General features: G+C 41.6%; 1 protein-coding gene across 1 annotated transcript; it reads left to right on the top strand.

Moving 5' to 3' along the window:
• The first annotated feature begins 27,401 nt into the window (after positions 1 to 27,401).
• Positions 27,402 to 65,452, top strand: LOC124594213 (brachyurin-like). The gene is made up of 5 exons (XM_047132573.1): positions 27,402 to 27,610; positions 50,963 to 51,129; positions 57,890 to 57,988; positions 60,754 to 60,890; positions 65,189 to 65,452. Exons 1-5 carry the CDS (start codon positions 27,402 to 27,404, stop codon positions 65,357 to 65,359), a joined length of 783 nt encoding a protein of 260 aa, XP_046988529.1. The 3' UTR covers positions 65,360 to 65,452.
• Positions 65,453 to 72,089: the final 6,637 nt, after the last annotated feature.

The raw sequence follows: 72,089 nt of genomic DNA, 5'->3' as shown, positions 1-72,089 counted from the left end.
TTTCTCTGTAACGTACCTTAAAAATTTTAGAGTTTTTCGAAACAGAACTTAAAATAATTAGACACGAGTCATGAATTGTTCGACGTTGTGTTTGAAAAACCGTGACACACATCGTGACACAGTGGGATCCCTTACCTTTATTTTTGCTGTGATGTATCGTTGCCTGCTGTTACAACACGGATTCCTTTTTTAGATGTTATTTTACTTTGTTGTACATCTGCTTTTTCATAGTAAATTCTCTTCAGATAAGATGGATGTTTGATCTAAAATTGATTATTATACGAGGTCTGTTCCAAAAGTTCCGGAACACTCGTAATTTCGCGCCAATGGTATGTTGGAGCGAAATGCGGTTGACATCCCTGCCCACGCCTGTGTTTAATGAGTAACTGCCAGAATCTACATTGTTGTATGTCTGTTAGCTACTGTTCAGTGGTGTATTGAGTAGAACGTTGTGTTGCACAGTTTGCAAATTTCGAAATTGCGCCTGTACTAAATTGTGCGTGAAACTTCAAGAAAACCTTTATAGAAAGACACCAAATGATGTAGAAAGCCTACGGTGATGAATGGTTGAGCCGTACTCGGTGTTATGAATGGTTCACGCGGTTTAAAAATGGCCAGACGCAAGTTAAAGATGACCGTCGTTCAGGACATGCCTCGACGTCTAACGGCGATGCTCATGTCAGGAATGTCAACGAAATTGTGCGTGCCAATAGAAGATGGACTGTCCGAGATACTGCAGAAGAATGTTACATTTCAGTTTGATCACTTATGGAATCCTGACACTGCATCTTGGAACGCATCGTGTTGCCACCAAGTTCATCTCGCTGTTCATGAGTCAAAACTAGAAAGACCTTCGCCCTGCAATCTGTGATGAGCTTTTGGATCGCGCAAATGAGAGCGACATCTTCATTAAGAGATTCATATCTGGTGATGAGACGTGGGGCTACAGTTACTATGTTGAGACCAGAGTTCAATCTTCAGAATGATTAATCCATGATACTATCGATCGGAACGTGTTGCGACGCCTGCAAGAAAATGTGAGAAGAAAATGGCCTGAAATGTGGCGATATAAAATAAATAAAATAAATTAAATAAAATAAAATATTAATTATTTTATCTGTATGATTGTCTCTCCTATGAGTCGTCAGGTTTTAATTATTCGGTATCAGACGCTTGACAATGGCTTTTTCGTAAAGGCAATGTTACTCGTAGTTGACCGTGAAATAAAACTGAAATAATCGGACTTCGTAATTAAATCGTTTCCAAAGACTGCTGCGGTAGGTGCGGACTCATAATCTAAATCTCAATATTACAATAATTTGCCAGCCATGCCAAAACGTCGTACAGAGGTGATTGTCTACTAAACAAAAAATTACACAGTTAGTTAAATCAGATATATTCAATGAATAAGCCTACAGTTCACAATCCTACTTACTTTTATAAATATAAATTCTTTTCAGAATCGAGTGCCTAGTAAGGTTGCAACTCGCAGTAATTTTCTATAACATGAAATATGGCGGTGTGCCAGACAATAAACTAAAATACGTGCTTCTCGCACTACTTCAACCAGAGCTCTCTTTTCTTAATCAAACATACGAGTAACGTAATTGTGCTTTTGTTTTATCAGCGACACAGCGCTGCAGTTGTGTGCCATAGGCTTTATTTATTTGTCACTGATTATTTATTTAATTAATATCTCGCGTTTCCGAGGAAACTCACGCTCGGCATGCAAATGTGCCTTTATATTGCCCCCTGAATTGCGAGGCGAAAGGACACACCTGCAGGCGAGCAATTCACCTAAAGGCACAAGAAAATCTAAGTTATCTACAACTATTTACATGACCTACATTATACACATTATACACACTATATACAAACTTTGAATGACGCGGGTGCGCCGTAAAAGTTCTTATGTTGGCAGATAGAGTGCGCGCATGCGCAGAAGCGTCTGTGTGACTGCCGTTATGTCGTACAGTTAGATCACGCGGCACAGTATTGCAGTTCATATTGTTCGTGTGCGCGCGTTTCTCAGTCGTTGCACAAAGAAAATATTCAACAAAGATTACATATGAAGACTACATTCTATGGCAGGTAACTTGGTTTTAAATTTACAATATTCGTTATAACACAATGCAACTTAGATTGTTGAATGTTCTTAGTTACATAGTATTGTTTTGAAATACTTCAAAGAAAAATGTCCGTATTTTTCAGGTGCGTTGACCTATACACATCGTGTCGTTATTACAGTTCATATTCATCTGCTGCACAATAATTTTTTTTTTTTTTACAGGTTAGTATCGTCGTGGTAAAGTTTTTTGATCACAGTAACATCGTTGTATAACAACGTGATTAATACATAATCGTGTCCATTTCCCATTTCCATTATAGTCGTTGTGATGCAGTTCGTTGTAAGTAAAAGCCTTGCTTATTACAGATCAGATGTGACCCGTCGAGTAATTGGTCCAGGTACAGTTCGTTTTTTACATTCCGTGGAAGCTTGGTTGCAGAACCTCGGACGGCACATAGCTGGCGTCGATCCTTGGACGGTCCAGGTAAGAGTGTCCGTCACATTTCGAGAACATTTCATTCCCTGAAGTTCCAACCAAAATTCTTCCACCCGTCGTGTTGTTTTCTGGTCAGGCACTTTGTGTCCATTTAATCCAGTTAACATCTTGAAGTTAGGTACTGTAGTAATGTCACTAGACGATGCACGAATTATGGACTTCACATTTTCAGTTTTTTGCTGAATATAGCTCACCTAAATGTTCGTAGTTATTAATCGAGGAAATCGTTCATCGCGTTTACATAGGTACGATGCATAATGAATGGCATTAACCGTTTCCTTCACATAGGTTTCTGCGTAGTTGCAGAGTTAGTAATGTTCGTTAATGTCCGTGAACAGAGGTTCACTATGCAATGTCTTTTTGGCACTCGTTTTGTTCAAATTTTTACATGATACATCAGTTAAAAAAAAAAAGTAATTATACATACACATGTCACATATTTTCTTAGTATAAACATAATACAGTTGCACATAAACATGTTTACATCATTTTTACATCGCTATAGGTTATTACATTGTGTCACATTTGATTACATGAATTGCAGATATTTACATCCTCTTTAGCGGTTTTGCTGGGATATTATCGATGTTTTTTGTGATGTCATCTGAAATTAAGATAGGTTAGACACAACATTCATTACATCAGTAGGCAAGACCAGGAGTTTTCACTACTCAATAAATATTCAAAATAGTAAGAGAGAGAAAATGTTCGATTCCTCGCGTTTTGTGCGTGTGTGTAGAGTGTCTGTGTGGCCTTGACTACTGATAGATGCTTTTCGTGTTGAGAGATGTGCGTCCGATCTATTTCTCAAAGTAAAAGATCGCTTCACAGATGACGTCTCTCAGTTCGTCAGGTGTCATACCAAGTCAGTGGTACCTACAATAACAAATGTTCCGTGAAAAATTAACATGTCATTCACTGCTACGTAATCATAAATTTTACTTTAATATTCAGTCTTCTCGGTGGAGCCGCGGCGTTGAAAGAAAAGTTCTTCTGTCTTCAACTGCGACTCTGGAACGCTGAAATGAAAATTTCTATACTACTTATTATCTGTGTTGTAGCAACAGAGCTTTTCGAGTTGCTTAGCAATATTTTGATGGGTATGACTTTGACATTATTCAGCATGAAATGCTCTAAGATCTCGGTGTGCGTATAGCCCAATAATTTTGTTAGTTCTACGATGTTGTAACAGATACGCACCAGGGTGCGGTATGTTAACAATTATATAAGGTCCTTCATATAGCAGACGCCACTTAGCGTTGCGTCGTTTGAGTGCAACAGATTTATGATGAGTACGAAGTAGTACAAGCATTCCTACCTCGAATTTTTGTTTTCTTTTTATTATGTTTCTGTGATGTTTGTTTCGTATCTGTGCGTGATGTGTCAGCGTAGTCAATACTTCTTTTATTTTCTGTTCAGGTGTGATTTCCTTGTCTGACAACTTAGGTAATGGTTCTATCCACTGATCGTTCTGTTTGCAATTGAACATGATCTCGTTACGTGTGTAATTTGTATCGTAAATATTTAAGTTATTGTGTACGTCTTCGAAAAGACTTAGGTAGGACACCCAATTAGTATGTTTTGATGAAATATAGGTCCTCATGAAACGGTTTAATTCTCGGAAAAGTCTCTCGGTCGCGTTACATTGTGGACTAAACCTCGAAATAAATATACTTTTAATGTTATTGTCCTTCAAGAAATTTCTCCATTTGTACCCAGAGTAGTATGCTGCATTATCTGATAGAATTGCTTTAGGTTTTCCCACGTGCGTCAGGTAATCACTTGAGAATCTTCGTATTATAGCACTTGCAGTGGCGGATTTTAAAGCATAAAGTTTAACATGTTTAGAAAATATATCGTAAAAAGCTAAGATATATTTGATGCCTCCAGAGCTTGCTGGATGCGGTCCACTGATGTCAGTACACAGAATTTCCAGGGGTTTACTAGGTAAAATAGAATGTAAATCTGTTTTTGTGGATAAATTCTGGGGTTTTGATTTTTGACATATGACACATGTTTTCAGTTCCCTGTAAATTTTTCTTCTCATATTGCTAAAATAACAGTATGTACTGAGCTTCGCTAAACACTTTTTTGTCCCATAATGACCCCAAACTAAGTGTGTGTGCCAAATTAAATTACGTTCAGACTCTTTGGGAATGCATACACACCAGTTAGTAGCATTTGGATGTCGGCGGTAAAATAGCACATCATTGTGTAACTTGTAATACTTAGTCAAAGGATGATTGTGTTTTTCTACCAGTAATGTTATTATTTTATACCAGTGAGGATCAGATTTTTGTAATTCAGCCATGTCTCTGCACATATCAATATAATATTGGTGATACTGCTTGTCTTGCATTAAGAGAATCCTGTAGTCATTTATATTTTCTAAGTCACTGTTGGTATCATTCATACCTTGTGGAAGTCTAGACAAAGTGTCTGCAATGGTGTTGTCCTTACCTCTTATGTACTTAATTTCAAAAGAGTAGTTCTGAAGTGTAACTGCCCATCGTGATAGTCTAGGATGTACAAGTTCACAAGTTAACAAAAATGTCAGGGCCTGGTGATCGGTGTAAATTACTGTATGTTTTCCAAATAAATAATAATTGAATTTCTTGAATGCCCATACTATGGAAAGTGTTTCTAACTCAGTAGTGGAGTATGTACGCTCACATTCAGTTAGAGTGCGACTCGCAAACCCAATAATTCTTATCTGTTCCTCCTCTTTATTCTTTACAACTTGAAATAAGCAACAGCCCAAGCCAGTACGTGAAGCGTCACAAGTCATACAAAAATCTAAATTGAAATCTGGATGGCTCAATATGTTAGCATTCACTAAAGCATGTTTAATTGTATTAAAGTCATTCTGGCACTGTTCCGACCAGATCCAAACTTGATTCTTTCTGAGTAGATTTAGCAGATGTTTACTGTTCAAAAGTGGTTGTGGCAAAAAACGTCTGAAAAATGAACATAGCCCAAGGAATGATTTTAACTGCTTTTTAGTTCGAGGGCTAGGAAAGTTTCTGATAGCATCTAATTTACTGGGATCCGGACGTATGCCCTGTGAATTAATGATATGTCCTAAATACTTTATCTCACTGCAACCAAACTTTGATTTTCTAAGATTGGCTGTGACTCCAGCTTGTGCAAATTTTTCTAAAATTCTTTGAAGTGTGTCAACGTGTTCATTCCAGGATTGTGTAGCTATCAGTATATCATCTACATAGTGTGTGACTGTCTCAACTAAATCGTCGCCAAGCACGGTATACAGGGCTGTAATGAATACCCCAGAGCTGACATTCAGTCCGAAGGGTAGAACACAAAACTGATAGGTTCGCCCCCCGAACATAAATGCAGTATATTTCCGAGAATCAGGAGTGATACCCACCTGCCAAAACGAATTAGCGAGATCTATTGTGGAAAAATATTTTGCGTCTAGAAATTTCTGTAATTGCTCTTCTAAATTTTCAGGTTTTGTGTGAACCGGTAAAATTATTTCATTAATAGCTCGTTCGTCTAACACTAACCTAATGCTTCCATTTGATTTTTTGACAACAAGTAGAGGACTACAGTAAGGTGAGGTGGATGGTTCAATGACCTTCCAGTCTAACATTTGTTTTAATTCTTGCCACACAGCAGGTCGTTGAGATAACGGTACGTTATATGTCTTATGGTAGAAGATCTTGTGAGGCTTAACTTCAATCTTGTACACATACGTGTTGATAACACCTAATCGTTTGGTAAAAACTTGTAAATATTTGGATAGCACTTCCTGTAGTTTTATACGTTCCTGTACACTGAGAGCTGTAGCTTCACTTATCTTATGATCAAGCAATGTTTTCAAGTCCATTAGCTCTGCGTCAGATGAGCGTGTTTGCATGTCTTGAATGTCTTTGTCAAGTACTAACTGAACCTTGTACCCTGTATAGTGTTTGTCATGCTTTAGAGTTCTCCTGTCCAAATCAATAATAATTACCCTGCTCTTATCATTTAAAATACATTTACCTTTGGAGAAGTCTATAATGCAGTCCTTCTCGCTCATAATATCTATTCCTAATATGCAATTAGTCACAAGGTTTTGTACAACCAGGAATGGCCATTGTACGGTTCCATTACCTATTTTAACGTTTACAAAAACTTGCTTCGTAACCCTACATGACTTATTACCTAGTGCAGTAGTTATTTTACAGTTTTGGGCAGGAAACTCAGGCACAGGTTCCAATTCACACATCTTTTTATAAAAATTAAAAGATAAAACGCTCACAGCTGCACCTGTATCTAGGATAATAGTAGTTGGAATCCCACCTACTACACCAGTAGTGGATGCTAAAACAATTTCATTTGTGTTTAAACGACATTGTGTACTGTCTTGTAAAAGTTCATCTGATATATTGTTATAAGTGGTTGTATCTTATAAATAAAACAGGTAGTTTTTGTTTAGAATTATTCGGCATATCATTATTCTGTTGTTCAAGTGTGGTGTCAAATAACTGATTAACATTGAAGCCGCCCCCCAAGGATTCTTCAGCCACGACCTGGGGCAAAGTAGTGACTGTTTCTAGTTTGTTGGATTAGCATTTGTACTAGGTACTGACACAGATTGAGGTTGTGCATCAGGTGTCATTTCTATTATATTCACATTCGGATATTGCCTATTATGATCTCCAAACTTTTGCGGTTGTTGTTGCTGTTGCGCATTATAACTTACCTGTCGGTCGTAAGGTATGCTCCAATTTTGACCTGGTGGCTGCTGTGGTAAAGCAGAGTTTGAATGAAAGTACTGATCGTTACGAGTCCAACCTTGATGCTGTCTTGGCTCGTAGTTATTATTATTTCTATTTCTGTTTGTGTTTTTGTTATTACCTTTGTATCCGTTGTTACCGTTGTAGTTAGTACCGCGGTGCCTTTTGTATGGATTGCCGCATGAAATGTTATTACTGTTGTAACTATTGTTTGTATTGGAATACGCGTGTTGATTTTGATTTCCGTACTGAGACGGCATGTGAGTTTGCTGTTTTTGTTGTACCGCGTATCCAACTGTGGGCGCGCCAGAATTGTGTTGGCAAGCCTGCATGTTTTGCATACCACTAGTGTAAACATTGTGGCTGCTGTTTTGCCGCGCGAAGCGCTGATCTTCAAGTAACATGTCAACCGAATCTAAAGCTGTTAAAAAATAATCTGAATCGTCATCCGGGATATGTAGGAGTTTTTCTTTAATGTTGAAAGGCAATTTGGCCTTCAACGCACGGAGTATATCTCGCGTTGCGACTGGTTCGTCTAAAAAGTGTCCCATGTTCAAGTATTTTTCAAAATATCTGCGTAAGTTACCATTTTTACTGTTAAAAGTTTCAGGTTCTAAAATTTGTCTTCTGAGTCGCTCCTGAACGGATTGCGACCAGAATTTGTTCAGAAAAGCACGCTCAAACTCACTGTACGTGGTACATACGTCAGCTTGACTGTATGCCCAGACAGTTGCATCGCCTTGGATGTAACCGACAATATATGAAATCTTTTTCCGGTCACTCCAAGTGCGTGGAAATGCGTTACTAAAAGATTTGAGAAAAATCACCGGATGAATGGTTCGTTTTTCTGGGATAAAAATCTGAAATTGCCTGTGTTTCATTAAGCTTTCGTCTTCCTTTGCATTATGATATGGATTTGTCCCACTGTAATTACTGCTATGTCCAGCTGGCGAGTAATTACGATAATGTTGCTGTGGTTTACCATGATAATAGCTTGTGTTTGTGTTTCCACATCGTGGTATGTGTTGTAGTCGTGGTGTGTTTTGTTATTGTGTATTTGTCGTGTACGGTATGCGTGTGTCATACTCGAATGTATATTGGTTCCTGAACTGTGCATTTTGACTGATATTTTCGTTACATTCAGACTGTGGTCGATCGGTGAATTGTCTCATGGGTGCAGTGACGGATTGTATTGCGTCACTGATCAGCTGTTTGTTATTAGTAATGTATTGCGCTACGGAGTCGTGCACAATTGTTGGTAAATTTTCACGTAAGCATCTATCAAAATGTTTGTCTTTGTTCACTACCCAATCATGAAATTCTTTATTAATATTTTGAAAATGAGCTGTGGCATCAGATTGTAAGATGTCAGTCAGGTGTTGTTCAACATTGTCAAATTTATTCTGTACGTCAGTAATTCGTTTTTCAAGGTTGTCATGTACTGAAGGATATGTTTGAATTTGTTCAGTAAGAACTTCACACGTGACATTAAGGTTTTTTACTTGTGTCTGTAAAAGTGCTACGTCAGTTGTAGTCTTTTCTTGTCTCGTATTAAGCTGGGAAAATTTAGCACTGAGTTCAGTCATCTGTTTGGTCAGTGTGGCGTCTATAAGTTCCACACGCTTACATAAAGTGTCGTTACCTGTCTTGAGTGCTATGAGATCAGATTTGATTCCGTCATTTTGTGTCTTTAACTGTTCATTTTGCGTCTGTAAGGTTGCCATATTTTCTGCGTTTTGTTTCATTAGCATTTGTAACATGTCGGCAATGTTTGCCGTTTGCAAGGTCTCTGCCCCCGCCGCGTCATTAGACGTGACGTCATGCATTAACATGGGCTCTGATTGAGACTTTGAAATTTTTGTGGTGGAAGGCCTATTGTCAAAATTTTCGTCAACACTTGCGTCAATGTTTGATGAATCGTCACTACCGGTTGCTGTCGTAAAGTCATTTTCTAACATTTGTCTCTCGTCCGAGTCGGATTGCGTCTGAATAGTACGTCTTTGCTGTTCCATTTTTGCGTATTGTTTTCTAGTTATTACCATGCCACACGTGATATATGTTTCAAGAAAATATTTGACACTGATTTTAAAATAAAATGCAGTTGAGCATGAATCGGTCGTAGCAACAATGGCTGTCTGTTAATTTAAAAATATAAACTGAATTTGAGATTATTGGTAATGGCTGCTGGCCATGTTACATGATATCGTACAGAAGTCGGCCATATTGTACACTCGTGTATTGGTATTGTTGTATACGTTATTGTTTAAGGAAAAATACTGAGAATGGAATTTATCACTGAAACTGTTATGCGGAAAAGAAACACTACAGAATCTACTGAAAAGCTAATACACTGAATTATACGTCTGGTCAAGCCTGCTAATGCAAAGATGCTGCGTCTTACCTTATTTTGCTGGAAGCTTCTTTGCGTCTTCCCGCAAAATTTTATAATTGGCAAATATCTTCTGATTTTTGTTATTTCTCATATAGTCAAGTCCAGGTCCAGAAAGTTGATTTTTCACATAAAACAAAGAGAACAATGTAACAAATGACAAAATAACAAGTCCGACACGCAGTCGCCAATATAAAATTAATAAAATAAATTAAATAAAATAAAATATTAATTATTTTATCTGTATGATTGTCTCTCCTATGAGTCGTCAGGTTTTAATTATTCGGTATCAGACGCTTGACAATGGCTTTTTCGTAAAGGCAATGTTACTCGTAGTTGACCGTGAAATAAAACTGAAATAATCGGACTTCGTAATTAAATCGTTTCCAAAGACTGCTGCGGTAGGTGCGGACTCATAATCTAAATCTCAATATTACAATAATTTGCCAGCCATGCCAAAACGTCGTACAGAGGTGATTGTCTACTAAACAAAAAATTACACAGTTAGTTAAATCAGATATATTCAATGAATAAGCCTACAGTTCACAATCCTACTTACTTTTATAAATATAAATTCTTTTCAGAATCGAGTGCCTAGTAAGGTTGCAACTCGCAGTAATTTTCTATAACATGAAATATGGCGGTGTGCCAGACAATAAACTAAAATACGTGCTTCTCGCACCACTTCAACCAGAGCTCTCTTTTCTTAATCAAACATACGAGTAACGTAATTGTGCTTTTGTTTTATCAGCGACACAGCGCTGCAGTTGTGTGCCATAGGCTTTATTTATTTGTCACTGATTATTTATTTAATTAATATCTCGCGTTTCCGAGGAAACTCACGCTCGGCATGCAAATGTGCCTTTATAGCGAGACAATCCATGGCTCGTGTATCACGATAACGCACTTGCACATTCATTCCTAATTTGTGAGTGACTATTGCACAAAAAACGAAATCACTGTGCTTCCTCATCCTCCGTACTCCTCAGACCTGGCTCCTGCCGACTTTTCTTTATTTTCAAAGTTGAAAACCCCGTAGACAGGACGAAGATTTGCAAACGAAAGACGAGATAAAAGAAAATTCTCAGAGGGCGCTTCGCGCGATCCAGCAATAGGCGTACCAAGACTGCTCCCAGAAATGGAAACGGCGTTGGGAGCGGTGAGCCAAGTGTGGAGGAGAGTATTTCGAAGTAGACCATGCACAACAAGTAAAACGTAAGCGACGAAAAGTTTTGTTGACGAGGTTCCGGAACTACCTGAACAGACCTCGTACATGAAACAGAAAAAAAGCAAAATATTCAGGGTGCTCTAAAAAACAAACTTCTAGGACTTATAGAGAGGGCAGTATATACAGTTAAAAAATGGATCTAAGCACTGTGGGACGTAACTTCTGAGGTCATCAGATCCCTATAACTTAGAACTACTTAAACCTAACTAACCTAAGGACATCACACACGTGCGTGCCCGAGGCAGGATTCGAACCTGCAGTGGTCGGGCGGTTCCAGACTGTGGCACCTAGAAACCGCTCGGCCACCCCGGCCGGCTGTGTAGACAGTATTTTGAATTGATACGTACAGTTTCTCTACTACAGCGTGTGAAAACATATTTGCTAGGTAGGTATGAAACCGTATAGGCATGATGAAATGTGCTTAAGTCGGATCGACTGATGTCATTCAACCCCTACTATCTGACCCCTGAAAAACATTAAAAATACAGTTCAGATTATGCATATTATAAGGAGACAGGCCACAAGGCCCCAGGAGTAGACAACATTCCATTAGAACTACTGACGGCCTTAGAAAAGCCAGTCCTGACAAAACTCTACCATCTGGTGAGCAAGATGTATGAGACAGGCGAAATACCCTCAGATTTCAAGAAGAATATAATAATTCTAATCCCAAAGAAAGCAGGTGCTGACAGATGTGAAAATTACCGAACTATAAGTTTAATAAGTCACGGATGCAAAATATTAACGCGAATTCTTTACAGACGAATGGAAAATCTGGTGGAAGCCGACCTCGGGGAAGATCAGTTTGGATTCCGTAGAAATATTGGAACACGTGAGGCAATACTGATCCTACGACTTATCTTAGAAGCTAGATTATGGAAAGGACAGTGTCTTGAAAGGCGGATATAAGATGAACGTCAACAAAAGCAAAACGATGTTAATGGAATGTAGTCGAATTAAGTCGGGTGATGCTGAGGGAATTAGATTAGGAAATGAAACGCTTGAAGTAGTAAAGGAGTTTTGGTATGTGGGGAGCAAAATAACTGATGGTGGTCGAAGTCGAGAGGATATAAAATGTAGACTGGCAATGGGAAGGAAAGCGTTTCTCAAGAAGAGAAATTTGTTAACATCAAGTATTGATTTAAGTGTCAGGAAGTCGTTTCTGAAAGTATTTGTATGGAGTGTAGCCATGTATGGAAGTGAAACATGGACGATAACTAGTTTGGACAAGAAGAGAATAGAAGCTTTCGAAATGTGGTGCTACAGAAGAATGCTGAAGATTAGATGGGTAAATCATATAACTAATGAGGAGGTATTGAATAGGATTGGGGAGAAGAGAAGACTGTGGCACAACTTGACTAGAAGAAGGGATCGGTTGGTAGGACATGTTCTGAGGTATCAAGGGATCACCAATTTAGTACTGGAGGCCAACGTGGAGGGTAAAAATCGTAGGGGGAGACCAAGAGATGAATACACTAAACAGATACAGAAGGATGTAGGTTGCATAAGGTACTGGGAGATGAAGAAGCTTGCACAGAATAGAGTAGCATGGAGAGCTGCATCAAACCAGTCTCAGGACTGAAGACCACAAACAAAAAAAACAAAGGAGACAAGATGGTAGTTATCCTTAAATAGTGAAATCGACGTATTATGCTGAACTATGTAATTACGAAGCCAGAAAATTACAATGGGTCGTAACTTACATGTTGACAGCACAACCTCTCTCCAACAAAAGACAAGATGGTAGGTCGATGACAAAATAATTAGCCTCTACCGTTTTGCTTTCTGAAATTAATTTAAAATTTTCCACCGTGTCTGGAAACTTAGACGTACGAGGGCAGTTCAACAAGTAATGCAACACTTTTTTTTTCTGAAACAGGGGTTGTTTTATTCAGCATTAAAATACACCAGGTTACTCTCCAATCTTTTAGCTACGCAACACTATTTTTCAACGTAATCTCCATACAATGCTACGGCCTTACGCCACCTTGAAATGAGGGCCTGTATGCCTGCACGGTACCATTCCACTGGTCGATGTCGGAGCCAACGTCGTACTGCATCAATAACTTTTTCATCATCCGCGTAGTGCCTCCCACGGATTGCGTCCTTCATTGGGCCAAACATATGGAAATCCGACGGTGCGAGATCGGGGCTGTAGGGTGCATGAGGAAGAACAGTCCACTGAAGTTTTGTGAGCTCCTCTCGGGTGCGAAGACTTGTGTGAGGTCTTGCGTTGTCATGAAGAAGGAGAAGTTCGTTCAGATTTTTGTGCCTACGAACACGCTGAAGTCGTTTCTTCAATTTCTGAAGAGTAGCACAATACACTTCAGAGTTGATCGTGTGACCATGGGGAAGGACATCGAACAGAATAACCCCTTCAGCGTCCCAGAAGACTGTAACCATGACTTTATCGGCTGAGGGTATGGCTTTAAACTTTTTCTTGGTAGGGGAGTGGGTGTGGCGCCACTCCATTGATTGCCGTTTTGTTTCAGGTTCGAAGTGATGAACCCATGTTTCATCGCCTGTAACAATCTTTGACAAGAAATTGTCACCCTCAGCCACATGACGAGCAAGCAATTCCGCACAGATGGTTCTCCTTTGCTCTTTATGGTGTTCGGTTAGACAACGAGGGACCCAGCGGGAACAAACCTTTGAATATCCCAACTGGTGAACAATTGTGACAGCACTACCAACAGAGATGTCAAGTTGAGCACTGAGTTGTTTGATGGTGATCCGTCGATCATCTCGAACGAGTTTGTTCGCACGCTCCGCCATTGCAGGAGTCACAGCTGTGCACGGCCGGCCCACACGCGGGAGATCAGACAGTCTTGCTTGACCTTGCGGCGATGATGACACACGCTTTGCCCAACAACTCACCGTGCTTTTGTCCACTGCCAGATCACCGTAGGCATTCTGCAAGCGCCTATGAATATCTGAGATGCCCTGGTTTTCCGCCAAAAGAAACTCGAACACTGCCCGTTGTTTGCAACGCACATCCGTTACAGACGCCATTTTAACAGCTCCGTACAGCGCTGCCACCTGTCAGAAGTCAATGAAACTATACGAGACGAAGCGGGAATGTTTGAAAATATTCCACAAGAAATTTCCGGTTTTTTCAACCAAAATTGGCAGAGAAAAAAAATGTGTTGCATTACTTATTTAACTGTCCTCGTATTTAGTACAGTTATAAAAATGTTCGTTTGGCCATTGAGAAGTAATAACTTTCAACATATAATTTTTATGAATAAATTGTCCACTTATACTGTATGATTACCAACAGCAGTTAAAAGAGAAGACACTAAAGAAAAAAGTTAGAGAAAACACTTCAAATCGAACCAAGTGGAGCAGCGGTTACAGCAAGAGAAGTGCAGTTAAATAAGTCGCGATGTTTCTCAATTTACGGTTGCAAAAATTCGGAGAACAGGTGTAAGAGATACATTTTACGTGCAGAAACGCTTACGAAACAGAAAATTTGAAGATTCTTATAGAGATTTGGTAGAACACGTTGACACTAAGCGTTGATCTGTGGTGATTGGTGGACAGTTACTCCTCACAATATATGAGCAGTGTGATGTTACAGGAAGGCAGCGGGTGTGTTTGCTGAATCTTGTGAACCGCTGGTAGGAACCAACAGCGAATCAGATACCGCAATGCGAGACATACTTCGTACAGATTAGACTAGATTGGATTTGCAGAAGTATCGAACGTTACTTAGTTTTGCTGAATTTAGCTGTGCCTTGGAAAGAAATTTTTTGTGATGAAAAGCAGTGGAAAGACTGACAGCTATTTAAAAAAACATCATTACTACAGCCTGTCAGCGGTACTTCATACATGTACACACAATGGGTGGATATGTAAATGATTAGAGTTGCAACTCTCTGTGACAGGTAAAATGCCCATCAGAGTGTTTTAGTGTTATTCGTTTTCAGTGTTGCAACCAAGCCTGGTAGGGCATCTAACAAGGGAACCTCCCCATCGCACCCCACTCAGATTTAGTTATAAGTTGGCACAGTGGATAGGCCTTGAATAACTGAACACAGATCAATCGAGAAAACAGGAAGAAGTTATGTGGAACTATGAAAAAAAGAACCAAAATATACAAACTGAGTAGCCTATGTGCAAGACAGGCAGCATAAAGGACAATGGGGGCTCAGGAGCGCCGTGGTCTTGTGGTTAGCGCGAGCAGCTGCGGAACGAGAGGTCCTTGGTCCAAATTTTCCCTCCAGTGAAAAGTTTAATTTATTTAATTTATGATTATCACATCCACAAGAAAACCTAAATCGGGCAAGGTAGAAGAATCTTTTTACCCATTCGCCAAGTTAGGTGGGTCGACAACATATTCCTGTCATGTGACCCACATGCCGTCACCAGTGTCGTTTAGGATATATCAGACGTGTTTTCCTGTGGAGGTATCGGTTGACCTATGACCTTACGATCAAATGTTTTCGGTTCCCATTGGAGAGGCACGTCCTTTCGTCTACTAATCGCACGCTTTTGCGGTGCGGTCGCAAAACACAGACACTAAACTTATTACAGGGAACAGAGACGTCAATAAACGACTGGACAGATCATAACTTTGCGAAAATAAAGAAAGTAAACTTTTCACCCGAGGGAAGACCTCGTTCCGCAGCTGCTCACGCTGACCACGGGACCACGGCGCTCCTGAGCTCACATTATACTTGATGTTACCTATCTTGCGCATGGGCTACTCAGTTTATATATTTTGCTTATTTTTTTCATAGTTCCACACAACTTCTTCCTGTTTTCTCGATTGATCTGTGTTCAGTTTTTCAAGGCCTATCCACTGTGCCAACTTATAACTAAATCTGAGTGGGGTGCGATGGGGAGGTTCCCTTGTAAGGAGCATGAACAGCGTCGGATATTAGGTGATCACTGTGAAAGACACGGAGCTGTCGGGTACACGTGTGGGACAGCGTTATCAGCACCTGACAGTGTCTGAAAGGGACCTCATTGTTGGCCTCAACTTGGCCAGCTGGTCAAAATGGGCAACATTCGTAGCTATGGGGTATTAGGATGTGACAAAGCCCACTGCTGGCTTACATGGGAATTTGAGGGCAGGCATACCCGTCGCTAAGGTTCTGTATTATCACGACTGGCCGCCGTGAGGAAGGATCGCCGCCTTTTTCACCAAGCACATGTTAACCCGTTCTCATCTGCCCTTGCTATCCAAGAACAAGTAACGGACTCACTGCAACATTATGTGTCACTCCATACTATTGGTCGGACGCTAGCAGCAACCTAAAGGGGAAGTACTGTCTCACGTATAGGCTGCCGTTAATAAAATGGTACAAATGGCTCGGAGCACTATGGGACTTAACTGCTGAGGACATCAGCCCCCTAGAACTTAGAACTACTTAAACCTAAGGACATCACACAACACCCAGTCATCACGAGGCAGAAAAAATCCCCGGCCCCGCCGTGAATCGAACCCGTGAACCCGGGCGCAGGAAGCGAAAACGCTACCGCACGACCACGAGCTGCGGACTGCCGTTAATACCACAACACCAATGGCTATATTTGATGTGGTGCCGTGATCAGGGCTAATGCTCATGTCTTCGTGATGTTCTGGCACTGCCGTGGTCAGAAAGATTCTCAGATCTGTACCTCGCAGAACATGTCTAGGATCAGTGCAAACGTCAACTCCGTCCCATTGCCAGTATACAGAATATCAACGACCAGTCATCGTTATAACATTTCCCAACCGAACCAGTGTAAGCATCCAGGCCAGAGGTGGTCCAACGGCATACTGATAAATGGGCTTATACTGCTAAGTTCTTTGTACATTTCGTTTGAGTTTGTAATCACTGAAGTAACATCGCATATTCTCTCAACCCATGAAGTTTCATTCTTTCCTCCCCCCTTCTGAGTGCCTCAGGGGTTTCGTCAGGCAGTATGAATTGTCTAATAATGGGATCGGTGAGGTGATTCAATGACAAAGGCATTGTTATCGTATTCAGAAGGAATCAGTTTCAAATCCACGTGAGACCACCTCGATTACGATTATTCACATTTCTTTGGATTGCAAGTCTGTAGCTCGTGGTCTTGCGGTAGCGTTCTCGCTTCCCGCGCACGGGGTCCCGGGTTCGATTCCCGGCGGGATCAGGGACTTTTCATGCCTCGAGATGACTAGGTGTTGTTGTGTTGTCTTCATCATCATCATTCATCCCGATTACTGTCGGTGGAAGGCAATGGCAAACGACCTCCACTAAAACCTTGCCCAGTCGACGGTGTGGGTCTCCCGCATCGTTCCCTACACTCATCGGAATATGGGACCTCATAATCATAATCGATTGCGAGGAATGCATCTCAGACAACCGTGTCGTTGACTGTATGCCAAACCATTACTCCCTCCTTGATGTTCTTTCGATCAAATATCATGTCTCATTATTTCTAAATTAGCTTTACCTTCTCAATTTTACAGATATCAAATGGCGCCGTAACCCTAATAAGTGTTTCAAGGTTCCCTTTTTAACTTTATCATAAATTCTGAAACTGAATTTGATAACTCTGAGATCAATACGTGTGCACATTTTCGAGTATAAGAAGGAGCGGAGTGTCCGACTTCGGCAGCTGCTGCTGGAAGACCACAATGAACGTGTTGGCTGTATTGCTGCTCGCCGCAGCGGTTGCGGTTAAGGTAAAATGGATGCAGTCACATTAATATATATCTTAGGAGTACGGAAAACAAGCCGACTCATTCAGTGGTGATTTTCACCGTTGTGTAGACTAATCTGAGGTGATAGTCAGTGAATGTATTTATCACGTTAAACCAACCGAAATAGCCTACTTGCATCAGATGTTATGGGCAGTGGTTGAAACACTTGATCAGCTTCCCAGTGGACACCGGACCTCGGCACTAATCCGCCGGGTGGATTCGTGCCGGGGACCGGCACGCCTTCCCGCTCGGGCAGCAGCGCGTTAGACTGCACGGCTAGCCGGGCGTGCTGGAAATACTGTTTACTTTAAGAAAGTCTTGTATCTTTTCAGGTATAATTTAGTATGGCACAATTTTTTCCAATTTTGTCTCCAGTTTTCTCAAATAACGCACATTCTAAATACTAACTGACCATATTATTTAACGAGAGCAACGCAACATTCTGCCACTTCGCACACAGACTTTATAGTGTCCTAGGATAAATTGTATCAACATTGTCTAAATGTTGCGGCGACATATAAGATTTGTAATTGTCACCATTACACAAATTTCGTAAATGTGGTACAATTTTTAACATTTTCAATAATTTCTCAAAACGTTAACCTTCCTGTATTTACTTTATAATTTTTTTCATTGTTCGTTAACCTTTCGGATAAATTCCACTCTTCCTAAGAAGTGAATTATGTGCATATACGATGTGTTCAGTTGTAAAAGAAATGTCTAAATGTGTGGAGTTCACGTAGTTCAAGAACTTAAGAAGTACATCACTAATACGAGAGCTGAATAAGAGCTTAAAAACTTTACTTGCACACTCACTAACTTTTATAATACAAACCATTTCATATGTTGTCAAAATTCTCAAAACAGAACATTTGATTAATAGATACTTTACTCCTGTTTGATGTTGTTCATTACATATCCTAATTAAACATATTAAATTCTTTACACCGATAAAATCCCTAATGTTTCCACAGATTCTATTTCTCCCTCACTAGCTGAAGCGCTTCCATCGCAGCCCCTCCTACTTTATTATCGATTAATCCATTTCATGACAATTATGAACAAACATCACGGAGAAAATGTTTTGTACAGTAGATCTGTTGTAATTATTTCATGACAGCTTCAGTACAGGTATTAGCGTCAATTATGTTAGTTTCCCGCGTGTTTGTGTTGATTTTCAGATCCTCTGAAGATTTATCTGGGTATATAGTGAATAGAGCACATCACTACCAATTTTATAATAATGTGTGGCCCGATTAGTGATCACTGCTTTGATTTCATTCATTCTGATTCCTTATGATGTTATACAGTGTAAACACACATAACTCACAATAAATTGTAAAATAATGTTCTGCTGAAGATGGCAACCCCTCGATTCTAGTAATAAGCGACGTAACTATTTCAAAATGACGTATTTTCAACATATGATCGGTGCAGAGCACCATATCAACAAAAATGCGTTACATTTGTTTGTTTACAGGCGCTGCCCCAGAATGCGACGCCACAGCTTAGTGTTACACCTATGGTGAAGACATTGCCACTAGTGCGTAAGTATTTCTACACAGTCCACTCTCATTAATGTGATCACCGCTATGTTCGACGTTAACGTGCAATTGTCACTCACAGAGAGCAGGTGGCAGGATTAGCATTAGAGGGTATATAAAGAGTGTTGAGGTGACGCGGAAATAGTGCAGTCGTTGTCGTATTGCGTGAACGAAGTGATTCATCAGACGTCCAGAAGGGCTTGATCATTGGCTTTCAGCTCAAAGGTGAAAATATTACCGAAACGCTATGTTTATAAACTTTTTGCATGCCGCCGTGGTTGAAGTTTACTGTGCATGGGAAACTGCCGCTATCCAAAAACGGCGGCGAGGCGAATGTGGAGCACCACGGGCCATATACAGGGTGGTCCATTGATAGTGGCCGGGCCAAATATCTCACGAAATAAGCATCAAACGAAAAAACTACAAAGAATGAAACTCGTCTAGCTTGAAGGGGGAAACCAGATGGCGCTATGGTTGGCCCGCTAGATGGCGCTGCCATAGGTCAAACGGATATCAACTGCGTTTTTTTATATAGGAACCCCCATTTTTTATCATATATTCGTGTAGTACGTAAAGAAATATGAATGTTTTAGTTGGACCACTTTTCTCGCTTTGTGATAGATGGCGCTGTAATAGTCACAAACGTATATGTACGTGGTATCACGTAACATTCCGCCACTGCGGACGGTATTTGCTTCGTAATACATTACCCGTGTTAAAATGGACCGTTTACCAATTGCGGAAAAGGTCGATACCCTGTTGATGTATGACTATTGTGATCAAAATGCCCAACCGGCTTGTGCTTTGTATGCTGCTTGGTATCCTGGACGACAGCATCCAAGTGTCCGGACCGTTCGCCGGATAGTTACGTTATTTAAGGAAACAGGAAGTGTTCAGCCACATATGGAACGTCAACCACGACCTGCCACAAATGATGACGCCCAAGTGGGTGTTTTAGCTGCTGTCGAGACTAATCCGCACACAATAGCAGACAAATTGCGCGAGAATCGGGAGTCTCAAAAACGTCGGTGTTGAGAATGCAAGATCAACATCGATTGCACCCGTACCATATTTCTATGCACCAGGAATTGCATGGCGACGACTTTGAACGTCGTGTACAGTTCTGCGACTGGACACAAGAGAAATTACGGGATGATGACAGATTTTTTGCACGCATTCTATTTAGCGAGAAGCGTCATTCACCAACAGCGGTAACGTAAACCGGCATAATATGCACTATTAGACAACGGAAAACCCACGATGGCTGCGACAAGTGGAACATCAGCGGCCTTGGCGGGTTAATGTATGGTGCGGCATTATGGGAGGAAGGATAATTGTGATGACAATCTAAATGGTGCAATGTATGCTGATTTCCTACATAATATTCTATCGATGTTACTACAAGATGTTTCACTGCATGACAGAATGGCGATGTACTTCCAACATGATGGATGTCCGACACATAGCTCGCGTGCGGTTGAAGCGGTATTGAATAGCATATTTCATGGCAGGTAGATTAGTTGTCGAAGCACCATACCATGGCCCGCACGTTCACCGGATCTGACGTCCCAGGATTTCTTTCTGAGAGGAAAGGTGAAGGATATTTGCTATCGTAATCCACCGACAACGCCTGACAACATGCGTCAGCGCATTGTCAGTGCATGTGCTAACATTACGGAAGGCGAACTACTCGCTGTTGAGAGGAATGTCGTTACGCGTATTGCCAAATGCATTGAGTTTGATGGACATAATTTCGAGCATTTATTGCATTAATATGGTATTTACAGGTAATCACGCTGTAACAGCATGCGTTCTCAGAAATGATAAGTTCAAATGGTTCAAATGGCTCTGAGGACTATGGGACTTAACTTCTAAGGTCATCAGTCCCCTAGAACTTAGAACTACTTAAACCTAACTAACCTAAGGACATCACACACATCCATGCCCGAGGCAGGATTCGAACCTGCGACCGTAGCGGTCGCGCGGTTCCAGACTGTAGCGCCTAGAACCGCTCGGCCACCCCGGCCGGCAAATGATAAGTTAAAAAAATACATGTATCACATTGGAACAACCGAAATAAAATGTTCAAACGTACCTACGTTATGTATTTTAATTTAAAAAACCTACATGTTACCAACTGTTCGTCTAAAATTGTGAGCCACATGTTTGTGACTATTACAGCGCCATCTATCACAAAGCGAAAAAAGTGGTCCAACTAAAACATTCATATTTTTTTACGTACTACACGAATATGTAATAATATATGGGGGTTCCTATTTAAGAAGACGCAGTTGATATCCGTTTGTCCTATGGCAGCACCATCTAGCGGGCCAACGATAGCGCCATCTGGTTGCCCCCTTCAAGCTAGACGAGTTTCATTCTTGTAGTTTTTTTCGTTTGACGCTTATTTCGTGAGATATTTGGCCCGGTCACTATCAGTGGACCACCCAGTATAACGAGGGTGAACGACGGCTGCGGGGATGTGTACGGGCGAGCAGGCGTGCGACTGTTGAGCAAATAACTACTCAGCTGAACCAAGGGCCTACCAACAATGTCATCAACGCACGTTCAGCAAACGTTGTTGGGTATGGCTGTTTCGTTCATGCACCCATACTTACTGCTGTTCATTGGTTACGAAGGCTGAAATTTGCAAACCATTACCGCTAATAGAAGCATAGTGATTTGTGTCCCTTAGTTTAAGTACAGTACAAATCTGTCAGCGAATGTATTAGAAACTTTACAGAAATGTGTACCTATTATTTTACCGCATTTCAACGGTCTTGTAGAGGAAATCTCATTCTGACTTTAATGTAAAATGCTGTTATTTAACACAAGCAAGGCATAGTTCTTACGCGCCTGTATTTAGCACCGTCTGCAGCCCACTTGTTCCTGGTCGCTCGAGCCTGTACCTTTAAATAGTTGGCCTTCGGCTCTGGCGCGGTGAATACTTAAGTTATGCAAATATTGTTATAATTTTATATTGATAAGAGCCTTTACCAGTGAGCGAATACATTTGTGCGTTTATTCTGACGTGTGCTGAATGTTATCTGGCTGCTGTCTTAAGCCAATGAATGTGATATTTCTGGTTTTTACGAGGGTCGTCCACAAAGTAAGTTCCGCTTCTATTTCTATCCGCGGCACCACGGGGCAGCCTTATGGAAATGCAGAAAACCTGAAGTATTAGAGGCCAACTATCCAATGAAAACCGACCTACAACGTTTCTAGGAACAGTATTAAGTGAGGAAGCCACAAATATATTATAGCTCCCTACTCGCTTCTCCCATAGGGTCACCAGAGACAATGTCAGGCTAATCACGCAGCGTGCAGATCTATTTAAGCAATCATTCTTCCAGTCCTCTATACATGAATTTCACTGAAAGGAACAATGGGAAGTACCGTCTGATAAGCATTTCTCAGTAGTTTGTAATAGATGTAGATGTAGACTTACAGTTAATTCCGTTAGATAATTCACACTTAGCGATATTTCACAGACAAGCCTGTTCAATAAAAAGTGTCTTATCTGTGTAATACACAATCCACCCAAATTCGGACAGCTCTGTAGCTTTGAATTCACACTCTCAGGTCTTGAACCTTCCTGCCAACACATAACAGAAGCCGCAAATATGAACACGTTTCATAAGCAGCGGTCCTACAGTTTAAAAATTCAACCATATACGTTCCTTACACTGCTTCACACTGGGGCTAACTCATCATATTGCAGACACTCATATCTCTGTCGATATTTTCGCAACCAAGTCTCCAAACAGGATAATTCGCATTGATCGAATTTCTGCACCTGGCTTATCTACTCATGATGAAATATTAGTTATTCGTTGCAATCTCCAAATAACAAACTACGAGTGGGCAGACAGAGGATCTAAATGAGTATTTAGGCACGCATATATCACTACTTGACCAATGCACAAGGACGCAAACCATCGAATCCCTTGAAGTATCTGCGGTCGGTACAAACGAAAATTTTTCTCTGCAGTCAGTAAACCTCAACACAGTGAGGAAGTCAATTGCGCGGATTCGTTCTGCAGCTGCAGGACAGCTGTATGTAGAGACACAAAATCTGGACACCGTTTTTAGAAAACATAGGCATTGCCTGCCGGAGACACAGCGACCGTTTTAATGAAAATTCAGATAAAACAGCAACTGGTCACACTCAATTTGATAAGCTATTATTGATTTTGCTAATCATATATGAGAATCGTCACATGTTTGGAAATTACAGTATTTAACAACGGCGTCAGATAAAATCGATCACTTAAAGTCACAGTATGATAACTTACAATATTTGCCGTAATGCCCGCATCTGATGAGCTGTTTCATGTGAATATCTACTCACCAACGATGAAGCCACTCTTTCATAGTATAGTAACTGAAATATTTATTTTTATATAATTTGAGCGTTTTGGACGAATTATGTAAGAAATGAAAGGAATAAACTTATGAAAGGGAAGAGAAGGGTAATCAACCTCAAAAACCTGGAAGAACATTCCTCGAACATTCCTCCAAAGCAAGATCCACGTAACTAAAGATGGTGATTTGCCGGAAATGATTGTTTCAAGTGCACAAGATGTCGGTGGCCTATCCCAAAAAAATAAACAACCAAAGAAATTCAGTGCCAAAACTGAAACCCTTTTACAACAGAGGAGAGAAATGAAAATCCAAACCGGTCGTGACATGGTAGCGTATACCGAACTATGTAAGGCAGTGCGAAGAGAAATGAAAACTGACATACAGAAATTCACTGAAGACACCTTACGCTCAAGCTTGGAAAACACGACAAGTTTAAAGTCGGCCAAACACAAACTCACAATCGGTAAAAAGCAGATTATCGCACTCGACGGAAATGACAGTCGAATCACTGAAAAGGAGGAGGCTTTGAAGTTCATCAGAGACTTTTATAGCAATTTGTATAGCAATCCAAGGGAAAATTTGAGTGTATCTAAATTGAATGATGTATCTAGTGTTCCAGATATACTCCCATCGGAAGTCAAGTGTGCTCTGGATAGCATGAAGAAGGGAACAGTGTCGGGTGATGATGAGCTCAGTATTGACATCCTCAAACTGGTAGGAGAGGTAACAATAAATCACTTGGAAAAAGTATTTACTTCCTGCCTGCACTATGCTTCTATCTCACTATCGTGGAACAAGGCTAAGATTATTTTGATACACAAGAAAGGAAGTATTCACAATATTTAACTACCGTCCTATCAGCTTGTTCTCAATTTTGTACAAAATTTTCACAAAGATCTTGGTAAACCGAATTAGTTCCATCCTAGAGTCACCCCAACCTATAGAACAAGCAGGATTCCGGAGCAATTTTAGCACTATTGACCACATTCTGACCGTTAGTGAAGTGATAAGCAGAGCGAATGAAAACCAACTGCCTCTCTGCATTGCCTTTGTTGACTTTGAAAAGGCATTTGACTCCGTTAGCCATGTAGCTGTCCTCCAAGCTTTGAGTGAGCAAGGAGTGGGAGCAGCATACATTGATGTGCTCAGGAAAATCTACGAGAATTCTTCAGCTTATGTTAACATCAGCGAATCAACTCAAGAATTCCGTATGATGTGGGGTGTCAAGCAAGGCGATCCCATCTCCCCAAAACTGTTCTCTGCTGTATTGGAAATGGCTATGTCAAAGCTGAGCTGGGAATGTAAGGGAATTAGAATTAATGGAAGAAAGCTTACCAATCTGAGATGTGCTGATGATATTGCCTTACTGGCCAAAGTCTTCGCAGATCTTGCATCGGAATGTCAGCTGGTTCGCTTGAACACCAACCTTCCCAAAACAAAAGTAATGTCTAACAAATGGGTACCAGCTGGAGATGTGAAAGTCAAGGACAGTCTACTAGAAGAGATCAGTGAATATGTCTACCTTGGCCAGATTATAAATATGAAGGGAGCCATAAGGCGAGAAATCTATCGACGCATCAAGCTTGGCTGGCAAGCATTTGGGAAGAATTCAACAGTATTCAGATCAAAAATGCCAGTAAATCTGAAGAAAGCAGTATTTGATAAATGCATTCTTCCTGTGATGACGTATGGCTGCGCGACATGGACACTGAACTCATTTACAAAAGGGAAACTTAAGACAGCGCAGAGAGCCATGGAGAGATCAATGCTGGGCTATACAAGAAAGGATAGGAAAAGGGCAGATGACATCTGGTCTGTGACGAAGGTTAATGGTATCTTAGAGGCAGAAGGTCCCTTGAAATGGCAGTGGGCTGGCCACGTCGCAAGAAGAAAAGACAACACACAGACGAAGCTAGTACTGGAGTGGAGTCCGAGAGAGCAACTGAGGCCTAGAGCAAGACCACCAGACAGATGGGACAAAGACATCAAGAAGACCGCTGGTAACACCTGGCAGAGAACTGCCCAAGACCGTCCCACTAGGAGAAGACTGCTGAAGCCTACCTGAATCCACGACTCGAAGAGGCCACATCATTTAATGATTGAATTGGCTGATGATGATGATGATGAGATGAGTTATTACGTCAATTTTTGTTTGAAATAACAAGTAGATGTTGCATTGTTCAATGTTTTGTTTTTAGTAGAGTACAAGTTGATGTTTTAGGCCATAGCGAGATCTTAGGTTCTGTAAGCACTCTCCCAGTTAGAATCTCGGGTACATTTATGTTTGTTGTTGAAAAGAGTTATTTGTGAAAGTTTCGTTTCGTAAGAGTTACGAATAGAACAGAATCAAAAGTAATTTCTGGTTCAGCTTCGTTATTTATGGAGTTTAATATGTACAATTATTGAAGTGTTGCGATTTTGCATCTAAGGCTGATTGGTTTAAAAATACTAGACTGCAATTACTATAATTTTGAAGTCAGTCTAAAGTCAACAGCAGTTAAACAATTTTCATGCAAAAGTTGACTTCCGATCGCAGCACAGAGCGATCGGCTGACTGTCATTTATTTAAAGAATTTCACCAACTACATTTCAGCAACCTGAAACTTCCTGACAGATTAAAACTGTGTGCCGGACCGAGACTCCAACTCGGGACCTTTGCCTTTCGCGTGCAAGTGCTCTACTATCTTCATTTTGTTCGCTTTAGTTCGTTTCATCTGCTCGGGGCGGAGATCGTAAGACATTCATTTAAGTTCGTTGTTGATCTGTTAACTCAGTTTTTTTATTACAAAGGGCGCATTACCCTCTGACCGAACACGCTGAGCTACCGTGCTGGCTGTCCATCTGAGCTACCCAAGCACGAATCACGACCCGTCCTCACAGCTTCAATTCTGCCAGTACCCCGTCTCCTACCTTCCAAACTTCACAGAAGCTCTTCTGCGAACCTTGTTGAACTAGCACTCCTGGAAGAAAGGCACACAGTTTTAATCCGTCAGGAAGTTTCATATCAGCGCACACTCCGCTGCAGAGTGAAAATATTCTGGAGACATCCCCTAGGCTGTGGCTAAGCCATGTCTCCGCAATATCCTTTCTAGTTCTGCAAGGGTCGCAGAAGAGCTTCTGTGAAGGCTGGACGGTAGGAGACGAGGTACTGGCAGAACTGAAGCTGTGAGGACGGGTCGTGAGTCGTGCTTGGGTAGCTCAGTTAGACGCCGGCACGGTAGCTCAGAGTTAATGGATCAACAACGAACTGAAACGGCTGTCTTTCGACGTCCGCCCCGAGCAGATACAACGAACGAAAACGAACAAAATGAAATTTTAAAAAAAGAAAAAAATGTTAGTAGAGCGCTTACCCGCGAAAGGCAAAGGTCCCGAGTTCGAGTCTCGGTCCGGCATACAGTTTTAATCTGTCAGGAAGTTTCACATCAGCGCACACACCGCTGAGAGTGGAAATCTCATTCTGGATTCCAGCAACCTCTCTGACTTTTAGCGTGTAATCTGACGTGAAAACTTAATTACGACGACTATAAGTTGTCAAGACATTTATTTTCAATTCTGAGTGCTTGAAATCAGTTCTAATTAAAAACAAATTGTGTTTGCTCACCGAATTAGACTGACCTTGCTTAAAAACATGGCTTGTGAATAAACAATTTACGACGATGTCAAGGTACGTTACGTCCACTGTCATTGTTTCAAGAGATTTTAATAAAGTTTGTGACTCGTCCTCTCAGCTTTAAATAAAAGTAAACGGAACACGGCCCTGGAGATCGAAGACATCGTCAGCCGCCAACTTAATAAACTAAAATTTAGCATCCACGAAAGACTACAAAAACGAGGAGGAACCACAACCAGGATAAACACTGGTTCGCATCCCAAATGCCTCCTGTCGCCTTTGAATGAACACCCCGTCCACGGCCAGCTCCTTGTCTGCTGCAGCTGGACACCCAGAAGCTGAGGACGCTGGTGGCCGCATCGTGGGTGGCAGTGCGGGCTCCCAGGGGCAGTTCCCGCACCAGGCCGCCGTCTCCATGGACAGCTCCCACATGTGCGGCGGCTCGCTCATCTCCACCTCTACTGTCCTCACCGCGGCGCACTGCGTCTCTGGGTGAGTTCGAAGACCAGTGACCCGACACTAGGATCAATAAGACGATCAAGTACATCCTAAATATGTCCCGTTTACATTCTCTGATCAAAAAAGTGAAGCACCCAGAAGACACGATCAGACGTCAATGTAACTTCGCATGTTGTTGTTATGGTCTTCAGTCCTGAGACTGGTTTGATGCAGCTCTCCATGCTACTCTATCCTGTGTAAGCTTCTTCATCTCCCAGTACCTACTGAACCTACATCCTTCTGAATCTGCTTGGTGTATTCATCTCTTGGTCTCCCTCTACTATTTTTACCCTCCACGCTGCCCTCCAATACTAAATTGGTGATCCCTTGATGCCTCAGAACATGTCCTACCAACCGATCCCTTCTTCTAGTCAAATTGTGCCACAAACTTCCCTTCTCCCCAATCCTATTCAGCACCTCCTCATTAGTTACGTGATCTACCCATCTAATCTTCAGCATTCTTCTGTAGCACCACATTTCGAAAGCTTCTATTCTCTTCTTATCTAAACTATTTATCGCCCATGTTTCACTTCCATACATGGCTAAACTCCATACAAATACTTTCAGAAACGACTTCCTGACACTTAAATCTATACTCGATGTTAACAAATTTCTCTTCATCAGAAACGCTTTCCTTCCCATTGCCGGTCTACATTTTATACCCTCTCTACTTCGACCATCATCAGTTATTTTGCTCCCCAAATAGCAAAACTCCTTTACTACTTTAAGTGTCTGATTTCCTAAACTAATACCCTCAGCATCACCCGACTTAATTCGACTACATTCCATTATTCTCGATTTGCTTTTGTTGATTTTCAACTTATATCCTCCTTTCAAGACACTGTCCATTCCGTTCAACTGCTCTTCCAAGTCCTTTGCTGTCTCTGACAGAATTACAATGCCATCGGCGAACCTCAAAGTTTTTATTTCTTCTCCCTGGATTTTAACACCTACTCCGAATTTTTCTTTTGTTTCCCTCACTGCATGCTCAATATACAGATTGAATAACATCGGGGAGAGGCTACAACCCTGTCTCACTCCCTTCCCAACCGCTGCTTCCCTTTCAAGTCCCTCAACTCGTATAACAGCTATCTGGTTTCTGTACAAATTGTAAATAGCTTTTCGCTCCCTGTATTTTACCCCTGCCACCTTCAAAATTTGAAAGAGAGTTTTCCAGTCAACATTGTCAAAAGCTTTCTCTAAGTCTACAAATGCTAGAAACATAGGTTTGCCTTTCCTTAATCTAGCTTCTAAGGTAAGTTGTAGGGTCAGTATGGCCTCACGTGTTTCAATATTTCTACGTAATCCTAACAGATCTTCCCCAAGGTCGGCTTCTACTAGTTTTTCCATTCGTCTGTAAAGAATTCGCGTTAGTATTTTGCAGCCGTGACTTATTAAACTGATAGTTCGGTAATTTTCACATCTGTCAACACCTGCTTTCTTTGGGATTGGAAATATTATATTCTTCTTGAAGTCTGAGGGAATTTCGCCTGTCTCATACATCTTGCTCACCAAATGGTAGAGTTTTGTCAGGACTGGCTCTCCCAAGGCCGTCAGTAGTTCTAATGGAATGTTGTCTACTCCCGGGGCCTTGTTTCGACTTAGGTGTTTCAGTGCTCTGTCAAACTCTTCACGCAGCATCTCCCATTTCATCTTCATCTACATCCTCTTCCATTTCCATAGTATTGTCCTCAAGTACATCGCCCTTGTATAGACCCTCTATATACTCCTTCCACATTTCTGCTTTCCCTTCTTTGGGTTTCCGTCTGAGCTCTTGATATTCATACACGTGGTTCTCTTTTCTCCAAAGGTCTCTTTAATTTTCCTGTAGGCAGTATCTATCTTACCCCTAGTGAGGTAAGCTTCTACATCCTTACATTTGTCCTCTAGCCATCCCTGCTTAGCCATGTTACACTTCCTGTCGATATCATTTTTGAGCCGTATGTATTCCTTTTTGCCTGCTTCATTTACTGCATTTTTAAATTTCTCCTTTCATCAATTAAATTCAATAATTCTTCTGTTACCTAAGGGTTTCTACTAGTCCTCGTCTTTTTACCTATTTGATCCTCTTCTGCCTTCACTATTTCATCCCTCAAAGCTACCCATTCGTCTTCTACTGTTTTTCTTTCCCCCATTCCTGTCAATTGTTCCCTTATGCTCTCCCTGAAACTTTGTACAACTTCTGGTTCTTTCAGTTTTTCCAGGTCCCATCTCCTTAAATTCCCACCTTTTTTCAGTTTCTTCAGTTTTAATCTACAGTTCATAACCAATAGATTGTGATCAGAGTCCACATCTGCCCCTGGAAATGTCTTACAATTTAAAACCTGGTTTCTAAGTCTCTGTCTTACCATTATATAATCTATCTGATACCTTTTAGTATCTCTATGCTTCTTCCATGTATACAACCTTCTTTTATGATTCTTGAACCAAGTGTTAGGTATGACTAATTTGTGCTGTGTGCAAAACTCTACCAGGCGGCTTCCTCTTTCATTTCTTACCCCCAATCCATATTCACCCACTACGTTTCCTTCTCTCCCTTTTCCTACTACCGAATTCCAGTCACCCATGACTATTAAATTTTCGTCTCCCTTCACTATCTGAATAATTTCTTTTATTTCATCATACATTTATTCAATTTCTTCGTCATCTGCAGAGCTAGTTGGCATATAAACTTGTACTACTGTAGTAGGCGTGGGCTTCATGTCTATCTTGGCCACAATAATGCATTCACTATGCTGTTTGTAGTAGCTTATCCGCACTCCTATTTTTTTCTTCATTGTTAAACCTACTGCTGCATTACCCCTATTTGATTTTGTATTTATAACCCTGTATTCTCCTGAGCAAAAGTCTTGTTCTTCCTGCCACCGAACTTCGCTAATTCCCACTATATCTAACTTTAAGCTACCCATTTCCCTTTTTAAATTTTCTAACCTACCTGCCCGATTAAGAGATCTGACATTCCACGCTCCGATCCGTAGAACGACAGTTTTCTTTCTCCTGATAACAACGTCCTCTTGAGTAGTCCCTGCCCGGAGATCCGAATGGGGGACTATTTTACCTCCGGAATATTTTACCCAAGAGGACGCCATCATCATTAACCATACAGTAAAGCTTCGCATACTGACACATAATCAGCGGATTCGTGAATTATTAGAGTTGCTCTTTTCTGTGACTCGTAGAACGGCCACCAGAGTTCATTAGTGTTCTTCGTGTTCAGTGTTGTTACCAGGTCTGGTAGTGTATATAAGAGTCGTGAACAGCGCCAGGCATTGAGTCGTCACTGTGAAGGATACCGAGATTTCGCCTACTCGCCTGAGGTAGTATCATTAGCATATGACAGAGTCTCAAAGGGGAATCACTGTGGGTCTCCATTCGGCCGGCTAGTCGAATCGTGGAATATCCAGATTTGTGGGGCATTTGTATGTGACAATCGCCCAACGTTGGACTGCATAGGAACGTGAGGGCAGGCAAACCATCTGTCAACCTGTGTCTTACTACCACAAGGTTCAAAATGGTTCAAATGGCTCTGAGTACCATAGAACTTAACATCTGAGGACATCAGTCCCCTAGAACTTAGAACTACTTAAACTTAATTAACCTAAGGACATCACACACATCCATGCCCGAGGCAGGACTGGAACCTGCGACCGTAGCGGTCGCGCGGTTCAAGACTGCAGGCAGCACTACCACAAGGGAAGATGACCATTATATGCCCCAAAAACATCGTAACCATCTGCAGCCGCCATCCGAGAAGAAACAGTGTTTAACATTTTTTTAAATGTTCGGATAATAAGTTTATCTAAGAACAGATGATGAATGCAGCTAGCCGCTATCTCTGTGTAATGTCTTGTCTGTATAGACGTGTAGCTGTTCCCTTTAAGATCCCTTCACCTTCACACATAAATCTATACAGTAAAGTAAGGCCTCTTGGCTGATCCGTGATAAGACAGGCGAAAAATTAGACTAATGGAGGATTATTAGTATTATCTTTATTTTCATTCGCTCTCTCTCTCTTTCTCTCCTTTATCTATGTACAGTTTTTAGTATAATATTTGATTACGTGAAATCAGCCAAATAGGATCTTTGGTGGAATAATTCGACTTGGTAATCAGCGGCTGGCTTGCTGTAAGAGATCTTTACATTTATTATTACTGTTAAACACTGCAGTCAGTCGGGAGAATCAATCGTTTGGACAATTTGTTCCTTTTACGAAAGATTGCGAATTCCAGATGTGTACGAAGCCTTTTTGGACGATTTAACACAGACTCAGTGATTGCAGGCTCTCTTCGACACAGCTGAAACTTCCCCACTAATTACAGGGCCAACGTGATAACCAAATGATTCAGGAAAAACTCATTCGTTCATTCACTCCAGAACCAAAAAGTCACAAACCTTATTTATGGAGGAAATTGTGTATTAAATCCATCTCCATTACATATCCAGATCTCCGGTGACTCCACGCCTTAATTATTTTCCTTTTACAATCTCTTTCTCCTCACACAAACCGCTAGCGACACAAATGTTAATGGGCTCGGTTCAGCGAGAAGAAAAGCAGAATATGTATCTCTCAGAAACACGTCAATCCCTCAACAGATACTCCAGAAGCTGTCCTAGTTACCACTCTAACAACCATGGAGAATGCATATATGCATCTCTGTTATTTGAAAGAATAAACGCACTAGAAAATACTTTGGCGTCGTCGAGCTGTCGCCGCATATACTACGAGAAAATCAGATCAGATAACTTTTCCAAAGTGAATGAATGTGGATGGTTTGATTGAAAATGATTAATTGGTGCGTGGTAGAGGGTATTTTCTGTGGGGACATTACAAGTCGACTCCTTACAACATTCTGTATCATTTCGCACCATTGGTTGGAAACTAGAAGCAGCCAGACTAGGGAATTAACGTCGCATGCGCAGGCTGCCATTAACACCACAACAAAAACTGCTGTTTTCGAAATGGTACCATGACCAGGAAGCATGGATTGCTGATGAATAGTGCCGCATCGTGTTCAGCGATAAGTTGCCGATCTGCAGGCGTTCAAATATGGCGACTACCTGGGGAGAGATCTCATTCTTCCAAAGTTCTGACAGGCTCAGCGGTGTTACTCTTGGGATCATGGTATGGGGAGCCTTCGGATACGACTTCAGGTCACGGCTGGCAGTAATTGAGGGAACTCTAATCACACAACAGTATGTAGCGGATATCCTCATATGTTAACCTCTCATGTGACAGTATAGTTATGCCAATTTTCGACAGAGCACATGGGACGTGTCTCTATGAACAGTCTGCGTGATTTCGAGTGACTCCCGTGGTCAGCAAGACCCCAGATCTGTCATCGTTAGAGCTTGTGCGGGGATAGCTCGGACGTTACCTTCGTCGAAGTGCCAGTGTTCGGGGTACAACGGGTACAACAGTCACAGCCTAGCTTGCCACAGAAAAGGACGTAACGCCTTCATGGAACCCTTCCCAACCGAATCAGTGCGTGTATCGCGGCCAGAGGGGCAACGTTATTCTGATAAATGAGCTCGTACTGCAAGTTCTTTTTAAATTTGTCTCAACATTGTCCTTACCGAAATGGCATCACACACCCTCTCAACCCACGAAGTTTCATTTTTTTCTTCCTCCTCTTTTAGGTGCTTCAGTTTTTTTCACGAGGCAGTATGTTTGCAAATGTAGACCTTGACGCCAAATTTCGCTGACAAAATCTTCCCGTGTTATTAACCTTATAAGTGTTGTTTTGTAGGGACGTTCTGGCAAGCTTCCTATTCATCAGTTTCAGGAGAAGGCTAGTTACCCTGTATGAGATCATCTTTAGTATACTACGAAGCAACGCAACACTGTGCTCTCCACCCTGAGATACAGAGCTTGAATATTTGCAACGAGAAGCGCCTATCTAACGAGCTATAGCTCGTCCGTGACGCCTCCCAATAAAATAACTGTTGGGAGATGTAAACGAGAAGTTTTCTCCCGAGTAACAGCAAAATTAAAGACATCAACAGCCGACTAGGTGTTTGCGATATTTGTTGTGCATGCATTAAATGGTGATCTGTCTTTTGCAGTACTGTATGTGTTGTACCTGAAGAGTTCCTTGCGACCGATGTTGTATAATACAGAAACAATGACAGACTCGTGTTCAGTTCAGCTTGAAACACATGAAGGTTCTTTGTAGTCTTCTGTCTCGGGTTCTTCGGCTGATGTTTCGGAGCACGAGTAGCTAGCATTGTCGAAACTTCATCCTCCACCGCTGGTGGAGGACTGGAATCGAGCTCGCGGCCACAGATTATATGTACCTGGCGCGCCAACGTCCGTGGGCTTTTCCGTGATCATTACTGCTGTGGTTTACCCCTTACTATTTGCAACTGTCGTTCGCTGCAGCCAGTAATCCAGGATCCGTTAACCTCGAGTCTTTTTTCTTTCTTGTTGAAGCTACTATTTTTTGTAGATTTCTATACGGGGGTGTGCTACCTATTCTCCACAGCAAGTTCCTCAATGTCGGCGAATTTTATTATGTGGTCCCTCTCATAAAGCGCGTACTGCGCCACGGCCGAATTCTCCACCTGTACCAACTGCGATGCCGCTTATATTCGGTAATTTTGGCGTTCATAGATCGTCCAGTCGTTCCAGAACAGACTCTCCCACATGCACATGCTGTGCGGTATATTCCCAAAATTGCAAGTGGGCACCTTTATTCCTTTCCCGATCTAGACACTCTTTGACCTTCTTTTCTGATTTAGGTCGTGTTTGTGCAATACGTCACCGATTCTGTATGTCACTTTAGGAATGTGTGGCAAGAAGACCGCATCCAACACGTGCTCTTTCGACGTGTCATTTCGTTCAATGTTTGATTACGTGACACTTCTTATGCAACTCGTGCAGTATCCGTTTCTGCTTAGAACACTTTTTAGGTGCTGAAGCTCTCTTATACGTCTTGCAAGCAATACGATTGTATTCAAATGAAATGTCGTCTGACTAGGGCCACTCGCCTGGTAGACCTGTCGCCTGGTGCAAGTCATTTTAGGTGACACCACTTCGGTGACTTGCGCGTCGATGGGGATGATATGTTGATGAAAGATAACACAACACCCAGTTCCTTAGCGGAAAAAATCCCAACCCAGCCGGGAATCGAATCCAGACCACCTTGCACGGCATTCCGCCGCGCTGATCAGTCCGCTTTCGAGGCGGACACGATAGTATTAATCACACCTCTTTTCTGGAGCGGGCAGTGATTTCACAGTTACAGTAGGTGTCGATCAATGCGTTTCGCCGACACTGAAGTTCTTGCTGTGGAGAAGAGCTACCACACCCGCATATGCAGGGAAGATATAGAAATACACAAAAATGACAATAACTTCAACAAAAAAGAGGAATGCCTCAAGGTAAAAGGATCCTGGCTTCCCGTGTTGCAGCGAACGACCGTTGCAGATAGAAAGGGGAGAGTAACAGCGGTAATGACCTCTCCAGGAGACACCGCCTGAAAGAAGCACTGTCAGTGTGGGCGGAGAGGTTTGCGTGTTCAGATGACACTTAGAGCTATTCCGGCAGTAGTGTAGCTACTGGCAGGGCCTCCCAAGTCGGACAGGTCTGAGTCGATGAACCAGACGAAGTGTGTCTCACAACGACCTATCTTTCCACTCCCTGTCCTTCATCGTTTCACATTTGTAAGAAAAGTGGAGATGAAACTCGACAGTTGAGGAGAAAGCAATTAATCGAGGGGAAGGTTACCCCAAAATCAAATACTCTGGTCTTCCAGGTTGGGGGTTGGCGATGGGTTACCACTCCATCACGGAAAATTTGTCAATGGTGAACAGACAACAAGGAATTTGGTAATACAAAATAGACGAAAATTGAGAGAACAAGGTTTACGATTTAGAAGGTGGAATATTCGTAGTTTATATAAAACAGGCGCCGCAATCAGTCTAGTCAAGGAGATCGAAAGGTATAAGATGGGTCTTGTCGCTTTGCAGAAAGTCCGTTGGGGGGATACTGTTACCCAAGATATCGAGAAGTACACAATCTTGCACGGAGGCTGGGAGACAGGACACAAACTGGGTATGGCATTTTGTGTGAATAAGGCACTGGCTGCTAATGTACCTGGATTTGAGGCTGTGAGCCCTAGAATAACAGTTTTAACAATAGACGGAGAGAGATGTAACATATCGTTTGTGAATTGCTTTACACACACAGAAGAAAGTGAAGGATGAATTCTACGCGGAACTGGAGGTAGTCATAGATGCCATCCCAAATAATAATTGTAAAGTCCTACTGGGAGACATGAATGCTAAAGTTGGAAGAGAGAACGTATGTCAGTCAACAACCGGAAGACACAGCCGTCATGAACTCAGCAATGACAATGGCATCGGGTTCATAACCTTTGCAACATCCAAAGGGATATTCGTAAGCAGCACGAATTTCCAACGGAAGGACATACATAAAGGACCTTGGGTATCGCCAGATGGTAAAACAGTTAATCAGGTAGACCACACTGCAACAGATATCAAAGCAAAGAACTGGGTGAGGGATGTAAAGACAGCAAGGGGTGCAGAGTGTGGGAGTGATCATTTCCTCGTTAACAGCTGGCTAAAAGTACAAGCCAAAGCCAGAGTTAGAAACAACCTTACAAAAACTGTACATTACCATATCGATGCGCTGAAAGATAACACAAAGAAAGAAGAATTTCAGCTCAGCAACCGCTTTGAAAATCTACAGGAAGAGGTTTCACAAGAGAACCCAGATCAAATGTGGAAAGAAGTTAAGGATGCCGTAAATGAGGCGGTGAATGTAGTCATCAAGAAGCGGATCAGAGGCAAAAGGATTTGGTTTGGGGATGAATACATTACGGCATTAGCAAAGAGAAGAGAAGCCAAGGAGAGCTGATCACAAGGGGCTGATTTTGTTCAAGGCAAAGCACACTTCGAAGAAGTTGAAGAACTACTCAAGCAACCCCGAGAAGAGCAAAGAGAATGTACGTTAAAGGACTGGTAGATGAGGCTCAACAAGCTTTCTTGGGGAAAGGCGCGAAAGATGTACCAGAAAGTAAAATTCTTCAAGAAGGAATATTAAAGCCGCCAAAAATTCATCAAGAGCAATAATGGGTGCATACTCGCAAGTGAGCTTGACATTGCTGAAAGGTGGAAACAATACTTCAAGAGACTCTTCAACTGTGATTAACCTAATGATCTGTTTGAATTTCAGTTTCCTGACATTCCAGATTTAGAGTATCCTCCACCCACACTAGCGGAAATAAAGAATCAGATAATGAAGCTACAGAAGAACAAAAGCCCGGGAGGAGAAGGAATCCAGGCAGAAATCATTCAAGCTGGAGGGGAGGGACTCCACAAGAAAATCCACCAATTAATCAAGGGGATCTGGATTTTGGAGGATATCCCAGAAGATTGGAAAACAGCTGTCATATGCCTTATACACATGTAAGGTGTCAGGCAAATCCAACACTTTCCATGACAACCCTGACATGATAAGCAAATCCAGTAGCATGTCACATAGCTCCAAATAAATCGTGACATTAAATTAACCAAAGTAATACGAGTAACGAGTGAGCAAATGGAATGCCACAGACTAACACAAGAATGCCTAAATGCATGTCATACCTTCCCACCGTGTGACAGACGCAGTTCCGAGGGGAGAAACGAGAACAGAAGCCGAGAGCAGAACCGTGTTAAGCTGGAAGGCCCTACGATAAGGGACGGACGGACACCCACGTCGCCAGCTAACCGCTAGGGCTACACCACCCGCAAGTTTTAGCTTGAGACCTTTTTCGCGTCTCTGTTACGTTAGGACCACCCCCTAGCCCATGTTAAAAGAACGAGCCCTCCAGAAGAACAGTATAGATCTTACGATAACGCTGAAAGGACCACACCAGCTGCAAGTTTTAGCGTGAGACTTTTTCGCCTCTCTGTTACGTTGCAAACTTTAAAAACATTGCCCCATCACGAAAAGTATAACGTTTCTCATTGGATAGACAGAATTTTTGTAGGCGGAGCTTAAGGTTAACATCGAGACCCTGATTGGTCAGATGAAAACACAGCCAGATAGTTGTTTTTAAGCCAACTTCGGTAAATTATAGTAAGGAGAAGTTGCTAGGGAGTTGCTTCCGAGACAGCGAGGTGAGCGGAGCTGTGCTGCCCGCGGCCCCCTGACGAACACCGACAAGGTGACGAACGCACGCGATGCCGCATTTTTGAGCGCATAAGGCTTCACTCAGAACTGCAGAAGTCTCATATGTTACATCCCCTTTACGTAATACTAGTGTCGATCGTCAATTAAAACTCCTGGTGTTCACATTTGCCACTTGAAGTAAAAATCTGAAACGCGATGATTTTTCTGTTGTATAGTTATTGAGAAGCCACATCAGCCACTGTAATTTACGACAAGTTAGATAAGTAATTAAAGATAATTGAGGGTCACTGTAGACCATTTTGATAGTTTCCTCTTTTGTGAAATTTAATTTAAACCTAGATTATAGATGTGATATGGCATAGGTCATCCTTCGATCCATTGTAGAACTTGGAAACCCATTCAGGGAATATTCGTTCACATTTTTGTTGAACGCAGTTGGTTTTTAACATCCTGTATTAAAACATTTCCTTTTATCAGTAGTGCAATTTATAAACGATGTTTTGTGAGTAGAATAAAATTTCCAATGGTAAACGTAATGCTTTTTCGACGATATTTTACCAGCTAACTAAAAATAGGAAAGCCTTGAAACCCTTCCACTAAATTTAATTAGTATTAAGATCCTGTTACAGGGAGTGAAGTGGAGCTGACGCTGAAATCATTATGTATTTGGTTGTATAATCGCTCATCTCACTGAACTCTTCTGAATTCTACATGTCATGTGTGGTCTGGCGTCTCCTTACCAGCAACAGGTCCCAGGTTCAAACTATTCAATTCCCTAAAAAACACCCTCAGAGCGTTGTTGCGTGAAAGTGGTAGGGAGACACGATATAGAACAAACAGACACCACGCAGAATGTTTAGAAAATGGCGACCCTGCCAGGATGGTAAAATACCATGATTGAAGGTCGACCACATGCCTAACTAGATGAGAAAAATATCCTGTTGAAAAATTTTCGTAGAAAAAAATTTATTTTTCCTAAAGTTTTAAATACTCTAAGACAGTAGCTGCAGTGATATATAGTAAGAAAGTGTCAGAGACAATCGCGTAATTAAGTTGTGAATTTTAATATTGTTAGAATTAAGTTTTCTCCTCAATGCAAGCGCACAGGTGGCGGATACATCGTTGACAAGTTGGTTCTGACCCAACAAGTAAGTGAATGGATTGTCAGTCTTGGTAGTGTCAAGTCGCGTGAACAAAAATTTTATGAAACGCGTGAGATCGTATGAGCGCATGTTGACTCGAAGTAGGGCGCGTGAATTGCTTTTAAAACAGAAAAAACAGAAAATAAGGGATTCGGAAAGATTAGCAATGGCAGATCGAGACCTTGACCGAATTGAGGTAGAGACCCAGCATGAAAATGGACAGAGAATAGAGGACAGTTCAACAGACGATGCAGTATCGCGAGAAATAAGACATATAACGCACCATAACGAGTATAATGTACGCCAAGGCATAGAAAACGTAAGTCAGCATACGACAGAGGAGCAGGAAAGCAGAGGGACAGTCGATGAGGATTCTAACTTGCGTCTTGAATACGTAGAACCCATAATACAAGTAGTCAGAGCTCCCTCACCACAGAGTACAAGGAATGCGAGCAGAAACGTGTCACCGCACAGTTCAATGCAATCGGTTGCAAACCAACAATTGGGCGAAAACACAGAGCGTAGGACGTCGGAAGAAAACGCAATAGGACCCACCAATCTGGCAGAATTACTACAACAAATTACGGAAACCATGACAAGACATAATAAAGACGTAGCGAACCAAATTCAAATTCAGAATGCAGAAACCACGAGACAAATGCGTGAGATTAAAGAACAAAACCAAAAAATTCAGTTACACCTAAGTCATATTGAAGACGAGGCAAAAGAATCTCGAGAACTGATAGGAAACTTAATAACAGGTTACAATCAATTGAGAACAGACATTGACAAGGTACAAGTGGACGTAAAAACATTGCGTAATGACACTCAGGACGAGATCAAAACATTACGTAACAACACCCAGGGAGAAGTCAAGAAACTAGAGAAACAGATAAGCGTAATTACTAGACAAGCAGCAGGTACAGCGCGTGAAATTGTTGAAAACAGTGTGTTACACAAACTTATCACAAAAGCAGCGCTGAAAAGATGTGATAACCGCATAGTCGAAATAGAAGCGCAAACGAAGCGACAATTTCAGAAATTGCGAACAGAGTTGTTGCAAACCATTGAAGAGCGTAGTGAACAGGACTGAACAAGCACAGAGTCTGCAACCACATCCGTATCTGCAACAGCACCGGAAAAACAAGCAATTAACGAAGATATCATGCATTTGCGATTCCAACCACAGGCGGAAAGTAACATACGTGACAATGGAAAGCCAGGTCGCGAAAAGTAGAGTGCAATGGATTCAGCTACACGTTCACAACCGATGGAAGAAAATTATTACGTACCACTCCAACGATACTACGCAATGGTAGGCGAAATTTACAGTGGACAATATCGAATGGATCTACCACAACCGGAAAGAACGACGGGAGAAATGATCAGAAACAAAAGTGGCGAAGAATCGCGAATTTCATATGGAACTATGACGAAGTACGACAACGATCATTTCCTCACAGTCAGAAAATTTCAACACTTTCGAGAAGGAAACTCATTACATCCACGAACTTTTATTGACCAATTCCGAGTAGGATTACCAGAGCACTGGACGCCAGCACACAAATTAGACTTTATATGTGCACACATGTCAGGAACAGTCGCAGAAACCATGCAGAATGTTGCAGCGACATGCCAATCGTACGAAGATTTCAGAGAGAGGTTTCTCTCACGATACTGGTCCAGCGAAGCACAGAACAGAGTGAAGTACGAATTATTACAGAACCCATATTTTGAAAATTCAGGAGAGATGAGTCCCGTGAAATTTTTCGAATTAATGGCAAAGAAAAATCAATGCTTAGATGTACCATACAGTGACGGAGAGTTGATAAAATTATGCGCGATGAAGCTACCATTGAAATACCGGCAATCATTAGTAGGTCGCGGAGGCAATGACGTCGAAGTATTTAAAGGTATTCTAAAGGAACTACAGTTCATATTTTCGGAAGATGACGCAAGAAAAAGACGAAGGACACGTGAAAACAAAAGCAAAAAGCAGTGGAATCCACAAGACACAGTACGAAGAAACTATAATTACGAACGATGTGATAACTTCGCACCAAGAAACGACAATAGATTTCAACAAAGAACCGGTAATGGATTTAGAAGAGAATATGGCAATAACCATAACTCACCCAGGAACGGCAACAACTATTACAGAGGGAATAACGACAACCGGAACGGGTTCTGGAGAACCAATAGACCGACAAATTATCAACAAAGAAACGACTATCATCAAGCTGAACAAGAAAAGAGAATAAAGATAGAAGAGGTGGAGGTAAGACCACCAAACACCGATAAACGTTCGATTTGACAGCTAAGCGCCCATGCCAAAGAGAATGACGCACCGACCCAGGACAATTGCAGGAACTTGAACAGAGAAGTAAAAATCTTATCATGAGAAGAGAAGAAGGAAGAAACAAATCCGCAGGGACCAGATGAAAACGAAGACAAGAAAATAACAATAACGTGTTGGGACAAAATTAATTGAGAAAATACTGACGAGGAAAATGAGTTACCAGAGGCATGCACAATGAATGTAGGAGCAAAGGACGAAGTAATGAGTATTGCAGAGCTATTTGAGATGGAAACCAGAGAAAGCGAATTCAATGAGGATAATGCGCAGTCGACAGAAGTTGAAAATAAGTTACGAGTGGGCCCACAACCCGACGTATATAATGAAGGAAGTTATGAAGCGATAATTAGAGCATTTAGATGCGATTATGTGGAAGTAGTGACGAAGAAGGAGAAGATAGAGGATGAGGAAAAAGCAGAGGATGTTGGAGAAAGCGTAAATGAAGGAAGAAATAGAGAAAAGGAAATAAAAGAGAGAGAAGTAGCAGTCGAAGCTTATCCTACAAAAAGTTCGAATTCACAATGGAAATTCCTAAAAAGACTCATGTATGATTCAGTGGAGGATTCGTTGATGCAAGAAGAAGAAGAACAGGACCAACCCGTTCAAATTCAACCAATTATGAAGGCCATGGTAAAGCATATCCCAGTCAATATTGTAATTGATAGCGGGAGAGATCTGACTGCGATCTTAGAACATTTATTCATGCAGTGTAATGCCAATGAGGAATTGCTAGTTCTGAAAACACGTAAGATTAAAGTAAGAGGTCCTATTAGAAACAATGCTGCGGAAGTTACGAGACAAACAAGGTTAACTCTTTCGTGCCAAGGTCAAAAGATCGAAGCCAACCGTGATTATACCTAAACTAACTGTAGATTTGATTATAGGTGCAGATTTTTTAAATGAGAGACGAGCGATAATAGATATGGGGAAAGGTAGCGTAACATTCGGGAATGTCACACTTCTCTTTGAGCAAAAGCTTAAATTAGAAGAAATGGCAGTTATAAACAAACAATTAAGAATGATGTGAGATAAAGAGGATGAAGAATTAGAATGGTATGCACAAAAGGGGGAATCGCCTCAACTCATGTTAGAAGTCCATAAAGAAATCGACGAAAAACTGCAAGAAGTTCAAGGTATCTGAGAACACAGTAAAAGAGAATTAGAGGGTACTTTACGAGATAAAGCAGAGGTATTTTTACCTAAGACTGGCATTATTAAGCACTTTCAGTACAAGTTTAAAGATTAATTTTATTACTGGTAAATAATCAGCACAATATTTCAAGATTATGTTGCAGATAAGATCGTCAGGAGAAAGAAGAATGAAGAGAGAGAAAGGTGGGAAAAAGAAAGTAGTTTCAATAATAACACCAATAGTACCATAGATTAAGGTGGAAGGATAAATCGTAGATAGTGTAACAGCTGAAATACTAAAATGCTATACACCACGACACTACACAAAAATAAAAAACTAATTTGAGGTTTCTTGTATAAGTTAAGACTCAAAATATCTTAGAATTGTAACATGGAAAGGACGCCAAAATTTGTAAAGCTTTTTAAGAAAGCTTAAAGTAATGTAAGTACTAGACATATGTCAGATGATTATAAGTAAAACTTTTTGTAAGAACCATTGTAAAAACTCCAGCAAAGACCAGATGCAATGACCCACAAGTTGCAATGCGAGAAGTATCAAGAAAGAAAAGGACGTAATTAGCATGACACGATTCCTACAAGGCAGAAGCGTCGAGAGAAGGGAAAGGACAGCAAGACCAACAGAGGGCCCTCGTAGAGTGGGAAATAAATTTGACCGCTAGGCGGAACCCTGCTGGGATGGAACACAGACCCGCACAGTAGCGGAGCCCTGCAGAGACGCTGTAATGTCTCTTGCAGCGGTCTCTCCACGATATTTTCAGAAATTTTATAAATTATATAACTCAGTACATATCTCGAAATATCTCTTCTTATCTTACCGATTATCAATGCAAAGTAGTTTCAAGCCCAATTATTCCTTGGAGTGTCCATTTACTCCATGGAATAGCTTCTCTGCTATCTATGTTTTCTCTTAGGAAAAAGAATAGGGGACTTCTTGCCGATTAGTCGTGAAAGAAGGATGTATATGTATGTATTGTTGAGCTAGTCGCCATCTTGATGAGATTCTGTATGAGAAGGAATTTAATACATGAACTAAACTAAAGTAAGTGTGTTCGCGTATTATTTAACGGATTATTATTATTGACAGTGTCTGCTTACTACGCTGTGTTGCACGGGATCAGTGGGGAACGTCTGATTTACATTGGATGAACCTGCCGTTTTGTATGCTCAAGATATCCAGTTACTTCAAATAAATAGGCTAACACGGTCTTACCAGCAGATCTTTGGTCTTCCCCATGTGATCACCGAAAGTTAATAATTATTACAAATGTTTCCAGGAGATCGACTTTCGTCGCACTGAGACTTCGAAATTGCTTCACTGCCTTATGGAATTTAAGTTAAGCTCAATTTAATCAGGATAGAACAGTATTGAACTGTGTGAATGTGATAAGCCTGCTTTGTCAATGAAAATTCCCTTAATATACCCATGTTTTTTACTATCCTGATCAGTGAAGCTAAATCAGGCCGGTGTGAGAGAGGTTCTTTAAATTTTAGAAATATTAAAACGCGATGGGACGCCGATCGCCAGAAGGGTCTCCGAGCACCCCCACTCAGCGGAGCGAGCAAAAATTGGCCCAACGAGAAGACCGCTTGGGCAAGCCACCACTGGCAAAAAATATGTGTAAAAGTCACACTACCGCTATTAAACAGCACGCTGATGCACGAAACTGAAGAAGACGTACACAAAGTAGAAATGACATGTCCAAACCATTTATCAAACTGTTACTAGGAGAAGAACTTCAAAGCGACTAGCTATCAATAAATATTTCCATATCCTACCCAGAGAAGAACCAAGAATCAAGTAAGAAGCAGAGAAAAAGCAGGAAGAAAAGAAGATGAAGATTCGCAAATTGAGACCAAGAAAGAATATGGGTGAAGAATAGACGACATACCTTCCCAAATCCCTATCCTATTGTAAACTAGTCGTCTGCGAAGTATTACAACGAAAAACGACCGCTTTCAGCAACACATAACGATGACTTTCACGCATACAAAGAGAGTAAACCACGAGATTCTGCACTCACAGCTCCATTCCATTATGGGACCTCCACAACAGCAACACACACTTGCAAAGCCAACAAGGAACGACGAACGAAGCTGTACATCAAATACTTGCTGACATCCATCTCGATCAAGTCCATCACCTTCGTGCAAAAACATTCGACAACCTCATGCTTAAATATTCATAGGATTGTGTGAATAAACTACAAAATAACAGTCATTGACTATGGACTTAAATAAAAAATAGACTATCGATAAAAATAAGTCATTAGTTCTGAAATGGACAGTTTATAAAGAACAAAAGTAAGGCATAATATACACTAAAACTATATGCCACTTATTTTCTCCTCATAATAATAAAAGAATAACTATATTTTACTTATTTTCTTCTTATAAAAACAAAGAATAAAAAATTATCTTGTTGGATGTTTTTTTTATCATTTGTGCCATTCGTTAGGATAATATCTCAATACTTGTGTATGTGTATTTCTTTGTCATAGCAATTCTTGGAAATAATTCTTATTTGTTAGTGTAACAATGTTGAAATGAGTGTCCAGAAACAAAAACATTTTACTTGTACATGATATTTAGAAAATGTGTTAGGAATAGATTTTACTTAATTACTACATTTATAAAAACAATATTTATAAGAAAATCGATGAGAAAGACTCCTCACTTTCAATAACAAACTTTTAAAAAAACAAACTTCACACTTAAATAAAGAAAGAAAATAATTAAAAAATTAATAATAGCATAAAAATATTCTTCTCTTGTCATTTTTATGAATAATATGGAAGAATATAAAGAATATAAAAATATAAATTAGTAATACAAACTAGCATAGAACAGAATAACGTGGCCGAACAGTAGGCAAAAAAAATTAGACAACAGAATAATTATTGACTGACTTAGACAACGATACAATTATTGTCTAAGTTCAGCGCAAAAATTAAGTTCGATGGGTGGTGATATGTAAGGTGTCAGGCAAATCCAACAACTTCCATGAAAACCCTGACATGATAAGCAAATACAGTAGTATGTCACATAGCTCCAAATAAATCGTGACATTAAATTAACCAAAGTAATACGAGTAACGAGTGAGCAAATGGAATACCACAGATTAACACAAGAATGCCTAAATGCATGTCATACCTTCCCACCGTGTGACAGACGCAGTTCCGAGGGGAGAAACGAGAACAGAAGCCGAGAGCAGAACCGTGTTAAGCTGGAAGGCCCTACGATAAGGGACACACGGACACCCAAGTCGCCAGCTAATCGCTAGGGCTACACCACCCCCAAGTTTTAACGTGAGACCTTTTTCGCGTATCTGTTACGTTAGGACCATCCCCCAGCCCATGTTAAAAGATAGAGACCTCCAGAAGAACAGTATAGATCTTATGATAACCCTAAAAGGACCACACCAGCTGCAAGTTTTAGCGTGATACTTTTTCGCTTCGCAAACTTTAAAAACATTGCCCCACCACGAAAAGTATAACGTTTCTCATTGGATAGACAGAATTTTTGTAGGCGGAGCTTAAGGTTAACATTGAGACCCTGATTGGTCAGATGAAAACACAGCCAGATAGTTTTTTTTAAACCAACGTCGGTAAATTATAGTAAGGAGAAGTTAGGAGAGAGTTGCTAGGGAGTTGCTTCTGAGACAGCGAGGTGAGCGGAGCTGTGCTGCCTGCCGCCCCCTGACGAACAGCAACAAGGTAATGAACGCACGCGATGCCGCATTTTTGAGCGCATAAGGCTTCACTCAGAACTGCAGAAGTCTCATCTGTTACATCCCCTTTACGTAATTCTAGTGTCGATCGTCAATTAAAGCTCATGGTGTTCACATTTGCCACTTGAAGTAAAAATCTGAAACACGATGATTTTTCTGTTATATAGTTATTGAGAAGCCACATCAGCCACTGTAATTTACGACAAGTTAGATAAGTAATTAAAGATAATTGAGGGTCACTGTAGACCATTTTGATAGTTTCCTCTTTTGTGAAACTTAATTTAAACCTAGATTATAGATGTGATATGGCATAGGTCATCCTTCGATCCATTGTAGAACTTGGAAACCCACTCAGGGAATATTCGTTCACATTTTTGTTGAACGCAGTTGGTTTTTACCATCCTGTATTAAAACATTTCCTTTTATCAGTAGTGCAATTTATAAACGATGTTTTGTGAGTAGAATAAAATTTCCAATGGTAAACGTAATGCTTTTTCGACGTTATTTTACCAGCTAACTAGAAATAGGAAAGCCTTGAACCCCTTCCACTAAATTTAGTTAGTATTAAGATTCTTTTACAGGGAGTGAAGTGGAGCTGACGCTGAAATCATTAAGTATTTGGTTATATAATCGCTCGTCTCACTGAACTCTTCTGAATTCTACATGTCATGTGTGGTCTGGCGTCTCCTTACAAGCAACAGGTCCCAGGTTCAAACTATTCAGTTCCCTAAAAAACACCCTCAGAGCGTCGTTGCGCGAAAGTGGTAGGGAGACACGATATAGAACAAACAGTCACCACGCAGAATGTTTAGACACAAGAAAGGTGACGAAATGAACTGCACTATCTACAGAGGAATCGCCCTACTGAACGTCTACTACAAGTTCTTGTCCAACTGTATACTGGTTAAAAGAAGTGATTGTTGAATATCAGGGGGGATTCAGAAAGGGCCGTTCAACTGTCGACAACATCTTTACGCTGCGATAACTCACCTAAGAGTTGTGGTAGTATGGCGAAGTACTTCATGTGCTTTTCAAAGATTTTAAGAAAGCGTATGACTGCATCCACTATGAGAGCCCGAGGAACTGCCTAACGGAGTTTGGAATACCTAAGAAACTCGTGAGCCTAGTTGGAATTTGTCTCACTGATTCAAATGGCAAGTGAAAGTGAAGCTCGGGAACCAACTCACGGAGAGCTTCAACATGAACACAGGGTTGAGACAAGGAGATTGTGTGTCACCGGTTTTATTCAACCTGACACTTGCACCGATAATGAGAGAAGTCTTTCGTTAAAGCTTCGAGGTTGTAGAGGGTGAGAAAATCACACGTGTCTCGTTTGTTGATGATGCGGCCCTATTGTCCAGATCTAAGGAGGAACAAATGCGGATGAGCGAAAGTGTAGAGGCGGAAGTAAGCAAAATTGGGCTCCTTGTGAATGAATCAAAGACGGAATATCTGGTGATGAGCAGGACCCATGCTTATTCAAGAGACACACTCCGGCCTTTGATAGTTGGAAACCGACCCTACAAAAGTGTTCGTGAATTTAAGTATCTGGGGTAATATTTACAGAAGACGCAGCATGTGAAGCAGAAATCAAAGCGAGGATCCAAGTCGCCAACCGATCATACTTTGGTCTCAGTCAACTTCTTGCATCGCGTGGTCTCTCTAGGAACTTAAAACTCCAGCTGTATAAAACAATGATTAAACCTGTAGTACCGTATAGTTGTGAAACTTGGAGTGTCCGGGAAACAGATTTGAACAATCTTCTTGTTTTTGAGTGGAAAGTCTTAAGAAAGATCTTTGGTCCGGTAAAAAATGAGGTCACTGGAGAATGAAGGATCAGACATTATTGTGAACAAGACGAAATGTACAATAGACCAAACGTTGTAGGACTGATGAGAAGCTGGTCATTGTGGCCGAGCGGTTCTAGGCGCTTCTGTCTGGAATCGCACTGCTGCTATGGTCGCAGCTTCGAATCCTGCCTCGGGCGTGGATGTGTGTGATGTCCTTAGATGTTAAGTCCCATAGTACTCAGAGCCATTTGAACCTTTTGAACTGATGAGAACCAAGCGTCTTGTATGGGCAGCACATGTCAGTCGGTTGGATAAATGCTGATGGCCTTTGAAAGCTATGGATTATACTCCCTGTGGAAGACGCCCAATAGAAAGACCAAAGAAGAGATGGAGGGATGGAATCTATGAGAACTTGCTGCAGATTGGAATAGAGAATGATTGGCGCCAGGAGGCACAAAACAGAACCCAGTGGAGGAGGAACCTTTTAGCAGCGCACGGTCTTTTCGGCCTGATCGCATAAAGTAAAGTAAGTACTGACCACGGAGAAGCCCTCGGACGTTGGCGCGCTAGAAAGATACCGCTGTGGTTATAATCTTTGCAGCTACTCATGGAGGTACAGTGTGGGCTGTAATTATCATACATCAGCGAGACTTGGTAGATATGCTAATGTGTTAATGTGGAACCCATTTACGCTGAAAAAAGATTAATTCCAGTTTTGGCCACCAGGTTCAAATCTGGCGCTGTACACGATTTGTATGACGGTATAACATACATGCTATCATTTGACAAGCCATAACGTGAGTGAAGAGTATAGCTATCGAGAAGAGAGGCCGTGCACTGTTAGTGAATCTGTTTGACATGAATGGCAGCAATTACATTGCTGCATTGAGAGAGTATCGTCAACTGAAAGGTCTGAGGAGACACCCGATGTCATTAAACGGTTAAAAGAAGATGTTAACGAAATTCGAAAACACACGTGAGCTTGATAAAGCACCTGAAAGAGGAAGGCGTCCTATCCCATTGGAAGTTGTTAACGAGGTAACTAACCATTCAGCACATGTCCCAGGCGGTACTAGTGCTCGTACAGTGTCACGAGAATTGTCCATCCCGTGACCAACAGTACGGAAAGTTTTGCGGTGTATGGCACAATGCTAACCGTACAAAATCTAAACGGTGCAGCAACTTAAACCTCATGATCCGCAGTACCCTTCTGAATTTGCTATTCGGTTTCTGATACGGATCGAGTTTGATGGCATGTAGCTGGACAATATTAAGTGGAGTGGTGGGGCACATTTTGCACTACAGGGAGCAGTGAATACACAGAAGTGCCGAAACCGGGCTACTTTTAAGTCGCGTGTTATACATGAAGAGCCATTGCAGACGCTCTATGTGACTGTATGATATGGATTCACAAGCATCTTTGTTCGCGGTCCGTTGTTGTTTGAAGAGGATACCGTGATGTCTGTGTGTTGTCGAGGCCTTTTTGTGCAGCATGTGATTCCAGCATTGAAAGAGCGCAACTTTGTGGTAACCACTGTTTTCATGCAAGATGGGGCGGCACCTCATGTCGCTCGCCCAGTGAAAGATCTGCTTAACGCAACCTTCCATGAACGTCTTAGCTCTAGACGTTTTTCAGGTGCAAGGCCTGCAAGATTACCTGATCTGAATCCATGTGATTTTTGGCTTTGGGGTGTCTAAAAGAACACTTTTACCAGGAAACGCTCGGTCTTTGGCTGATCTGGAGAACAGAATGCAAGAACACGTTGCTCAGTATCTACCGGAGCTGCTGCGAGCAACTGTTGATCATGTTTTACAGATAAAGCATCTGTCGACGTCTCCAGCGCTCATATTGGACAAATTGTTTAACTGTCGGCTTATAACAAAATCAACAATACACCTTACTCATTTTTTTGACCTTTTTTGCCCACGTCCAGTCCCTAACCCGTTACATATGGAAACATTTCTGTGCGTTTTCTTGCATTCGCAGGGAGAAATTTGAACCTGGTGGTCAAAACTGGAACAGTTTTTTTTTCTCTCTCCAGCGAAAATGTGTTCTGCATTAACGCATTAGTGTATCTACCAAGTTTGACTTAACACGATAATTACAGCCGACACTGGACGTCTGTGAGTAGCTTCACTTCAGATACAACCACCCGCCACAATCTGCATGAGCGAGCTCGACTCCAGCCCACCACCAGCAGTTGAAGGTGAAGCTTTGACAAAGCCAACCACTCGCGCTGACGAAACGTCAAAAAGGTCATCAAACCATTGTTAGCTGAAGAACCCGTGACAGAAGCGAACAACTAATTTGTCAACGAATGGCCACGAAAATCTTAATAATTTTGTACTTTACGGTGCCAGAGGGTTCTCGGACTGTCATCAAGAAGACGCTGGAAGCAACAATAGACGGCTCTCTTGTCAGGTGATACAGTAGTTATCACCAGGGTTTCCAATAGGCATTTGGCAAGAGCTACATCGGCCCAAAGCGACACTGGCATCGGGCGGTTTGCTCTATGAGCCAGTGTGACCCGTACTACCTTACACTCGTACACCTGTCGGATATTTCGTTATTTTCTATCCTTCTCAGTGTTGCAGTTATAACTGCGACCAATAAATTGAAATATAGATAAGAACAGAAACTTTTTCCTCTAAGTAGTTTTCCACGCTTGTTTAGGCAAATAGGCTGGTTTAGGCTCGTTTAGGGTCGTTGGGCTGGTCCCCAATTTCCGCCTCAGAAAACGCAATACAAAAACAGTTGAAATACAATCTGACGAAGGACAAAGTTTACACGATTCACGACTTCCTTCGCTTGGGGGGACGTGAAGGGTATCCGGCCGCAAAAGTCAAATAAATATAAAGCCGTTAAATTTTAAAAATCTGTCAAATTTTGACAGCCGAGTCCGAACTAGACGGGGCTAAGGCTAACAAAACAGAAGAATAAGACAGAAAATTGTCGTTAATGTTGAATACGAAAATAAAAAGTACATTCTTCCTTCATCGATGCTCATCTGTAACCGCAACGAGGCCTTTCGCTGCGACAGGTTCAGCACGTGGGCGGTGAGCCTGGGAGGCATTCGTCGCAGCGGCAGTGAGTCCGGCCACGTGACCATCAACACTAGGTCGACGACGGTGCACTCCGGCTACAACGCCAATACGCTCAACAACGACATCGCCGTCATCTTCCTGGGCACCAACGTGCAGCTCAGCAGTAAGTCCACACGTATGACCATAATTTAGCGTACACAAAAATAAAATTGAACTGTTTTTGACACTGCTTAAGAAAGAATATACATATATTGTCTGGTTTTTTGGACACGTCTAAAGAAAGACAGACACAATTTTTTGATCCAGCAGCCACTATGAATTAACACGCCAAGGAAAGAGGGACATTGGCTGCAAGCGGGCATTGAGTTAAACAATGGGGAAAGTTGAAAATTTGTGCCAGACTGGGATTCAAACCCAGGTCTCGTGCTTACAAAGGCAGATGAACTGACCACTGCACCATCTGGACACAGTGGTCACACCACACGCCAGACCGAAAATCTCAACTTATACACCCACTACTCATGTAGTGCCAGTTGCCTATTATTCTCACTACCGCGGTATTTCTCTGATTCCTGGAAGAGTTCAAGTCTGGTATAAATCCACACTGTAGAGATTGTTGGCGGTTCTCATCTTAATCATAGATATACGTGTTTTCTATTCTTCCTGACAATGATCTCTTAACAGGAATCGGAAAAATGCCGTGAGTAATGAGGGAAACGGGCAAGGGGCGCTACATTAGTAGGGTGTGGAGAAGTAGAGACTTTGGGGTTGACGGGAGGAGTTCAGCGTACTCCGTGCAGCTGAGCTGGCTAGCTCTGTGTGCGGATGGTGTAGAGATCAGTGCATCTGCCTCGTAAGCAGGAGACTCAAGTTCGAATCCTGGTCCAGCACAAATTTTCATCTTTCCTCTTTGATTTAAATCAATTTCCGCTTGCAGCCAATGCCTGATTCCTTTGTGTCTTAACTACTTAAGAATGTTCCGAAGCGACATCGAACGTGTGCCAAGCAACCTATAATTATTATATTTAGTTCTGTACGTGGACATAAGAATAACACAGTGAAAAGTGCTTAACACGAAACTGAAGGGGTTGAAAAATCGTTTGGAGTTAAAGGAATTCCCTGTTAAACGATGAAACATAAGAAACATTGGAGTTTAATGCGTGATCATCACAGATAGAGCACGGACTCGGATTACAGAACGAAATCGACAGTGCCCTTTTCAAAGCAACCATGTCGACATTTGCCTGGAGCGACTTTGGAAAATCACAGAAAACCAGAATGTGGATGGCCGGACGCGTTTTAGAACCGTCGTCTTCCCGAATGAAAGTCTACTGTGCTAAGCACTGCGATATCTTGCTCGTCAGAAATTCGACTTCCTGCTAAAGTTTACTCTTGTAGGTACAAACTGTTTTTTGAAAGTTTATAGTGAGTATGTTACTGAATTTTGAAGTATCATTTCCAGCATCAAATTTTCGACGAATTATTCGATAACGTCCATCGTTTTAGCCATTTCGCCACTCTAAAGAGCTTTCAAACAGCTGAGCATCTTTTTAATGATGTTCTGCGTTTATGATATGTTTGAGACAGGAACTGCGGTATTAATTGTCAAATTCGTTGCCGTCCCCTTAAAATCCTTCACGGTGTATTGCTTCATCATGTTACAAAATACTTAAAATCCTAAAATAGTAAAGTGTGAGACGTTTTGGCTATGATGTAGCGGCCTACCTCAAGGCGTTGATTCCTTTGAGAAGTGGCTGCTTGTGTATGTTACGTTACTGAAGCTATCACGATACCACCGAGGTCAAATTTCTTAGATTATTTGACCCTAAGACAACACTGAACTGTTTTAGGAGTGACGCGGTGGGAATGTATGCAGAACTGGCTTCGTGTTTCCGCCAGTGACAGCGGGGAAACGAGGTTCCCATCTACTGCATCAAGTTCATCGAACAAAAATGTAAATGTCATGTGACACCGTTGATTGGGAAATTCAGCCGCCTATCGACAAAGGTATTGTTAGCCTACATCGGCAAAGTTCTGTGAAGGTTCTTATCCGCCTTGGCTGCAGGACTACTGCAAAACCACTGCCGCCCCAAGGATATGGTATAATTCCCAAGAACAGCCTGCCAAAAATACGAACCCAGTGATCGCTTAATACTTCCTTTGCGTGTGCTGGCCCCGTTTCTTGCGGATATGCGAGTTGTGTGTGTATTAGTAGAGTGTTGGTGAGTGTAATGGTGATACTGTACGCCCTTGCCGGCCACGGTTCTAGGCGCTTCAGTCCGGAACCGCACGATTGCTACGGACGCAGGTTCGATTCCTGCCTCGGGCATGGATGTGTGCGATGTTCTTAGGTTGGTTAGGTTTAAGTAGTTCTTAGTTCTAAGGGACTGATGACCTCATATGGTAAGTCCCATAGTGCTCAGAGCCATCTGAACCATTTTGTACGCCCTCCTAAAATATTTCCTAAAATGTTTCATTAATTGTCTTTCACGTTAGTAACGTTCATTCAGATCGCAACATACGTAATGCACCCCCCCCCCCCCCCTCCCATTTCACTGATGGAGAATTCTTGTGCTTCGATACAGCTACAAGTAAGTTTTGTGTAATGCCTTGATCGCGCGATTGCGGTTTTGTGTTCCTCGTAGGCAATACACAGACTGCTCAGAAACATTCTGAAAAGCCTTTAAGCGCGTTGCATGGTATTTGTGCTTTGAAATAACTGTTACGAAAAGAGATTCGATACGTTGCTCGTTTACAAGTTAATTAGCGTTGAAGTTAGACAATCAGGCGCAAATTCAAGCGGCTCGCCAGATACAATAATTAGTGTCAGTCGTTCTAAAGGCATAGGTTATAGCGCACTATACGGCTCAGCCTTTGGTTCGGGTTTTATCCTTACTACCCACGTCCAATTTTTGTACAGCTATCCTGTTCGGGTTAAGGAAACCAAACGAAGAACATATTTAACGACATCGTCTCTGGCGGGCCCCTTTAATCTACGCGGGCAACGGACCGACAGGCTAACTTCATTGCTAATTAACTCGGAAACGGCGTGAGGTACCGGACTGCTTTCTAGACAGTCAGTTGCCAGCATAAGCTACCCTACAACACCCTTTCAAGTTTTCTAGACTGTTTCTGCCCATCCTGTACAAGCTCTATAGCTATTAATTTAATATCGTGATGTTCTGGACTATCATCAACCATAACTATGACTTAATCTTTTTTGAAAATCGAATTTGGAAATCCAGTCTGTCAACATAACAACCACCATCCACAATGTTTTACTGGTCTCTTATTACTTAAACATAATGGTTTTAAACTTGTCTCATGGAAAATTACTACCTTTTTGAGAGCCATCCGAATTGCATCCTATCAATACCACAGACCTATCTTTAAAGAGTTTTCTTCCCCGTGAATGATGGTTTTATCGGGTAAATGATTGTAAATGAAGCAGCTTTCGACTGTCTTGGAAACATTTTTCGCTTCATATTTGTAGTTGTAGTAAAAATTTTGAATACTGTGGTTTTCACTTTCTTTTACAATCTGAGCAGCCTGCATACGCAAAAAATTCAATATTAATTTGCTACACTAACTAATCAGCCTTATCCAGCAAAAAAGTGGTCTGATATGGGTGCATTCTGCGACCTAACGTGTTTGAACGAAAAAAGCAACACAGCGTGTTTAGCAGTTCTTATATTTCTCCTCCATAACTGGAAAATATTGCGCTCAAACGTTGCCTTAATTTGATTTCTGTTCTTTTTAATTAACGCTGACAGTGTGCAGTTAACAAAGCCAATATCTTTTCTGATTTTCTTTTCTGACTCTCATCTTTCATCAATTGCCTTTGTAGCACTATTCTCATTTCAAGCAAAATTTCGATTTGTTCTGGGTCGATTTTCTACAATTGCGAGTGCAAAATAAAATTACAGCAGCTGTATACAAAAACAAATAACATGAGCAATCTGACACAAAATTCATTGATTATAACTCACAAAACATATAAATCGCCGAATTCTAAATGCTGTAGCAAAGGCAGTACCTAAAGACAAGTGATAACAGTAACAAGAGGAGACATCGTTTACTTCGTTCTGCCTAGCGAAAAAAAGTCAAGAACTCTGAGTATCGTCGCGACTGCAGAAAGAAGGTGAGACTATATTTGTTCATCTGAAGATAATATTTTTTTCGAGTTAAACCTTTTAACCGTTTAATGACATCGGGTGTCTCCTCAGACCTTTCAGTTGACGATACTCTCTCAATGCAGCAATGTAATTGCTGCCATTCATGTCAAACAGATTCACTAACAGTGCACGGCCTCTCTTCTCGATAGCTATACTCTTCACTCACGTTATGGCTTGTCAAATGATAGCATGTATGTTATACCGTCATACAAATCGTGTACAGCGCCAGATTTGAACCTGGTGGCCAAAACTGGAATTAATCTTTTTTCAGCGTAAGTGGGTTCCACATTAACACATTAGCATATCTACCAAGTCTCGCTGATGTATGATAATTACAGCCCACACTGTACCTCCATGAGTAGCTGCAAAGTTTATAACCGCAGCGGTATCCTTCTAGCACGCCAACGTCCGATGGCTTCTCCGTGGTCAGTACTTACTTACTTTACTTTATGCGATCAGGCCCAGAAGACCGTGCGCTGCTAAAAGGTTCTTCCTCCACTGGGCTCTATTTTGTGCCTCCTGGCGCCAATCATTCTCTATTCCAATCTGCAGCAAGTTCTCATAGATTCCATCCCTCCATCTCTTCTTTGGTCTTTCTATGGGCGTCTTCCCCAGGGAGTATAATCCATAGCTTTCAAAGGCCATCAGCATTTATCCATCCGACTGACATGTGCTGCCCATACAAGACGTTTGGTTCTCATCAGTTCAAAAGGTTCAAATGGCTCGGAGCAGTATGGGACTTAACATCTGAGGTCATCAGTCCCCTAAAACTACTTAAACCTAACTAATCTAAGGACATCACACACATCCACGCCCGAGGCAGGATTCGAAGCTGCGACCGTAGCAGCAGTGCGATTCCAGACAGAAGCGCCTAGATCCACTCGGCCACAACGACCGGCTGGCAGTGGTCATAATGGTCTGGCTGATTAGTTTGTATCTGCCAGTATATCTTGTACACCTGACATCAAACAAATTCGCAATCTGAGAACAAGTGTCGTAATGTTTTTATTGGAGTTTATTGTACCTTTACTCTATAATATATGCCTTGTTTGAAGAAAAAATTCTGATTCCTATGTCTTTTTCGTTATGTATAACCAACGAAATTCTTGGTGTGAGGCGTAATCCTTTTAATTTTGATGCTTGTCTTAAAAACATCGGCCTGCACTTGATTTACAGGTTCTGAGAATCATTGCTTATATTCAAAAAAACATTTGTCTTTTTCAGCAGATTTTAAAGACTCATCTCAGTGTAATTGGTCTTCACGATTGGTTTTGACGTCCCTACGTAAACAGGTCCTTCGTGGCTATTTTTAGCTTTGTCCCTTGTTTGTTGGAATCCACTAGCAGGTTCAAATGGCTCTAAGCACTATGGGACTTAACATCTATGGGTAGCAGTCCCCTAGAACTTAGAACTACTTAAACCTAACTAACCTAAGGACATCACACAACACCCAGTAATCACGAGGCAGAGGAAATCCCTGACCCCGCCGGGAATCGAACCCGGGAGCCCGGGCGTGGGAAGCGAGAACGCTACCACACGACCACGAGCTGCGGACAATCCACTAACAGGCACTGATTTTTAGATAGTTTAGCTGATCTAACTGATTTACACAGAAGTTCTATGAACATGAAGCTATTCTTTTAAACGAAACATCCAAGCTATGTCTTTTGCAGCAATATCAGATACAAGAAATAGCACGACAAATGTCCATTGAAAATGCATCGTCTCTTTTAATTCATATCGTTTTATCATCTACAGTTAAGGTCGAAATAAAAGGCATAGGAAATTTTCTGGACTAGTACTTCTTAAAAAACAGAGACCGTGCGCGATGGTTTGCACTTAACAGTATTTATTTAAGTAGTTAAAAAAGTATGGTTTCTCACAAACTGTGAGTTGAGTGCTGACATTTTTCGAATTCATTGTAATTATTCCGATCAACGACATTTCAAAATCAAGTATATGCCGTACGTTTATTCAAGTACTAAATTCATCCGTATGTGTTGACTGTTTAGGTATTTTCATCACTTGGTTCAAATGGCTCTGAGCACTATGGGACTCAACTGCTGTGGTCATAAGTCCCCTAGAACTTAGAACTACTTAAACCTAACTAACCTAAGGACAGCACACAACACCCAGCCATAACGAGGCAGAGCAAATCCCTGACCCCGCCGGGAATCGAACCCGGGAACCCGGGCGTGGGAAGCGAGAACGCTACCGCACGACCACGAGATGCGGGCATTTTCATCACTAGAGATGTTTTCAACAAAGTATTATCATAGATTTTGGGAACTGATTTCTCAAGGGGTTCTAAGTATCGATTCTTCCAGGGGAATATTTGGGAATGTAAAAGCATTTTTAAACTTCCTGGTAGATTAAAACCGAGTGCAACGCCAGCACTCGAACTTAGGATCTTACCCTCTCGCTTGTGTGCCCTAGCGACTGAGCTATCCAAGCACGACTCACGAGGCCCCCCCCTCCCCTCACAGCTTCACTTCCTCTAGAACCTTATCTTCTATCTTCCAAAGTTCACAAAAGTTCTCCTGCATACATTGCGGGACTAGCACTCCTGTAAGAAATCTGGGGCATGTGAAAGGAAACTTCCTGGCAGATCAAAATTGTATGCAGGACCGGCTCGCAGCTTTAACCTGCCAGCAGTAGCCCACATTCCTCTACAGGGTGAATATTCATTCTAAAAAGATTTTGTTTGTATCATTTCCCTGTATCTGACAATTTTTTCTATTCTTGCAGGTTACATCGCTCTGGTGAACCTGCCTTCTCGCTCACAGGCGGGCAACAGCTTCGAGGGCCAGTCTGCTACTGTCAGCGGTTGGGGTCTGACTGCCGATAGTAAGTACACACTCCCGTTCACAAGTGGCGGCTTCTTGTATGCTTATACTTCATTACACCTCACCACTGAAGTCCTTGCAGAAGAATCGTAAGGCAGTTAGCGACAATAAGTCTGTAAATGTAAGACTACGTTACAACGTGTAAAATTTTGAGTGATCTGAGTAAAAGTAGCACGCCTCTGAGTAACCTCGTCAGTGCCACAAGTTTGCTTGAGGTACCTTCTGGATCAGCAAAATCAAATAGGCCCGAGAGACGAAATGTACTACTACGGTACCAGAAAGATACTGTACTCAACCTGCCGCAATAATTACAATCAACTAACGCTGGGACCCACCACATGATCAACTGGACATGGCAGTTTCATAATTTGCTGACTGTATAAATCTATAGAAAAATACAAATGAATACTCATGACATACTGACAGATAGCCAAGAATAAGTCGGAACTTGCATTTCAAAATTGATTATTAAAAAAACATCACGGATGTAACAAGGAATACTACAGTCAGAATTGCAAAGTTTATAGAATACGGTATAGAGATACATGCTTAAGTATAACTTCTGCAAGAACTGAGTAAAGCTAACTAATATTAAATAGCGTGTAGGAGAGGTGCAGTTCATGAATACTGCCAGTTAACTTTTTGTGGAGAAGGGAACGGCGAATGCGAATTCACGCTCCAGTCAAGAATACAAAAGTGTCATTGAAGAGGTATGAAGGTGACATTCTTCTCCTAGAAGAAACTATACATGTAGTATGTGTTTTTTCGGCATAGTTATGGAACGTCTGAAGCAATTTGCACAAAATTTGGTACACATATGGCTATGTATGAGGAGACAGTTACCGACAGGGTGTAAAGTGATAACGTTTTAGTTCAGGAAACTTCAAACCAAGCTAGATACGAATAACTCATTATTTAAAAAATAATGCTGTAGCCTAAACACGCGTAGGGCAAGGGTGTGGATCTTAAGGGGATGACAGGAAAAAAATAAAAGTAAAACGAACGAGACTAGTGTCGATACCATAGTTTCTGGGGTTCCTGGACTGATTGGTGACATTCTGAACGAAAGTTGACCATTGGAGTTGGGGGTAGTAGAAATAAGTGACTTCTGTAGCTTTGAGAAAATTCAACTAAACTTATGTCTTCCTATATCAGTAAAAAAAGACCTCTGGTACCAGGATGCCCCCATAGTTCTCCGGGTAAGACATGAACATCAGAGTAGTGGAATAAACTGTAAGTAGAATGTGACGATTGTAGTGTCTAGGGTGAAATACTGGAGTTGTAAGGTGGAAGCAGAAACCACATTAGCATATAGAAGGAATCTATTAGCGTCAACAATTAAGCTAGATTTGGAGAAGACTGTTCTCAATAGTGCTACAGTTTAACTTGTTCATGTAAGACTGCAAAGAAAAGAACCATTAATTTTTTGTTGCAGGTGCCTCATAAGGATGTTACAATTTAAGTTAACAAATGAAATAGGTAATGAGGACGTGTTAGAAAGGATAAAAAACAACGAAATAAATCTGTAGAATATTGATAAGAGAAGAATCGTCGGATGACAGGACATGTGATCGGGCATTATTAAAATGTAAAAACTGAGGAAAATTGAAACCTTCAGCGCTGACTGTTGATACAGATCGGTAAAACAAGAGTATACAGAAACAAAGATAAGAATATGAATACTGCGTCCATGTAAGGCTTATGACTGTGAAAATGAGATACTAACCACTGGTTTTGGCTTTGCGGCTTCAGAGTACACATCGCATCTACTTCGTGCTGCTTATAGAATAATTTTTTTCTGGAAGATGCAGTGTACATTTCGCGTTGGAAGGTCATCAGCTAGCGTAGATTAACCAGCAATCTTTAGCGGATAATCGCCTCTGTATAACACATGAGAGAAGTTTATATTGTATATTCGAACTCGAACTAAAACTTATGATTCTCTGTTATTGCACTACCAGTTCAATAACAAGCCTCATAGCTTGAACTTGTCATTATTGGTTCTGTTAATACTCACTTAAATGTTGCATTTGTGAATAAAACCTAATATTATGTGACCCCTGTTGGTCTAATAAAGCAATACAAACAAATTATGTATGTTATGGGAAATATGTAATATGAATACATCACATTGATTTATTGACTGTGTTCGGCCCGCTAGCTGCTTTGCATTATCTGTGAAGTTTCGTGACGTAAAATCATAAAGAACTTATGTAATAAAATGGAACACTTGCAGACGTCCATTCGATGTTATTTATTGTGTAATTACCAGTTTCGGTGATTCATTATACCATCTTCAGGCCTTAACTGTGTAAACTCCAATCCTATACACGAACCCATCAGTGGCCAACATCTACGAACTGTACAGACAGCGATGTTGTGTCTGCAACTAATAACTAAGTTGTTGGCTTGAGTCACGACATCGCTGTTACAGAAGTCTACAGTAAAGGGTTCATAGATGTTGCCCACTGAAGGGGTCGTGTGTACGACTGGAGTTCACACTCTCAGAGTCAGTTATGGTCTGAATATGGTGTACTGAATCATCGAAACTGGTAGCTATATAATAAGTAACATCTAAAGGACGGCTGCAAGTGTTCCATTTTATTACGTAAAGCAAACCTCCAATCAGAAGGACGGACAGACAAAAACCATAAAGAACTGTCTTGGCAACTGAACAGTCAAACGGCAGCTTGATGCCACTAGTGAGGCTATCACCTGTGACAGCATTCGGGAAGGGTAAGAGGAGGCCGTGTGGTGTGTTTCCAGACGGCAACACGGCCAGCACGCTGCAGTACACGACGCTGAGCGTCATTTCCAACTCGCTCTGCCAGCAGTACTACGGAGGCGTCATCGTCTCCTCAACACTCTGCGCCACCGGCTCCAACCGACAGAGCACCTGCAACGTAAGTACCTCCCGTTGTACTCATTAAAACTAATACTGATTTTCTTTTAGTCGTCAGTCCTCTAATTGGTTTGATGCGACCCGCCACTAATTCCCCTCCCGTGTTAACCTCTTCATCTCAGAGTGGAAGTTGCAACCACAGACACAGCCTGTACATGTAATTATAGCAGTGCTGACCTATGTTGAAAATAGTAGGGTATCTTCGGAGTCCAATATCAGTTCACCGTAAGGAATGAGTATATAACTCAAGGAAGGGCAATAAGAGACATGAACTGAAACGACTGTCATATTGAATATACACCTTACGTTGTTTATAAAATACACTATTGGCCATTAAAATTGCTACACCACGAAGATGACGTGCTGCAGACGCAAAATTTAACCATCAGGAAGAAGATGCTGTGATATGCAAATGATTAGCTTTTCACAGCATTCACACAAGATTGGCGCCGGTGGCGATACCTACAACGTGCTGACGTGAGGAAAGTTTCCAACCGATTTCTCATACACAAACAGCAGTTGACCGGCGTTGCCTGGTGAAACGTTCTTGTGATGCCTCGTGTAAGGAGGAGAAATGCGTACCATCACGTTTCCGACTTTGATAAAGGTCGGATTGTAGCCTATCGCGATTGCGGTTTATCGTATCGCGACATTGCTGCTCGCGTTGGTCGAGATCCAATGACTGTTAGCAGAATATGGAATCGGTGGGTTCAGGATGGTAATACGGACCGCCGTGCTGGATGCTAACGGCCTCGTATCACTAGCAGTCGAGATGCAGGCATCTTATCCGCATGGCTGTAACGGATCGTGCAGCCACGTATCGTTCCCTGAGTTAACAGATGGGGACGTTTGCAAGACAACAACCATCTGCACGAACAGTTCGACGACGTTTCCAGCAGCATGGACTATCAGCTAGGAGACCATGGCTGCGGTTACACTTGACGCTGCATCACAGACAGGAGCGCCTGCGATGGTGTACTCAACGACGAACGTGTGTGCACGAATGGCAAAACGTCATTTTTTCGGGTGAATCCAGGTTCTGTTTACACTATCAGGATGATCGCATCCGTGTTTGGCGACATCGCGGTGAACACACATTGGAAGCGTGTATTCATCATCGCCATACTGGCGTATCACCCGACGTGATGGTATGGGGTGCCATTGGTTACACATCTCGGTCACCTCTTGTTCACACTGACAGCACTTTGAAGAGTGGACGTTACATTTCAGATGTATTACGGCTCCTGTACGGGCCTTTCTGGATACAGAAAATGTTCGACTGCTGTCCTGGCCAGCATATTCTCCAGATCTCTCACCAATTGAAAATGTCTGGTCAATGCTGGCCGAGCAACTGTCTCGTCACACTACGCCAGTCACTACTCTTGATGAATTGTGGTATCGTGTTGAAGCTGCATGGGCAGCTGTACCGGTCACGCCATCCAAGCTCTGTTTGACTCAATGCCCAGGCGTATCAAGGCCTTTATTACGGCCAGAGGTGGTTGTTTTGGGTACTGATTTGTCAGGATCTATGCACCCACATTGCTTGAAAATGTAATCACATGTCAGTTCTAGTATTATATATTTGTCCAATGAATACCAGTTTATCGTCTGCGTTTCTTCTTGGTGTAGCAATTTTAATGACCTGTAGTGTAATTTATACTGTTTCAGCTTTTTACTTAAATTTATTAGCACGACGTGTTTAGGCAGCATGTTGCTATCGCCAGGTGCTTTACAGTTACGAGCACATTAATCTGAAGTGCGATGAGGATTATTTGCTGGGTGTGTCAGTGAGATTCTATTCCCAAATTCAACCCTGTACGGAAGGATTAATTTGTTAAAAGTCAATTCTATGTTCACATTATTTAATTAATGTATTTACTCAGATTTTTATTGAAAATCAGTGTCTACCACACAGAGCACAATAATTAACACATCATCATCATCAATTTGGCACTTTCATATTGAGATGTTCATGTCCCAGAGCATACTACTAAGATAAACTTATTTCAGTTGCTGAGCGAGGGCAAGTTTTTTATATAAGCATATTTATGTCATGGAAAGCACCAGATAGTACAACTATTTCATATTTCTTTGCTATTCAATAACGTTGAGAGAATATGTTTTTATTTCAGTTAATTCTTTATATTAATAAAACAAGAACATAACCTTGGAGAAATTTTTGAAAAAAATTACATTGCTTCCTTCGACCTTGTGATTTAGCAGTATTTTACCATGTACTGTGCCATGAATGAATATTTCTAGTCCTCTAGTTCTTCATATGAGTTCAAGTGGCGCCCGTTGTTCTGTTCAAAGAAATTGGGGGAACGTGTGTAACAACGTCCGGTATGTTAATCTATTTTTATGAGGGCAGTCCTGTGGTCTTATTGCATGGCTTGAGAACTTCACTTTCAAAGTAGGCAACAATAAAAATCATTCCCCATTTACTAGTTGTACTATGCATTACATTGTCTGGTGAACTCTCAGAAGGAAGTGAGTACCAGTGTCCCAGTGTTTTCTAGTGAGGTACACAGATGGAAATTGTCATTTGCGGACGTTGTATTCAACCAAGCACATTCACTGCTATATCTTAACGCAGTGCAAGTTGCAAGGGCGGTCTGTTTCATCCAAAATGGATGGACTTTCTGTCGTATTGCTGCCGTTGCCAATGCCTCTTCATGTGTCATCCATAAATTGCGGATGGGCTGCAAGGAAAAAGATCAGTACACAAGGCGAGTTGACTAATTCCTCTGACGCATTATAACCCAACGTGAATACCGATATCTGGTCATCTCTGTGTTTCGTTGTCGTACGGATACCGTCAGAGCACTGCAAAACGACCTCAAAAGAGCCACAGAAGCCATTGTGTCCGGTCATATTGTAATTAATGGGTTACGGGATTGTACCTTACGACCCAGACGTCCTGTTAGAGCACCCCGCTTGATACAACATCCTGCAGTACGTCTTCATTTCCGCCGTTCCTGTGTCAATTGACGACTTTGTCACTAACGAAACATGTTATTCACAGAGGCGCCAGATATTCTATGACGCAAGGCGATGGCCTTGTTCGTGTGCGAAGGCCCATAGCGAGCGGCACCTGCCCAATGTTGTCCACGAAATCAACAGATTCTCAAGGTTCTGTGATGTTGTGTGGAGGCTTCAAAGTTGACAGCCGTACTGATCCTCTGTCCTTGGTCGCCTTGTCGCCAGGCGAACAGATCCTTCTAATGCCAGAGGCAATGAGACGGCCGTCAGCAGAGGTGTCTTTTGACGCCTGGACATTGAAGCAGTAGCACAGGATGGCACATATGTGGGACGTGCTTGACAGAGAAGTCCGTGGTCGCTCAGTTCCGTCACAGACTCTGCAAGAACTCTCATGGGGAGAATGGGAACGCACAGCATCTCCGGAGACTTAAACCGAGCTTGCCACGTAGGTGTCGGGCAGTGATAAACGTTCACGGAGATCATGCACCTTACTGAAGTGCTCGAAGTATACCGAGCTTGCCACGTAGGTGTCGGGCAGTGATAAACGTTCACGGAGATCATGCACCTTACTGAAGCGCTCGAAGTCCAATTAAAAGTACCCGGGTTAACGGGATGAATGACTGTTTCCACTTTGTTTTCGACAGCTGTTGGAAAGTTCAGTTCTTTTTATATAACCAATAGCGGATGTAATGGTGTTTTTTGTGTGTCTAATTTATGGAAGACAAAGGTATAATTTGGTAACATATCCAGTCCTCAGTTATTGCTCAGTGGAGTATGGGAGCGCCCATAGTCATGTTCCCCTAATTCTTTTGACATATATATAAGATCATTCGTGATATGCTGGAATTGGTGGCCGGTGTCCTTAATGTGGGTACCTGTTGCTAATTTTGCATAAATGTTTATGTTGAAGGCATTTTTGTCTTCATTGTACGATTTTTAAGAAATCTCTCAAGTTTGGCCTATATAAAAGGCTTTGCATGTACTGAAGTAACTGAAGCAGTATAAATTATTTTGTAAACTTATAATGCATTCGCTGACCTCAATCAGTTTCAGACAATGTGAATCAATTTAAGTATAAAGCTATTTAGTATGTCATCGGCGTGAAAACAAAAATGATATATAAAGCGTGGGCTATCCCGGATTAAACTTAACTCGCCATAACTGTAGATTCGCCAAACTGACAGTAGCATTCCAGGACAGCGATTTAAAGGACTTATAGCGGCACTACTTTAGAAGTTTAGCGCTACACTGTCATGTTTGGGACTACGTGTTCTGGCCTACACCAGTCAGAGATTATACGGTGTGGTCACGTTGCAGGGTGACAGCGGCGGCCCCATGGTGATCGGCTCGACGGGCAGCTTCACCCTGATCGGCGTCGTCAGCTTCGTGTCGAACGCTGGCTGCTCGAGCGGCGCTCCGTCCGGCTACGCCAGGGTCACCTCCTTCCTCGACTGGATCTCCAGCACCGCCGGCGTCAGCATCTCGTAAGGGCACCACTCTAGTGACCGGCTGTTCCAGCTTCCTCAAGAACAGAAACTGTAAACAACACAGTGTTCGAAATAAATAATTCAGTAAATGTAATGTCGTATTTACTGATTTCGTGCACCTTCAGACGTACATCCGTTACATCATGGTATCAGTTTTGCAATGCAATTCTCTTTCAATGTGCCCATTAGACACATTATATTTGGAAATTCCTTATCGAATTCAATAATCTCATTCCTATGCACAACACATACACAGAAACGGCACATAACGAGGCAGCACTGTGGTGTTGAAACGACAGGAAATGACAAACAGAAAATCCGTTACCGATTTCGTCATTATCCATAAATAGTAGTGATTCTCCAGCAGAAGGAGATTCTTACTCATTGGTCTAAAGATGACCACAGTAGTGGTCGAAACCGGTCACCGTAATAAATAAATTGTGATCAAGACTGTTTTTGAGAGTAAATAAACAAATAATTTTTGAAGCAGACAGTAGGAACTCGAATGTGTCTTTGCTAGTTTTCCTAATGACGTGCATATCGATTCAACGAAAAAATGGCTCAAAGTAGTGCAACAGTTATGTCATAAAAACTGACCGCCGGCCGGCCGTCACAGAGACTAAATCCAAGTCGTCCACTTACGGTGGCCAGTAAAACTGATCGCCCCTGACAACTCTCTAAGTCCGGCCATCTGCACAATCTGGCAACACTGTAAGATGCGCAAGTGTTAGGAGGAAGTGTTGTCTACTTCAAAGATGTTCTCGGATTGTGTGAGCTCGTGCTCTAGTGGTAATCGTCGTGCATTCTAAACTTATGGTCGCCTGTTCGCGTCCAACTGTTTTTTTTTTTTTAAACACATTTCGGCCCTCGTCTAAAGTTATGAGTCTGATTGAACATCGAAGATAATTCGCTTGACATTCTACCCACCAGCAATAACAAGTATTCCAGAAACAATTCCGCAGGACAGCTCGTGGCTGCGTCTCGATCGTAACAACTTACGCTCGAACTTTTCCTCGGGCTGCAGCGGCTACCGGCCACCGGCCAGACACCACTCGGCGCCTGAAATCCGACGCCGCCCATGTGAACGCGGCGCGACGCTGTCAGTGTATGTATCAACTGTCATTTTCGAATTTGAAGTTCTTGTTATCATCTTGCAGTTAAGCATTGGATTTTGCATACTTGAAAATCATGAACTACGGTTAAGCGTTGCAAAACTGAGTCGCAAGTGGAAAAAGGCGTACCATCTGCAACACAACGTTTACTTTTGATATAACAGAGGAGTGAATGCAGAGGAGGCAACTAGAAAGATTTGAAATGTGTATGGAGCGAGTGCTTTTGGGAAAAATACGCCAGAAAAAGATATTCTTCTTTCAACAAAGATCGTTCTGGCATTAATGATTTTCCACATTAACGAAGTCTCGACTACTGATATATGTGATAGATTACCATTTTACCATCATGCGACATTTGCATTCAACAGGCAAAGTTCAGAAGTCTGGCGTAGGAGTACTGCATGCTCTAATTCGAAACAACAAAAATCATGGAGTGACTATTCTTGAACGTCATCAGGTCGCTCATTGAGCATTCCTATGCAGTACTGTTATTGGTGACGTGTTATGATGCATTTAACGTTAACTTCCTAAGAAGAAATGAAAGGCTGAGCCCCACCAAAAGACGTAAACTCGAGCAAACAGTAATGTGAACACAATATTTTACTCTGATAGCTCCAAAGTGTGTTTTGGGCTACGAATTATGCCCCAAGGGGTGTGTGCAACACAGCTGGAATTTTTTCCCAACAACTGAGACACCTTTCGGTCGCAGTGCAAGAAAATCGAGCAATAAAATTACATCACCTGTGCTACTGCATGATAATGCACTCTGTTGATCTGAGAAACAAAACTATCCAGGAGATTGATAAGAAAGTCGTCTCTCAGGCACTTGTATTGATAGGGAAGTCCTCTCTCAAGCACTTGTCCCTCTCGACATATATTCGTAAAATTTTACCTTTTCCGCTCTTGATCGATCAACCGTCAAGGCAACTCATTTCTAGACGAAAATACTCGTAAAACTACACTGGTGTAATGACATCGTTAGAACCAGTGGGTTTCTACGGGAGTAGAATTTGTAAACAACACTAGCATTGTCAGATTGTTTTTGATATCGTGTAAGAAAATTCTGCTGCTGATTAATTTCTCTTTGATGAGCACTGTAGCGTTTAGTATACTACTGGAAAATACAATTAAAGTATTCACTGTACTAATTCAAATTAAATTCAGCTTACTACAGAAACATCACGACGGCAGTCTATCTTAATAAAGCAATAAGTTAAAAAATGGTTCAAATGGCGCTGAGCACTATGAGACTTAACTTCTGGAGTCATCAGTCCCCTAGAACGTAGAACTAGTTAAACCTAATCAACCTAAGGACATCACACACATCCATGCCCGAGGCAGGATGCGAACGTGCAACCGTAGTGGTCGCGCGGTTCCAGACTGTAGCGAAGCATTAAGTGTCTGTAAGACGATTTAGCCTATTTTAACACGAATTAGTAAGATGTTACCGACTTTTGACACCGAAAAGATCTGTATTTACTTCACTTCCTGTATCATTCGCAAGTATTATGAAATGTGGCTTTTCATAGATAAAATTATGTATTCGCATCAACAAAAAATATGTCGGCAGAAAACAAAAGTCGCATTATGAAATTGGCAGTACCGTAAGGTTTTCGCTCTGACACTAAAGGTTACTGAAAGTAGCAAGACGAATTTTGCTCGAGCGTTGTCTTACGATTCCCTTATCGAGTTTGTATCTGCCTGCTACAAAACAATTAAAAATCTGGCTTTCAGTGAGTCTCGAAAGGCGAACGAAAGCAGCTTGCACCTGATAGCCAAGCATGTTACCTGGGAACTTGTTTTTTCCTAAAGTGGGAAGACATCCTTTTGAGGTTGAATTGTTGGCAAATGTCAGTCAGACGTGTGCCGTTGGTCTAAGCGTTTCGGTGTGTTGAATTTGTTCCAATGATTTTGCTACAGCTTTTTTCTGTCCCAAATAGAGAGTTGAAGTCTCCCATTAGTATGTTCACGTCATCTTGGTGAATTTTGCTCATAGTATTTTCGAGTGTGTTAAAGAATTATTCGACATTTTCGGTGCTTTTATTATTTTCGATGTTGGTAGGGGCACGTGCATTGATGTGAGTATATTTTTTACTAGGGTTCTGAATGAGCATAGTCATAAGTCGGTTGTTGGTGGGCCGCTCAGTCTTAATGAGGATATCCGACTACTACTCTCATCATATGATAGGCTGGGTAAACCACATTCTTAATCGGATTGTTGAATCTAGATCATTTATGTATCACAGGGCCTGAATTCTTAAACACTGTGGAATATAATAATCCAATGTGCTTATTACAAACACGTTATTTAAATATAAGTATATGAACTAACGAGATAACAGTTTATTTACAGGAGCAGAGCCCCATCAATCATAGCAGAGCAGTGCGAGATTGGTTTCAGGGCCAAGAGAGAAAGCTGTTGCCATTTGTTCCACGATCACCGAACATCAACCAGATAGAGAATATGTGGGCAGAGGTAACAAGGTCATTGCCATGTGGACCTACAAATGCAAGCGACGTTTGGACGTATATAGAAAACGTATGGTGGGAAGTAAATCAACAGACTACACTGTCGACGACTTAATGAAATCAATGCCCCTACACCTTCGAGAAATCTTACGTAATGATCGTTGGTGGGTTGGTTACTAAAAGTATACTCGTCCACAAAACTCATGTGGACAATTATCTGATAATCGGTCAAGCTTTTCTTTGTCGCAACTCTTTAGCATACAAGTCCATTTACTTTCAATCTCCTCCTTACAATTCTTGCAATGCAAGGTAATTGTAAAATCTCATCCACTCGACGCCAAATCAGGAATTGACTGGTTCATGTGTTGTTCAACACACAGTAGTTGTCTCCCTCACTGGAATAAATGACTGTGTGTGTGTGTGTGTGTGTGTGTGTGTATGTTTTCGTGTTCACGCACAATCTGAATCAATACTACTAACGTTAGAGAGACAACCAACAACAAATATTGCATCAAATATGACTGTTAAGTATTTTAATGCGATGGGAAGTTACAAACTGAATTTTTACTCAACCCACGTCCTGCGTATTACGTTAAGTAAGATGTATTAATTCCATAGTATCATTAGCAGAGGCAGTGCGATCTTCTTGTCGAGGCTCGCGACAAGTACAGCGATTAGCTGTGCCCAATGCCGCCGCGATTTGTTTATGTTGGCTGAGCGTGGACACTGCAGCAGACCCTTCGCCATAAACAGAAAGAAATCACCTTGGCTCTGACTGCAGTGAGCGGATATCACTGCCTGCGAGTTTTTTTAGTAACCAACGTGAGACTCTACTCACAGTTGCCATGGAGCAATTGCAACGGGTATCACGTCATTAGTCATCAGAACATTAACCAGTGATGAAATGTCCACTCTATTTGTATCCCAAGAAAATAGCATCCTTCTCACATAGGAACGTGAGGTGATATCAAAATTTATCCAACATACATAAATTAACTGCAAGGCTTTCATGTATGCAGTAATAGGACACAAGGAAATATTATGTCTTGGAAGCGTATATTTCATTTCCTCTTCTCATATTAACGCCCTTGTTTTAGTATGAAGTGAGAAAATAAACACGAAAAACTAGTTCCTGAGAAGCATATAAGTCATTACCTCTTCTCATATTATAACTTTTGTTTTAGTATGAAGTACAAAAATAAACAGTTTAGGGTTCTGGAGCGTAATATGACACCAGATTCGTTTCGTAAGCGCTATCGGAAACGCAAAAACAGGGAGCAGTCCATTCTTTTGTCCAACAGTCTGTTTCCTTTCATGCATTACTCTTGCTAGGAGATTCTAATTTAAGGACTTGTGGGCATCAAGTTTTTCAGCAGAATAAGCCTTATGTTATAGTGCTAATTACGGTATGGAAAAAATGCAACAAAGACGAGTTCCCCTAAAGCAGTAAGGATATTTGCCATATGTCTATATTCAGCAATGACTGCCAGCTGCCACAACACTTCACTAAATCCATGCGGCAGGCAACACAACTGTGCGTGCACTTGAGACTTCATTCAGCAAGACGTCAGGAGATGGATGGAAACGTCAAATTAACGTCGCTTCCCGAGTCGTATTCAGTCCAGAATGAGGTGTTATTAAGGTAGTTGAGCGTTCTAGCAATTACACTTTTATCATTCCAATATGAGTATTCCAATAGCACAAAAGAACCCGTTAGTGTGAAACCATCGGGAACTGCATTAATATCAAACTGCAAGAACTTGAGCCAATACGTGGACTCTTCTCTTCGCTGGGTGACCTATTACTGTTATTAGGATTCTCTCCGTCCTAATTGTAATGCAAATGGAACTTCGGAGGCGCTTCCCGTTATTCTTGACAAACATCAGCAACTTGTAATCACTGCGAGTTACAACTGCGTGATGATAATGGTTCAGGTTGTCAGTAGTTGTGGTGGTGGTGTTATGCTGTCAAACTGCATACAGTGACGTTAAAGGGGGCGCACATAATTTAGCGCTGACTACCTACTTAAGTAAAGGTAGTGTTGCGGCGTCGTCGCTCCTCTTTATTTGGCCTCAGCTTGAGTAATCCGATTTAACGAAAATAGTACTCCATTCGCGAGCAGCTAATGATACAACATGACTACAGAGATCATCGTGCTGGTATTACATTCATTCTGCGAAGAACTGCTTAACAAATATTACCCTCAGCTATGCAGCTGGAATGACTCATTACACAGCTACTGTATGTTGCACTTGGTTAAGTGATCAGTTCGCTGCAATCCTGCTTCTACTGTTCGTAAATACTTGTATATTTCAAAAATGGCTCATATGGGTCTGAGCACTATGGGACTAAACTTATGAGGTCACCAGTCAGCTAGAACTTAGAACTACTTAAACCTAACTAACCTAAGGACATCAGACACATCCATCCGGAGCCAGAATTAGAACCTGCGACCGTAGCGGTAGCGCGGTTCTAGACTGTAGCGCCTAGATCCATTCGGCCACCTGGCCGGTATACTTGTATACTGACCATTCGTTATTTGACTAAATATGACCTACAATCTGTTTCGCATACATATGACATGGGTTAGCGCCGACACAAAGCACTGACTAAGGGTTGGATGCCGTTGAAGTCCCGTTACATTGATGGCAAGACAAATGTTCGCAAATCACCTCTATTGCCTCAAAAAACAATTACGTAATAAATATCGAATGACCGACATCCACATGGTCACAGCGCGTTGAAAAACAGCAACGACGGCACATGAAATTTGTGACCGTCTGGGCTTCGAACCTGGACCTCCTGCTTACTAGACAGACATGCTGATCACTACACTATTATTTTTTTTAGAAGTGTGAGAAGACTTTCAGCAATAGGTAGGCGGAGGCAAAGATCCGTGGCCTGGCCAAAGTGCTTCCCCCACACCTGACACTGAGCAGCTGCATTATTCCCATGTATTCCATATTTGCATCCACATATTCGTTTAAATTGTACAACAGTATTGAAGTAGTAATTAAGGAAAAATAAATTACAGTTGCCGTCTTCAATGGCGTGCGTTCCTTGTAGAACATAATTTATAACAGTGAAAAGGGTGTCGGAAAAACACATAACAAGCATTCATTAAGAAATATATTCACAATTTAGGTTATT

This window comes from Schistocerca americana, chromosome 2, assembly GCF_021461395.2.
Source record: "Schistocerca americana isolate TAMUIC-IGC-003095 chromosome 2, iqSchAmer2.1, whole genome shotgun sequence".
Classification (NCBI taxonomy): Eukaryota; Metazoa; Arthropoda; class Insecta; order Orthoptera; family Acrididae; genus Schistocerca; species Schistocerca americana.
Note: the sequence above shows the minus strand (reverse complement) of the source record. Positions and strands in the feature narration are given on the sequence as shown.

Excerpts from the sequence above, each read along its gene's own strand:
- LOC124594213 (XM_047132573.1), top strand. The coding sequence starts at position 27,402 with ATGAACACCCCGTCCACGGCCAGCTCCTTGTCTGCTGCAGCTGGACAC. Across the intron at positions 51,130-57,889 it reads CACCAACGTGCAGCTCAGCA|GTTACATCGCTCTGGTGAAC; the intron begins GTAAGTCCACAC and ends CTATTCTTGCAG. Across the intron at positions 57,989-60,753 it reads TTGGGGTCTGACTGCCGATA|ACGGCAACACGGCCAGCACG; the intron begins GTAAGTACACAC and ends GTGTGTTTCCAG.